Consider the following 72,089-nt stretch of genomic DNA (forward strand, 5'->3'; position numbering starts at 1 on the left):
TGGGTTTGGCTTGGGAAATCCTCCAAATGCACAAAATGAGCTTATTCAACTGAACTTGCTTGTGGGTATCAGGCTCTCAACTGGAGTTTAGGCATATGGCACAGGCCTGAGATACAGTACAATGATTAAAGGGCATAAGTCCTAAATAATTGTTGCACACCTGATGCCAGCACAGCAGGTTATTAAGGCTGGCATACTACATTCCAACGTTTATAACTCTGCCCCTAGATCAGTGACCTTCACACAATAAGACAGATTAATTGCTATATTTATTGTTATTGCTGTATGATAGCTAGATTTAGTCAGGACAGTCTGAAATGCACTAAATTACAGTGTTATTGATTTGGAACAATTTGCAAAACGTTCCACTCTTTGCTTTTAGTGATGTCTACAGACGTCTAGCTAACTTTATATCCCTATTTAGAATTAAAAGAAACTCTAATAATACAACTGGTGCAACCAGTCTTACCCATTTTACTCACTTTAGTAACATGTCTAGTGAGGTGCAAAAAGGGTCTAAAACAATTTGGGAAGATTCATCAAAAGTATATAGAAGTTAGGAAGTGCAAGATTAGAGTTTAAAGGGGGCAGGGGAATTTCAGTTCTTTAATCCAGTTTTCTGGGCATGGTAATAAATTGTGACTATTTCCCCAAGTGGGTGTGGAGTGGTATAAGGGGGCTGGCGTGCATCATTTTTTCCTGACATGCCTTTTTTCACAAAGCCACATACTTGCCAAAGCCAAAACCCTTTTATCATAGTATTTGTACATGTGTCTCAAAACTGTCTAAAACCATTATACTTTTTGTTTTTTGGTGCAAAAAACCTGGTCCTAAACCACAAAATTATCTGTTTCTTTTTTTCACAGGAAAATGAATAATTTCAGCATTCTAAAACAGGAAGTAAGATTTTGCCTAATTAAAACAATCACTCATGGAAGACAAGTGGATGTTTCGATCTCTCTGTGGGTGCCAATTAACAGTAAAATGGATTCAGAATTGACCATATTTTTCAATAAGAAGTTGATTGGAACTGGACTGGATAGAGATGCCATCCACTGCCCTTCCTATGGAAACAGAAGAGATGTAAAATTCTTTAAAAGGCTAACTTACTTTTAACAAAGGCAAACAATGGTATACCATAAATTCAAGACTGACACAGCATTCTGCAATTCAAACAAATAGGCAGAGTGATCCAGATGAACTAATGCATCTTGTAAATCATTATAGGTGTGTATGTGTCTGTCACCGGCCTTCAGGTGCAGCTTATAACCCATTGTTTCACTGAAAGTCTATTGTGTGAGTGGACATTCTGTTCAGACAACATTTATCGGTCTAAGACTACATTCACATTGCATTTTTTTCTTACACTCAATGTATATGACAAGGAAGCTCCATGAATATACGCTGAACGTATCCGTAGAGATGTACAGGCAGGTAGAGATATCTTTCTTGCCTCTGTCTGCTCAATATACATTGCATATTGTTGGAAATACTGGATGGAAAGATGCAGCAAGCTACACCCTTTCCTCCTGTTCCTTCCTGATGAGCGACATATCCGCTCAGTAAAGGCAATTGGGGCCAATAGCCAATGGAGGACAGATTTGTCCCCGCAGGGAAGTCCCCAGTTATGTACCTGTTCATATAAGGAGTGATATCACTGGAGAAACACCAAGAGCACAACAGCTGGCATCAATGGTACCTTTGAAGTATGAGGAGCATGGGATTCTGCCTCCTATCTCCACCCCATGGGTTTAGAGTGGGTTTAGAAGTGTAAGATGGTACACTGAAAGTGATTTGGGCAACATTCATAGATACCTTGTCCCTCACATGAGGACATGCATAAAATCATATATAATCAATAAACGAAAGATCATTTGGGTCACGGTTATGATAATACTAGAATTGGCACTTAATTTACACTTAAGCCTCATGGGCCTCAAATTTCGGGTAGCTCACGGTCCCCATTGATGGCTATTCTGCATGGTCCCGTTATAGGAACAGTACCTGCTGTATATTTTGTGACTGCTCAGCTCCCATGGCTCCTATAGCCGAATTGGCCAATGAACATTCCCCTGAGGCACTTTTGTGTACGTGTGCATGAGGCCTTAAAAATATATAATATTATTAGGGTAGTCTTGCTGGTCCGTGCCCCTGTTCCGGCTTCCGGACGGCTGAGATAACCAGCCACACCCACCTGTCCTCATATCTCGGCGGAAGCTGAACTAAGCGGAGCTTCCGTGCACCTGTAAAATAATTAGCGACACGGACCAGCGGGACGGGACACAGGGAGTGACGGAGAAGGTGAGTACAGCTTTGTTTTTTTAAAATACCTCCCCAGCTCGCCTGTAAGATTTTCAAAAGAGTTGGACAACCCCTTTAAATTAAAATGAAAACAGAGTTGCCCTGTTTCAGTGTGCTGCCTTACAGGTGCCATATTTTTCTGGTTTCAAAGGAAAAAAACTACATAGGAGGCATGATAGCCTGTGTTTATAATCTGCTTGCGTACTAGAAGTCAAAGCACTACCAGAGCAGACAACCCATTCTGTACATGTCCACAAATTCTCTAAATATAGGTTTATAAAATGTCTGTGTAAAGTGTTTGTGTCATAGCAGCCAATCCCTATGACACTCTATGTATAGATCCCAGTTTGTGTTGCCTTATCATAAAATTAGTACATACTTTGACTTATTAACTCTGTGTAGATACTTCAATCCTTGATTGCGCTGAGATCTTGCTATCTCCTATGTTCCCACGTACTTCAGCCTTCAAATTGTTTTATGGCTTTATGGAGGTTCAGATTTGACAGCCGCCAGTAAAGATAGTAACCTGCCATGCTGCTGCGCAAGCCTTAGATTATCCCCTATCATTGGTAAAGCAGCTGTCTTACCTTGCTGTAGACATGTGTGACAGCTGCATTAAAAATGTGCAATGCAAGATCATAAAATTGCTCGGGATCTGTATACCACCTAGATACAATATGAGGATACATATGTACTATTGTGCACAGTACGTGGCAGTGATTTATTGCATCTCATTGATGCTGGAGATACATGGCTTGTTTATTGGTCTCACCTGCTGCTCTTTGTAACAATAGTATAGGCACTGGAATAGACATGTACAGGCAAGTCCTGGCTTTTTCCATTGTAGCCTATTGATTTAAGACTGAAAATTTAGAAATTGACATTCTGACATTGGTTATATTGGCTAATCTGTCACAAAAAAATTGTGTAAAATCACTTGGATATGTTTGAAGGAAATCTACCATCTAAAGTTACATGCACACAATAGCATAGCATAGCATAGTACGGCGGGCATACATCGGCGCCGGGAAGAGGAGGGGGAGATCGCTGCTCACCCCCACCCCTCTCCATAGGAATACACAGCGCACAGCGCCGTGAGGCCATTCAACTGTATGGGGGACGTATACATGCCGTATATACGTCCCCCATACGTTCGTGTGAATGTAGCCTTAGTCAAGTATGATAAACCAGGGACACTTACTCATAGATCCGGACAATGTGACTGGTAAAATGCTTATATTTGTTATCCATGGGCTCCTTCCTTCTAAAAATCAACTTTTAAAATTATGCTAATGAGCACACAGTGGGAGAGGGAAGTGCTCCTTCAGTATGTAGCAGCCTATCAATCTGCAGCATGGAGAGGATCTGATAAACATGGCCGTGACCTTTCTGGCTCATTAGAATAATTGTAAAAGTTAACTTTTAGAAGGAGGCCAACAAATATAAGAAGATAACCACTGTCACGGTGCCTGGATCTATGAGTAAGTGTCCCCGGTTTATTTTGCTTGATTTTGATGGTAGGTTTTCTTTAAGAACTTTCTTTAAGAAGTTTTTAGCACACAATGTGACAGAAGGCAGATTTTAAAATCTGAAAACTGAAGTCAGAGTCAAGGGGTAAACCCTGAAAAAAAGGTTATATTAATATATTCTTCAACAACTACTATAGTTGAAATGGTTTAGTCTTCCATTCTGGGGCCTCCTGTGTGCCTAAACAACAGTCTTCATCCACATGTGAGGCTAATCCGGACTAATCCGGATCCGGATTTGATGGAGTTTATTATATCCCTTCTGGATTCTATTTTAAAACACGTTTATTTTATTTTTAAAGATTGCCTCCTGCAGCTCCTGTGTACACTGTGTACAGTGTCGTGTGAAAATCTGTTCCTGTGGCTGTAGGAAAGAGAGCTGGTACAACATACTGAAGGATTTGATATAGTTCTCCTGTGGTACAGATATATAGACAATGTATTATTCATCTGGCTGGGCACTTACTCCTCTTCCTGCAACAGTTGAATATTAAATGTTAAACAGACTTGGAAATATACCCATGATGGGTCTGTGTGTACTGTTGTCTTGCGAAAGTCTACTTCGACTAATTCTTTCCTCATACTATCATCCAGTTAGGGACAGGCAGGGGGGTCTCTTCCGGCATTTTCAGGAGAGGCAGTATGACAAGCGGACAATCAAGAATGGATATAAAAGAGCAAAGAATACATCCAGAAACTCTATTGGTGAGTAGGCTAAAGGGTAAGTTACAATCTGATGGGCACGTTCGATTTATAACATCATTTTAATTTTTTTCTGGAGATGTTGCATAGACATTGATTGGTTTTGCAAACAGATAACACTTTAGCACAATGGGGCACATTTACTTACCCGGCCCATTCGCGATCCAGCGGCGCGTTCTCTGCACAGGATTCGGGTCCGGCTGGGATTTAAGATGGTAGTTCCTCCGCCGTCCACCAGGTGGCGCTGCAGCGCCGAAAATAATCTTAACGCCCCGGAATGCACCATCCCATAGAAGGTGAAGGTGAGCGCTCCCCAAGCGACACATTTCGGTTTTTAAATGCGGCGGTTTTTCCGAATACGTCGGGTTTTCGTTCGGCCACGCCCCCCCGATTTCTGTCGCGCGCATGCCGGCCCCGATGCGCCACAATCCGATCGCGTGCGCCAAAAACCCGGGGCAATTCATGTACAAGCGGCGCAAATCGGAAATATTCGGGTAACACGTCGGGAAAACGCGAATCGGGCCCTTAGTAAATGACCCCCAATGTCTTCCACTGGTACCCTCAATTACATGGCGTCCATCGCGTAACTTGAGAGATACTTTGACAGCTATTTTCCCTCTACTGCTAATATGTTTGGAAATAAAGGCCCCAACTGGGGTCCCTGCTCATGTGGGGACTGTAGTGATAAGATCTAAACATTTATTCAATTCCTCTAAAGACACCGGATATAAGATTGTCCCTAATATTAAGTGTAAGATGGAGGCTGTGATCTATTTCACTACTTGCCCCTGTAGATGGATACATGAAGGGATGACAAGCTAGAAAGTAGAAAAAACAACTGCACAGCAGGTGATGGTGTGGGTGCTATCCCAAGGAGCAATCCAAAAATCCTCTGTATTGTAGCAGAAAGCAGGCAGCACTCCAACAGATATGGTGAAACAAAGTGGCTTTATTCACCCATGCAGCTACGTTTCAAGCTTGATAAAGGCTGTACGGATCAGCCAAAACGTAGCTGCATGGGTGCATAAAGTCACTTAGTTTCACCATATCTGTTGGAGTGCTGCCTGCTTTCTGCTACGTAGGGATGACAACTAGAGCTCTCAAAGTTGTTGTTCTTGAACATGTAAAAGAAATTGTAGCTGCAGAAAAGAAAGAGGATCCCAATAAATTACATTAAATTAGATTAATTAATTAAATAAAGACTATCCACCGTACATGCACCCTCTGCATCTGTTGCTGAACCTGGGAAAGGGTGATACAGTAATGCTGTACACATTTATAACATATTTTGGTAAAAAGTTACTACTTATTTTAAACCAAAAATGTAAAAAAGCTTATTTTTTCACATTTGTAGTCAATTATTAGCAAATTTTACAAAGAAAAATATGTAATTAATAAAACTATCCTATCAAGTTAAAATCACAGATGTCACAAAAAAAAACTGTGAAAATAGATATTGTCATTTAACCCCTTAAGTCACTTTAAGGCTTCCAGACCAAGCACAGTTTTTTAAATCTGCCCTGTGTCACTATAAGTGGTTATAACCTTCAATGCTTTAACATATCCAGGTAATTTTGAGATTGTTTTCGTGTCAAACATTGTTATTCAAATTAGTGGAAATGTTTGGATGATATCTTTTGCGTTTAATTATGAAAAAAATAGAAATTTGTCAAAAACTTGTCAAAAATTCTCAATTTTCAAAGATCTAAATTCTTTGCTTTTCAAGTAGATAGTCTTAGCACCCAAATAAGCCCAGCTTTCACATACAGCCGAGCTCCCGCAACGATCCCATGGGCTCTGCTACTGAGCCCGGGCGATCTCTGAGACGTATATGTACATCGGTATGTGGCAACTGAGCAAATTTCCTGATGTACATCTACATGCTAATGGGCTATAAAGAAGCGCCTAGCAGAACGACAAAAATTGACTAGGACATTCAGGCACAAATGACCATTGGTCACCAATGGGTTAATTATACAAGGAAATACAGGCAGATTATAAAATGCAGGAATAATTATACAGGCAGCCTATCATGGTGTCATCTTGGAATCTAACTGTAAAAATGTTAATAGACATAATTAATTAATAGTTAACTTGGTTTTCTCCTTTAGACATTTATGGCATCTTCCTCAAACATGCTATATCTGTCTAATAAATAGGAACAAACCCCCCATGAACCAACCTATAGGGAGGATGTGGATCCACCAACACTATTTGATAAACCAAAGATTTATATCTGCTATATCTGATGATCTGATGTAAATTCCTTTGTTATTTTGATTTTCCCGAGTACAATAAAGTATTTAAGTACAATAATCCAGAAAAGCAGATATAGTAAATAATAAAGCAATACACAGAGAAATGCATGGTTTGAAGAAACAATGCGAATGTGGGCCATGCTCATAGGAACTTTTTAATGTATTTGTACTTGTATTAATACCGTTGGGAGTCATGTTAAAGTATTGCAAAGTTGTAAACTTGTAATCACATTAGCCAATTTGGTGACAAATTTAAGAAGGTCAAAAAAGTGAAAGTTAAATTGGTCAAAAGCTTCTACTCCTCCTGACTCTCCTTACCATAACTGGTGGAAATTTATTTTCCCTGAAAACAAAGGCTCTAGTCTTTATTTTCCCTAACATACAGTAAGTCATCGGGCTTAGTTGGGATACAACCTCAACCAATCCATGATATGGACAATTGCAGTTTAGACAATTTGCAGGTTTGTCTCGTTCAATGTATGTGCATGCCACTAGTTTTGACATAGCTGCAGCCTTGACAGGTATTCCTACCTCAGTGTAGCAATTTATATGTGTGTATTCACTTCTGGAATACAGAAGTGTTGACTAGTGATATTGTTTGTGTGCTCAGGTCACACGTGGCTGTCTGCAGTCTAAGGAATGGGACTGCACCTTTTAAGTACATATGATTGCTTGCCATGTTTTCTGATAAGCACTGGCCCATTGATATCAAACAATTTGCTTACCTTGCACAGTATGAGTATCAACATGCCCATTATTTTGAAATTCTACCTTATCTCATTTCAGTTTATCTCCCTTCACACCCATGTGACAACACAGGAACTGATTCATACCCAATTCTGCAATATGAACTGCTGTTCACAAGAGCGGGATAAGACAAGCCTTAGAGTTTCTACAATACGTAGTAGAAGTAGACAAGTTCAAGGATACATCCTTATTTGATTTCTGCTGTTCACCTCCTGAGCAACATGATAGGGGCATTTATCATGCCTTAAAAATACCCCCTCCCCCTCATTATGCCACCTCCACACCAAAGCAGGGAGAAGGCTTAGTAACTATACCTACACCTGCACCAGGATCCTCCTGTAAGTTATAGCAGAATTCTATGCCAGACAGGACATGCTGTAGAATTCAGTGTAACTGATTTTTTTAAAATTATTATTTCAGTATTTTTATAGAATATTTTAAAATATTAATAGTAGCAAACAGTATTTAGACCAGTAGCACTGTGCAATGAACAACATATGAGAGTCAGCTCACCACAGGGTATTCCTCTTCAAATTTTGTGCAGGTTTAACAATATCCATAGATCGAATTGCAGTTCAACAACACTAAATAAAGACAGAGGAAAGATTACTTTCAGATTATGATTGTCGTTTTGGGAAATATGCACTCTTTTAACTATCAAGGGCTTTATATTTAGGCCAATTTAGGTTGACAATTTCATTGTAAGGTGTCAAGTGATTAAAATAATTATAATAATATATAATATAGAAAATATAATTTTATTATAATATATTATAATATAAGACGGTACAAGTGTCATCTGCAATTACAGTTACCAAATGTTTTCTTCGAACCCTCAGGCTGCTTCCACACGTTCAGTTTTTCAGATGCAGTTTTTTATGCCCAAATCAGGAAAATAGGGGAGGAGCAGCACTTCTTAATGATATGTCGTCACCCATTATGATCCACACCTGCTTTTGGCTTCAAAAACTGCATCTGAAAAACTGAATGTGTGGCTGCACCCTCAGAAAAGTGATGGTGGCACAAGTGAAAGTGGGAACAAATTAGTCCTGGTCATGTGATATCACACATTGCTCGTTAGTATCACAGAGAGTAATCAGAGATTTGTCCTGTAACGAGTTGTGCACCTGTGTGACCTTCAAGCAAAGATTTAAAAAACTGTGAGGAATTCAAATTCTCTAATTTTTCCTTATACAATGACATTTATTTGCATAAACTGGACAAGCATATAAGACTTCATAGTAGATAATGACAAGTTGCTGATTCATCCAGACCATCCAAAATTGTATAACTAGATTGGAAGGCAATCCAATCCAATCCAATAAAGACAAGAAAAGAAAATCAGCAGCAGTTTCCTGAAGGCTTCGTTCACACCTTCCAGTTAGATTGCATTGGAGGGGCTTGGCCTGATCGCATATGCATTTAAACTGTACACAATGCAAAAAGCGTGGTGCTCCTTACTGATCACGTGTTTCAGTTGAAACGCCTATGCGATTAGCCAAAGCCCCTCCCCATGCCGGTCAAATTTTGTTTCTAAACGCAATCCAATAGAAACATGTGAACACAGCCGTATGACAAAGCAGCAATTCAGCCCTCAGCCAACCCACTGCGTGTGCGCCACGTGTGGCCCCAGCCTAGAAAAAACAAGCAATCAAAAGATGGTAAATATATAAGACCTTGCAACACAGACTTTAAACGTTTGCTGTACTTTTGTCACCTTGACAAATGAATGCCATTGTCCTTTAGACTCTCACATAAAGCTGATGTAATGCAAACTTTAAACCATAAAGATAGAGCTTATTTTGTTAGTTTCACAAAAATGGTTTCGACTCAACCCACTTAATCTTAAAATAATAAAGGTGTGAGGACATACCTACAACCCACAACAAATATACATTTCATTTAACCTATTAATTCCCATACCTCTCACACTGTGGATACTAGTGAAATATGGTATTTGTTGAGTAAATATAATGCATAAATAGGATAAGTAATACAGACAGTCCCCGGGTTACATACAAGATAGGTTTCTGCAGGTTTGTCTTTAAGTCGAATTTGTATGTAAGTCAGAACTGTATATTTTATAATTGTAACCCCAGCCAAAACCTTTTTGGTCTCTGTGACAATTTGATTTTAAAACTTTTGAAATGGCACAAGAACCAGGATTAACAATAAAGCTTAATTGAAGACACCTTTGATAGCTCTTACAGCTGATCATTGTAGCCTTGGGATAAAATACTGTAAATTATCAACATCCAGAGGTCCGTTTGTAACTAGGGGTCATCTGTAAGTCGGCCTTGCCCACCTCAACTTGCTTTCAATATCCCTGGATACCAGGCAAGTTTATAACCCTGACTTTATGGAGATCTGAGGGAATCTATTTTTATCTAAAAGAAGGGTGTCAGTTAATAGGGCTCTCTAGGAACCTGCCACCAGCTGTATTCGTGAAAAATGCGGTGACAAGTTCCCTTTAAAGAATGTCAGGCCACAAAAACCTCACGCCTTTTTTTTCTTTTTGTTGCGCACTTTGTGCACAGATTTTGAATCGTAACACTTTTCCTGCACTTCTAGGTTCCCAACACTTTTTTTGCACAATTTTTGCCGTATAATTAGACCTGCAAACAGCAAGTCTGCCAACTTCAAGTCAGCCCCTTCATGAATGTGGTTTGTCATTTCTGACGCTTATTTGTTCTACTTATGTTTTGTCAAATACTATAAGGCATGTGCCCCTATAGAAAATCTCAGTCCCAAAAAATACAAAAGTTGGGGTCCAAAAAACAGACCTAGAACCACATATTAATAAATTATCCCCATTTCATCAGCATTTGGTAAATATATTGAATACATCCCTGGAAGACAATAGGTGTTTAGCAGAATTATTAGGCATTTTTACCTTGATCTGAATAGAAAATCTTAACATTTAAATTATAATTTGTAATTATCTATTTAATTGTTGCATATTCCACAAGTTCACTTCTACTCACCAGTGCTATAGTTTTAAAACGTTCTGTATGAGGACCAAAACATAATGAAGGAGATTCATTATACCTTATCCACCAGTTTTCTGGTGGAGAAGGCAAATAAATCTCCCTATCCCCGGCAGTTTCCCTACTTCTCTGGTGCACACAACTCTTTGGGCATGTCGGGGCAGGGGGCAGGGCAGGCGGGGATTGGGCAGGGGCATGAACAGAAATCCAGCAGAGACTATAAGAGAAATCCTGCCAGATCATACCTGGTCTTAGGTCTAACCTGGTGGTGGGAGTTTTAACCCCTTACCGACATGTGACATTTCTGTACATTATAAAACCTATATAAATTTGGTATCTGTGTGATTGCACTCAGAGAACAAAGTAGATATGTCATATGGGACACATAGCTAAATTGGTGCAAATGCATTTTTTCACCAATTTTACTGCATTTGGAATTTTTTCAAGGTATAGAACTTTGAAGGTGGGGAGTGAAAAATGGAAATGCAAAAACAAAAAAGGCCTGGTTGTAAAGAGGTTAAGAGTGGCGTTTTAAACAACAGTCTTATTGAATTCTCCCCACGTGTTTATCTGACCTGCCAATATAGTATTCAAAAATAGTCAGCTCTCTTCCAAGAGTGCAGGGCATTAAATTCTCCAGGATCCAGTGACAGATCAGAAATGCATCAGCAGCTACTCACATTGGTGGCTATGATTTTTCTGAGATTTATGGGGTATGTGTAAATCTGTACATTCAGTAAAGTGGATATTTTTAGCAGCAGATTGGATGTGCTGACATTCCTTTTTCTAACATATATTGAATGCCATTTTGACACCTTCATGGGAGACAAAGAGAGGGATGGAATTCCATGAATAGAGAGTGCATATTCTACCACTCTAAAAAGTGACCACTTGCTGACCTGTACAGAAAAAGGATACATGGTAAGGGGCATTTATTATTTTTGGTGCAGGGGATAAAACCATTCTATATTTTTCAGTTGGATATAAGTTTGTAGCGCAAGGGATTAATGAATTGGGGCATGGACTTAAAGGTTTAGAACTTCCTAGATCACCTTTTAGCTGGGCTAATTTTGCACCACAACCAGCGCCAAAACATGTTTCGGAAAAATAAAAGGGCTGGCTCCGTCCCTGACCTAGAACCTCTGCCGCCTGCATTGACCTACTGCCTGCTGACCTTAGCTGCCACTGCGGGCAAGTCGCACCTGTGGAACGACCTGGTGGCACCACGACGCAGCAAGACCATCCAGGTGTTGGCTTGTGTTATTGTCCGCGGTGTTCCAGGGGGTTCACTACCCCAGAAGCCTGACATACTACACATTACTGCTACTGCTACCATGCATATATATGAATACTTTATATTAGTTCTACTTTTATCATGCATATATAGGTGAAGCAATGTATCACTACTCCACCTATCCTGCATATAGGCACTGCAATGTTGTAGTATTCTAGTCCTGCATGTATTGACACAGCACAAAACTATTTCTCTTATCCTACATATACTGGCACAGCAAAGCATGTATGGAAAGGACTAGAAAAAAGAAGCTACAGCAATGTAGCTCTTAAAGGAAATCTACCATTTGATTGTATGCATTATAAACCAAACATACCTTAAGAATGTTGTAGCTACAATGATGCCGAAAAATTTTGACAATGAGGCTCTCTCACTCCTGTGACTGCTTCAGCATTTCTCCTATTACCCTAATTATGTACTGCTTCAGAGAACGCTGTAATCACTGTGTTGTTCCTGACAGGAGGAAGTAATCAATGGCTGCATCATCCCCCAGCTGCTGTGTATGAGTCATCCAGGTCCACTGTCTAGACAGTTCACAAAGCTCTGTGTAATGTGTTTATATAGGCAGCCTGCATGAAACCCAGCTTTCCCAAAGTCCTGAATGTTATAATTGTTTTTTTAAACCAAACCATTCGGTTCAAGGATTAAACAAGATATGTTTCTGCATCAGTGTAGCTACAGCATTCTCAAGGTATGTTTGGTTAACAATACATAAAAACAAATGGTAGATTTCCTTAAAAGGACTTACTTGCTTTTATCCTGATTGCAGACATATTCATTCACATAGAAAATAGGTTTATTTCACATTGGTAAGCTTTACCCATCCTAACTATAGCCTTTCTACTGAACAATCATGTGGATTTGTCATGGTGTGTATGAAGTCTGGGTGTTGTCCTGCATGTTGACCATTACCTAGAAACAATCCTAACAAGTTGTTTGTACAAATAAACGTTTCTATCAGTCAGTCGCAATGTTACAGATCCTGTCTGGGAAGTGGTTAAACAAGAAGACTGAAGGTTTCTGTTCTCAGTGAGCAGCTCCATCCCTTGTGGTTTGGAAATCCAGAATTTGTTTCTTTTCGCAGCGCTGATGGATGGAGACACACGTGGCTATAGATAGGATGTCTTTGTGTTTTCTAAACACACCACAGTTCCTTTTCCCTGACTTTCTTTTTTCTCACGGTCGCTGAAAAGGTGATATGTGTGGGACTGCCTGTGTACAGGTGCAGATCAGATACTGAGGAAGAAGGAAAACCATTTCTTTCTTTCTTTCCTTTTGTATTGTTTGGCCTTAAAAAAAGAATAGTTTTTTTTTTAATCAAAAGAGTTTGGAGTGTTTCTTAGTGAAATGACTCAAGGTTTGCTGGCAGCCGGTAATAACAAGAGTGTGAGAAAGTTAGTCAAGCAAAGAATTAGGAAAACAATAAATGCATAAAAACTGTAACGGTCAGTACATGATGAAAGGTGGTCCATTGACCATTGAGCATTCATAATGAACTTTGCCCATCTAAATATGTCAGAAAGACAAGCTTAATGCTCTTATGTCATTAAAGGGAACCTGCCAGGAACATTTAGGACACTAAACCACCCACACATCCTTTTGGGCCAGCCGTTTACTTTTCCATATTACCCTGTAACAATTTTTATGTGGGCACTTAAAATAAACATGTATACTCATCTTATCCCTCGTTCCTTCAGCCCCTTTGTATTCAGGCAAGTAAAACCAACGCATTATATCCCGGCTTCACTGCGCATGCACAACGAAGCTGGGGTATTATCTCAGCTTCACTTGCTGCATCGCAAGAGGAGATGCCGATGTGGTATTTGCAGATGTGAGTCTGATGTGCCTCAATGAACTCACATCTAAACGAGTAAAAAAAGTTTAATTTTAATTTTTTTTACCCACCTACAGCCTTCAAACAGCTCAATTTGGAACCCTAAACTATTGTAGTTGGTTTATGATTCCAAATTTGTTGTATACCACACACTATGCCCTAAAGATGAAGAAATTACTGAATTTACTTTTTTAATTTCAAAAATGTGATAAATAATATTTGATCACTATAATCTGAAACCTCTGTCCTTTGAATATTGTTTTTTTTACAGAAAAGGTTTTTTTGTACTATATTTGCATAGAGGTGTAATTTGTATAGATAAAGCAGCAATTCCTGGAAGTACCCCAGTAACTGTAACCCCAGAAAACTGGTGTACAAACCATGAAAAATGCCTCCCAGTATGTTTAAAGTTCATTTCATTTCCTGTGATTTATTCCTAGTAGATGTGTCCATGTATATATAAAACACACAGTGGATATGGAAAGTTTTACTCTTTGTTTCATTGCAGCCAATTGGTAAGATCAAATATAAACAATGAAATCTGAAATATCATATGATCATAAGTATTGAGACCCTTTGTTCAGCATTGAGTAGAAGCTCCTTTGTGAATGATGCAACAAGTTTTCCACACCTGCATTTTGGGATCCTCTGCCATTCTTCATTGCAGATTCCAGTTCCCTCAGGTTGGATGGTGAATGTTGGTGGACAGACATTTTCAAGTCTCTCCAGTGATGCTCAATTGTGTTTTAGGTCAGGGCTCTGGTTGGGCCAGTCAAGAATGCTGCTGCCACTGCTTTGTTATTTTAGCTGTGTGCATAGGGTCATTGTCTTGAAGTTAAACCTTCAGCCCAGTCTTAGGTCCAGAGCATTCTGGAAGAGATTTTCATCCAGGATATCTCACATTCATCTTTCCTTTAATTGCAACCAGTTGTCATGTCCCTGCTTCTGAAAAAAACACATAGCATGATGCCAGGGCCGGCTCCAGGTTTCAGTGGGCCCCTGGGCGATTGAGCCTCAGTGGGCCCCTTAACAGTGAACTCATGTGGCGGCATGACCCTGCCACCCAGGTCAGACACAGTAAGAGACAATCATATTTCAATTACATCGGCAACAAGGATGCTGTCGCTGATGAAATTAAATTTTCTGATCAGGAGCATAATGGGCTCCATAGCAGACCATTTCCTTAAAAACACATGCATGTTTTTTCATAATCACAATCATTTTTACACGTGTCTACAGATTTATACACACATACAGTATATACACATCAAATTTACAACATACACACAGATATACAGCATGTATACACACACGCAACCAGTATGTACAGCATATATACACACACGCATCCAGTATGTACAGCATAAATACACACACATCCAATATATACAGCATACACACACGTATCCAATATATACAACATACACACGCATCCAATATATACAACATACACACGCATCCAATATATACAACATACACACGCATCCAGTATATACAGCACATATACATACACATCCAATATATACACACAGCACATACGCACAGATATACACATTCATCCAGTATATACAACACATATGCACAGACATACAGCATATATACACACACATCCAGTATAAAGAAGATACACACAGATATACAGCATATATATATACATATCCAGTATATACACAACATATAAGCACAAATATACAGCATATATACATAAAAAAACACATATACAGCACATATATACACAAATACATATACATGCATTTACATAAGTAGCAATTATACTTACCCCAGCTGGATTTTGCTTGGTCGGAACGTGGTGGCAGGATCAGGAAGGAGACCACATATGAGAAGGTGGACAGCCCTCTGAGGCACGCAGACGGGCCAGGCCGGTAGCGACTTGTACAGGCCGGCCAGATGAGAGGTGTGCAGGCCGGCCAGACGGAAAGCGCGCAGGCCGGGCCTGACACGGGACGTGCCGCGTCACAGGAGAGGTGGGTTGTGCAGGGCGGGGCGGACCACATGTGAGGTGGGTAGGGTAGGGCAGGGGGCCCGTCCCACTACCTCTCCGCCCACCGGCCCGTGGGACCGGCCTGCGGACAAGCAATAGATCGTGGTGGGCCCCTTTGGAGCTCTGGGGCCCTGGCACTTGCCCGGGTCAGCCGGGTGCTGACGCCGGGCCTGCATGATGCTGCCACCACCATGTTTCACTGTTGAGCTGGTATTTGGCAGGTGATGAGCAGTGCCTGGTTTTCTCCACACATATTGCTTAGAATAAACACCAAAAAGTTCATTCTTCATCTCATCAGACCAGAGAAACTTATTTCTCATAGTTTGTGAGTCCTTCATGTGTTTTTTTTTTGTTTTTTTTGCTAATTGTATGCAGGCTTTCATATGTCTTGCACTGGAGGAGAGACTTCCATCGGCACTTTCTCCCATCTCCCTACTGCATCTCTGGAGCTCAGCCACAGTGATCTTGGGGTTTTTCTTTACCTCTTCTTGTTGAGTTTGGAATTCTTTTGTAACCTTGGCCAGATCTGTGCCTTGCCACAATTCTGTCTCTGAGCTCTTTAGGCAGTTCCTTAGGGTGATGTCACAGGTGGCATTTTTGGTCCGTTTTTAAGCATGCATTTTGTGTCCATTTCCATCCGTTTTTACCATTTACCATGTGTTTGGCTGCTTTGAACCTGAGTTTTTAAACGGACTGAAAACGCGCGCTGAAAAATGGACCAAAAACACCATGCGTGGCATCACTCTTAAACCTCTTGATTCTCATGCGCTCTGACATGCACTGTGAACTGTTAGGTCTTATAAAGACAGGTATGTGCCTTTCCTAATCAAGTCCAATATGTTTAAAAGCAGCTGGAATCCAACAGAGGAGTAGAACCATCTCAAGAAGGATCGGGAGGAAATGGACAGCCTGTTAAATATGAGTGTCACAGCAAAGGGTCTGGATACTTATGACAATGTGATATTTCAGTGTTTCCTGATTATTAAATTAGCATTACAAGCTTTACATTAGTGTACATTAATGAGCAAAAAAAGTACTTTTGTGATATTACCAATTGGCTGCAATAAAACAAAGAGTGTAAAATTTAAAGGGGTCTGAATACTTTCTGTACCCACTGTATATTAATATAATACCATATACATACACATATGCGTGAAGAGCATCGGAACACACTCAAGTTCACCGGCCTATTCCTAGTGAAGGTAAGTGCAAGCTCCGCGACACTTTTTTTTAAAAATGCGGCGGTTTTTCCGAATCCGGCGGGTTTTCGTTCGGCCACGCCCCCAAATTCCGTTGCGTGCATGCCAGCGCCGATGCGCCACAATCCAATCGTGTGCGCCAAAATCCCGGGGCAATTCAGGAGAAATCGGCGCAAATCGGAAATATTCGGGTAACACGTTGGGAAAACGTGAATCAGGTCCTTAGTAAATGACCCCCCCATTGTATTCAATGAGAATTGTCAGACTTGCATTTATTTTCACGCAAACTTGTTTTTTTAGTTCGCGGGAAACTCTCAGCATGCTCTACTTTTGCAAGTCAATCGTGTGAAAAATGCACCATACAAGTCTATGGAGACTCATCCAAAACTCATTGCACTTTGAGACACATCCAAGTGCAATTCAAGTGCAATGTGTTTTTCACTGATCAATTGCCATAGAAAATATTGACCACAGTCATGATTCTTTTTCACAAGCATTTTCTGCACATGAAAATCACATTGAAAATGCCATGTAACTCAAAAAAAGTGTGAGAAAAAAGCAAAAGGTTCATGATTCAAATCAAAAACTGAGGAGTCAGTTTCTGCATCTTGTGTGTTGATCCTGTGTGTTGCACTGTGAGCTCCTCCCCTTCCTCACTGACCTGACTCCTTCTGGGGAGGGAAAGGACCAGCTCTTCCTAAATTTCTGTGTCTCCCTTCTTTGTCCTGCAGCTCCCTGTTGTTGCAATAGAAGAGTTTTTTTTTTTTATATAAACTGGTACATTGGTTATCTGTTTCTCTGAAAAAAATATCTGTAAATTTGTTTCCACTTTACTTAGAAACTGTAATTTTACCTGAGAAGGAAGAAAAATCAACATATGTTACAGATAAAGAGTGTGTAGTGTAACCTTCACATGAACAGATAGTTCTCTGACATTTAAAGATGGTATAAAGAGAGTGAAGAAAGTGGTGAAGTTTTAATGATCTCCAAAAACGCAAAGCTGTACGATTCATGTGCATTAAAAAAAATGTGCATTAAAAAAAATGTGCATTTGTGCGTTAAAAAAAAATGCTTGTCTGACAAAACCCATTGAATAGAATGGATAAGAATGCGAGTTCTGCAAGTCAAAAACACGTACAGAACTCACGTGTGAAAGGGCCCTCAGCATATTCTATTTTTGCAAGTCAAAAGTGTGAATAAACTCCCATATAAGTCCATGGAGACATGTCATAATCTAAGAGAGCCCGGATGCACAATGCATTTTTCGCTGATCAATTGCCATAGAAAACATAGACCATAGTCATGAGTCTAACTCAAGCATGTTTTATGCACGTTGCCTGCACATGAAAAATGCTGATAAAACTTTCACATGACAAACTTAGACACTAGACAAACTTTGACTGAAAACAGACAATTTCAGTTTTTCACTTGACCTAACCCTGATCACACTCTGATCAGACCAATGAGATGTACCCACACTGATGAGCAAAATGGTAACAATAGGGGGCATTTGTTATACATTTTGAGACTTTTATTATACATTTTTGGCAGCCACATTTTACTTTTTGTCGCTGCATCTTATTTACTATGTCGACACCACAATTTCGCTTCTTATTCGACGCTCACAAACTTTATTTTTTTTGTTGCTCAATTTGTGTGCAGCTCCTCAATCTCAACTCTTTTTCTGCCAACAAAAAACAAGTCTACCAAATTCTTAACTCCTTCATGAATGTGGTTTGTCATTTCTGATCCTCATTAGTTCGGCTTACATTGCGCAAAATACATTAAGGCTATGCGCCACAATTTATAATCACAGTGCAAAACACTACTAAAATTGAGCACCAAAGAGCAAAACCTAGTGCTAAAAAAAGCCACCCCAATGTTTTGAACTTTTGACTTTAAGGCTCCATATCTCACCATCCACTACAGCTCTCTTTCCAGCTCTGTTCAGCATATAGTTTGCAGCTGATTCGTTCAGGGTTCAGATGTCGGAGCATTGATCTATCCTGCATAAAGGGTCATCAGTATAAAAAAAATTGATCACAGACCAGTGTGAAATGTCAGAATGAGGTCCCTTTCACACTTGCGTTGAAGAGTCTGATCAAAGTACAAATTGACATTTTTCATCAGAGTTCAATCAGTTTTTGAAAGTTTGGTCAGTGTCCCAGTTTTTCACATGAATGTTTGACCAGTGTCTTATATTTTTTCACAAGCAGAGAAGGATGTAGTATGCTATGAGCACTATATGCAAACATGAACATTTTTACTATGGCTGTATAAAAGGTGGTGGTTACTGAGTATTTATTGTTTATTGTTAATTTATTGTCTTATATTTTTTTCTTTGTGTTGGATATAAATGAAAAAGTTAATTCTCAATTGTTTCTTTATATGTTATTGTTAAATATAATGTGACAAACAATTCATAAAATATTAGCAACCATGTCCTAGAAATGTTGCCAACAATTTTAAGAATTTGTATTGTCTCCAATTCAACCAGAACCACAGCCATAGAAGTATTGTTTGTGGCTTATTATTGAGCATAAAATAAAACAAAAGTAGTTAACATACACAATGCAGAAAATTTATAATTACTGGTACATACGGCCGTCCAAACATCAGCCGCACCCCCAGAAAAATTGCTGTGTAAACTTCTAACCTCTATCATCCAAAAATCACTTTGCTGAAGCTTCAATAAAGTTATCTCAAGATCTGGATCAGATGTGAAACAATGTTGCTCCAATAGTCCTGGAAATTGGTATATAAGCTACTCTAGGCAACTAAAATTCAAGTTTTCATGAAAAGCTCCTATCTCATTTCATTAATTTTTTAAAGGAATTTCTGTTTATTTTTCCTGAACTGTCCAGTGAAATGGTACTGGATTGCTACCAGAGTTATGAACCATTGAATAGATTCACTCATCTCTAGTCAGCTATAGTAGATTTTCAGATTGTCAACTACAGTCACTACATAAATTCCAGCTGCTGTGTCACCATAGATTGCAGGCGCTGTCATCGCCTACTTTTTATACCTGTACAAGGTATGACCCTAGCCTGCAGGATGTTTATACCAGCAGTGAATGGGATCCCACCTATAACTCTGCACCAGCACTGACTTCTGATATGGGCAGGAAAGATGGAATGGGGATAATGGGGAGCATTCATTAATAGTGTCCATTATCGTGGCACAGTTTTTAATACCTGACACTTTTTCTGCACTTCTAGTTTCCCCACACTTTTTTAGTGCAACAAAAAGCAAGTATATCAACTTCTAAAGCCCTTCATGAATTTGGAATGTCGTTTCTGATGCTCATTTGTTCTTCTTATTTGCTCCAAATACATTGAGGCCGTAGCTACAGTATATATTCACAGTTTGTGTGCGGCTACCTAGAGCACTTACTCAAGGTTCATCTGTTCATCTGGCATCTAATTTAAAGCATGGGCTAGAGGAAGGAGGAGACTCTACATCATTTTCTCCCACTGTCATAATGATTAACTCTTGTTTGGACGGATCATCGTGTGGAACATTCGTACTACATGTTTATACAGAAATCAATAGACATGTGATTATGAAAACAAACATTTTACTACACTCGCCTTCTCATATGGACAAGCCTCAAACTCTCATGTTGTTTAACTGCACCACCAATATTTCCTATTTCAGTTTGTTATATTTACCTTGTACTATAGTGCTACTATTTCCAATCCATTTTCCCTATGTCCCCCAAATTCTCCAGGGTCCTAATTTTTAGTTTAGTTGTATTGGCACCTACATACATGTTTTGACAGTTGGTACATTCTACTATGTGCACTACATGTGTTTATAGCAAGTGTAGGGAATATATAATGTATATAATGTTTCCTGTTGTAGACACTATATTAAACCATTATGTAGAATTTGCAACTGTTTTCTCATCTTCATAGAGGATCTATAGATACCTTTGGATAATTGACTTGATGGTGTTAAATTAATTGCTATGTTAAATGAATACATAGGGGCCGTTGTCTTGACATTGACCTATATTTTTAAATCTTTTATTGTTTTGTAGTAAATCCGTTCTGTTCTTATTTCTTACTATACGTTCTGCCCTGTTTAGAGTCTACTTCCGATATTCCCTTTTTTATAATAATAATAATAATAATTTTATGTAGCACACACAGATTAAGTAGCGCTGCACAAAGCTTGCCAAAATAGTCCCTGTCCCCAATGGGGCTGACAATCTAATCAACCTAGCAGTATGTTTTGGAGTGTGGGAGGAAACCGGAAGACATGGAGGAAACCCACCAATCTACCCTTAATTTCTTGAGTTTCGTCATCAAATGCACCCTCAGTACTGCAGTTTGTATTTGCTCTTGTGAGTTCTCCCACCAGTATGGCTTTGATAGTATGCTGGGGGTGGAGACTCAAGGTGTGTAAAATAGCGTTGCCAGAAATATTTCATCTGTGAGTTTTTTGTTTGTATCTCATTATCAACAACATTAATATGTAAATCCTGGAATTGATAGTAAAGGTGCATTTCAGATTACACTCATTATCATTTAGGTAGGTCACAAATTCAGGTATGGCAGACACATTGGGGGTCATTTACTAAGGGCCCGATTCGCGTTTTCCCGACGTGTTACCCGAATATTTCCGATTTGCGCCGATTGTACCTGAATTGCCCAGGGATTGTGGCGCACGCGATCGGATTGTGGCGCATCGGCGCCGGCATGCGCGCGACGGAAATCGGGGGGCGTGGCCGAACGAAAACCCGACGTATTCGGAAAAACCGCCGCATTTAAAAACCGAAAAAGTGTCGCTCGGGGAGCGCTTACCTTCACCTGGTCCGAGGTGGTGCATTCCGGCGCGATGAGATGACTTTCAGCGCAGCAGCGCCACCTGGTGGACGGCGGAAGAACTACATTCATAAATCCCGGCCGGACCCAAATCCAGAGCAGAGAACGCGCCGCTGGATCGCGACTGGACCGGGTAAGTAAATGTGCCCCATTGCCGTGCCAAATGAATAGCAAATCGTCAATGAACTTTTGATCTGCCATACCAGAAGATCAACCACCCAAATGGATTACCATTGCTATACCATTCCCACCATACTATAGTAAGCTCACCTATGGAAGGGAAGAATTTAGCAACCATTGAGACTCCTTTAGTCTGTAGATGTGTATGTATTATTATCGAAGAAATAATTATGGGTCATCAAATACCACAGCACATATTTCATGCACATTTGACATTTCAAGGCATTTGACACTGTCCCTCATAGATGCCTGGGTTAAAATTTTGGCTGAAAACCGAGCCTATGATGTTTCTGAAGTCACAAAGAGCGGATGTGCAAAATTTGGTGATTGTAAACACGATGATGCAGATTCGATTAGCGAATATACATACACAAACACATAAACTCAGCTTAAGGCTACATTCACACAAACGTATGGGGGACATATATACGGCCAACGTATATATGGCATATATATGTCCTCCATACACTTCTATGGCCTCACAGCGCCGTATGGGAGCGGTACATTTCCACACACGTGCGGCACCGTACCGTTCCACAGCCCGTAGAAAGATAGGACATGTCCTATCTTTCAACAGAATACGGCGCAGTGCGCTTTGTATTCCTATGGGGAGGGGCGGGAGTGAGCAGCGTACCGTACTAGGGTACGGCGGGCATACATCATGTGAATGTAGACTTATATATTAGATATGTTATGGTCAGGGATTTGTGCAACACCCGTCTGATGTCTTCTGTTAGTTCTGGTCACAAGCTCTAGGTAGAACATGCTCTCTACACATTAGTCACCAATGACCTGCTAAATATTCCTTTGCCCTTTCTGCTTCATGTGTAAACACACTAGAAACAGACCATCACTTCACATCAATAAACTATTTCTAAGAGCGGTGGGAAAAACAAACTGATAGTGATGTTAGTACAAGAAGGACATATCACACCCACCAGGAGACCTAGACACACTTCTCACTTTGATACCAAGTACCTCAGGAGTCTTCACACCTTACAAAGGTCATTACCTTTGATGCCATTTGAAACAATCTCCTCTGCCTTTTATTGCTCCAGATAACGCTGATGATGTGCCATCTTTTACACAATGTCCCTGTTCTATATGTATATCTATTGTGTACTTTTCTGGGGCAGTTGTTCTTTGCCTAACAAAAGGTTCCATTGTTTCAGAAAAGTCACAGGTTTAAAGATATTTTTGTCTCTTGCCACACTTATGACAGAAACTGATACACACTCACCTGGCCTAGAAAAAAACTAAAGTAGAAAAACCCTAAAAATCCAAATCAACTCTTTTCCTAGAATGCACATAAATAAACAGACATACAGGGGGAGATTTATCATCAAGTTTCTGAGGTAAAGCTGTTCTAGTTGCCCATGGAAACCAATCAGAGCTCAGCTTTAATTTTATAAACAGCTGTGGGAAAATGAAAGCTGAGCTCCGATTGGTTGCTATAGGCAACTAGAACAGTTCTGCTCTAAGAAACTTATGATAACTCTCCCCCATAAATTCTAAACATATTTGGTATGTCCACCTCCCAAAAATCCCAAGTGATCAAAGTAGATCCTGCAGCCTCAGAAAAGGCAGCCAGCACTATCTGAACTTTCACTTTGATCAGTGCAACAAATTACCTTAGAGGACTTACCTGGTGTCACACATCCCTTTTTAATTTCTTTACAAATTATGTGGAGGACCAATGTATTTGCCAAAATGATTGTCCCGGTTAGTGGGGTTAAAATCTTAGATATACATGAAGAAAAGTGGTTTCCCATCCTGTGTTCATAGGACTGTCTGTCCCAAACCAGCATCCAAAAAGAGGTCTTTTCATCTTCCTCACATCCTCCGCTACAGACAACCAGGGCCGCCGATAGGGCAGTACAACTGGTACTGCCCTATGGGGCCCGGACTCTAAGACACTAGGGGGGGGGCCCGCAGGGCCGCATCTGCCATGAGCAGAGCCGGATCATCATTGGCGCTATTGGAGCGCTAGCGCCGGGCCCCCGGATCCGGATTTATTGGTTGGGGGCCCCCGTCCTGGCGCTCCAATAGCGCCGATATTCATGCTCCTGCTGGGGCCCCGGCAGGCCCCGACACTCTCCACGGTAGACGGGCAGGGACCTCCGTCCGTCCGGACCGGAAGCTCCTGCCCGTCACTGTATAGTGCTCGATGCGGCCGGAAATGGCCGCTCGAGCACTATTACTGGAGCGATGTGCGCCGGGGTTGTCTTCCGGCCACATCGCTCCATGAATTAGGATGCGCGGCCGCGCGATGACGTCATCACGCGGCCGCGCACCCTTTCCTGCCTGGCCGCGGGCTGAAGAAAGAAGATGTGGGAGCCTGAGGTGAGTACGAGTTTTTTTTTTTTTAAATCAAATAGCAGTAAAAACATGGTGGGGGCTTATTAAAATATGGGGGCAGAACATTATATAATTCATGGTGGGGGAGGAGGCAGCATATTAAATAATTCAGTGTGGAGGGGCAGCACATCATTTAATTCCTTGTGGGGGGGCAGCACATCATTTATTCCATTGTGGGGGGGCAGCACATCATTTTATTCCATTGGGGGGGGGGCAGCATATCATTTATTCTATTGTGGGGGGGGCAGCATATCATTTATTCCATTGTGGGGGGGGGCAGCATATCATTTATTCTATTGTGGGGGGGGGCAGCATATCATTTATTCCATTGTGGGGGGGGGCAGCATATCATTTATTCCATTGTGGGGGGGCAGCATATCATTTAATTCATTGTGGGGGGGGGGGCAGCATATCATTTAATCCATTGTGGGGGGGGGCAGCATATCATTTAATCCATTGTGGGGGGCGGCATATCATTTAATTCATTGTGGGGGGGGGGCAGCATATCATTTAATCCATTGTGGGGGGGGGCAGCATATCATTTAATCCATTGTGGGGGGCGGCATATCATTTAATTCATTGTGGGGGGGCAGCATATCATTTAATCCATTGTGGGGGGGGGGCAGCATATCATTTAATTCATTGTGGGGGGGGCAGCATATCATTTAATCCATTGTGGGGGGGCAGCATATCATTTAATCCATTGTGGGGGGGACGGCATATCAATTAATTCATTGTGGGGGGCGGCATATCATTTAATTTATTGTGGGGGGCGGCATATCATTTCATTCCTTGTGGGGGAGGGGGCGGCATATCATTTTATTCATTGTGGGGGGGCAGCATATCATTTCATTCCTTGTGGGGGGCAGCATATCAAATAAATCATTGTGGGGGGGGGGCAGCATATCAATAATGAGGGGATGTGTTCTATGTGGGGTAGCGTGCGGTCACTTGTGTTGTGAGGGTTATTTAGGAGCGCAGTGTTGTTATCCAGGAGACTTTATACTGTAAGTGACTGTGGTATTTTTAGGGACGCCGGGTGGAGATGCTGCACGGAGCTGAAGATATCCAGCTGTGAATTCAGCAGTGATACGTCATGGATTGGAGAACCCGGAATAAAGTCCTCCTGATGGAAGAGATTGTCATCTATAAGGTACTAGATCCCACTAATGACTCTGAGAACCTGTAGTCAGTCACACAGTGTCAGGGAGCTGTCTGTAGGGATGTTAATTGTTAGTAAAGTTTTCAGCATTTTCTGAACAGGTAGCGGAATTTGATAAAAGATTTTGCAAATCTGAAAGTAAGAAGACTGATTGCTCCGTGAATCTGAATTTGCGGTTACTTTGCCAAGATCTAGCTGATGTGGCTTCAGGCCAGAGTATAGTTTGTAGAACATGGTCCTTGCTGACCGCGTCACAAGGACTGCACCCTAAGCCAGTTATAATGCAAGGAATTCCACAGTGCTTGGAGTGGCAGTGCACTGTAAAGACAAACGATGTCATTACAGTTCACTGCAGCTCCAAGTGCTCAGAGCTCCCTGCATCATATATGGGTTATGATGTGAGAAGTGCAGTCCTTGTGATGCAGTCAGCACAAGGACCATGTTGCACCAACTGTACACTTTTTTGGAGCTGCTGGGACCAACTGTTTGTTGCAATAGAGGCTCAAAGTGATTTGAGTTGGTTTAATTTTTTGTTTACACCTATGGTGAAGTTTACATATATTTATAAACATTGTTGCATTTACTTTATCCATTGAATGCTGATGCTTATTTATTGGCATTCTTGTGACTACACACTTATAGATGCATGCATCTAATAAAGTTATTTTTATAGTGTGGTACATGAGTATTTTGTCTTTATATATATCCCTTGTTTAAAGGAAACCTACCACTTAGTATGGCAGGGGTAAGCTGTAAGTACCGAGCACCAGCTCAGGGTGAGCTGGTGCCGGTACTTACTTTTGTTAGTGTTAAAACCGCGGTATCGCGGTTTTAACACTTTTTAAACTTTAGGGCAGAAGACACTTCGGCGCTGCGTGCGCACGATCGTGCGCGCGCCTCCATAGGAAATAGCGGAGATGTTGCGCGCGCACGGTCGCGCGCAGCGCCGAAGCCCCTTCTGCCCTAAAGTTTAAAAAGTGTTAAAACCGCGATACCGCGGTTTTAACACTAACGAAAGTAAGTACCGGCACCAGCTCACCCTGAGCTGGTGCTCGGTACTTACAGCTTACCCCTGCCATACTAAGTGGTAGGTTTCCTTTAAAGGGAATCGAGCACCAGGTGCACAGCATAGTACCTGAAGGTATCATGCTATGCACCTGATGACCCTGACTTCAGCACTGTAAGTTCCATCAAAATGGCCTCTATGGTTATCCTTTAATGCTTTTATAAAGAATTATGTTAATTACCAGCTTAGGAGCAGTGGGAGTGCTCCAGTGCACCTAAGGGCTCCTTATGTCACCCAGCGGCCAGTCCTGCGGACTGCGGTGATCCGAAATCCCGATACCTGTGCCTGCTCAGCAGCCTCTGTGAATCAGTGTGCAGGTGCAGGGACTTTAGGTTTCCTTGGGGCATGCAATGAACGCTCCTTCTTTTCCTTCCCATTGGTTCTGAGGAAATATGAAGTCCTGACCCTTATGCAGTGATTCACAGAGGTTGCTGAGCAGGCACAGGTACCAGGACTTCAGATTACCTCAGGACTGGTGGCAGGGTGACGTAAAGAGCCCTTAGGTGCACTGGAGCACCCCCACTGGTAATTAACACAATTCTTTATTAAAACATTAAAAGATAGTGGCGGCCCTAGCAATTGCACTTTATAATGTTATATTATATATTTGTTATATGTTGTCTGTTAAACACTTTTATATGTTTACTGTTCACCATGCTTTAGTTTTTGATGCCATATTTGCACTATAATAAATATACTTGACCAAAAGTATGACTCCTATTGGCAATCTACCAGAAGAGTGTGCCTTGTCGTAGCAACAGGCCTCAAACCCTGTTTGTGAAAGGTCACTGCGGGGGGCAGGAGGCTTGTTCGGTTTTGGGGTGTGTTGGGGCCCAGACACTTTTGCTGTATGGGGCCCCGAATTTCCTGATGGCTGCCCTGCAGACAACCACACATTTTAGGGATGAGTGTCCGCACTGTCTGATGGTAATTCCATTATTGCTATCCATTAACACCTTCCTGTATTCTGACACACATGAAATCCCCTCCTCCTGCTATGGGGTATTTTCTTTTTGTAACTTACTGCTAAGTGTAGACTGAAGGTTTGGAGGTAATCATTCTGTTAGCTGTGATACATAAAGTATCCAGTATGGTGAGGCTAAGGTACACATCACAAGTACTTGTCAGTGATAACACAGGGATCATTGGTTCTTGTTACCACTCACACTTGTGTGACAATATGTTCATCAGTCCATTATCTGTAGTCATCACTAAGCCCCTCTGGTCTTCAGCATCTGCGGTTATAATATTGCTGGTTCCCATTTAATGTGAGACAACAGAGAGGAGTTCACAGTTTCTTTTATCATTAACAACAGCATAAGAATATATACAAATATCTGTGTGTTGTAGTATATACCGGTATGTATTTACATTAAGTGGTTTCAAATGTGGCATATCTAGGTAATTTTTCCTCTGAAAATCAGTTTTAGGGCTCATGCTATCAGTGTTTTTAGCTTACCAGGGCTGCTCTAAGTGCAATACTTTTTAATGGATCAATGCACAAATCCATTTTTTAACTATCCCTTCATATAGAACAGTGGTGGGGAACCTATGGCACGGGTGCCAGAGATGGCATTCAGAGCCATTTCTATGGGCACTCAAGCCATCACCCCAGGACAGAGTTCACCAAATAGGACCAAATCCACCTAGTCCAAGGCAACTTAAGAGATGCTGCTCTCAGCGCTATTTTAAAGCAACACTTCATTGGCTGTTAGGAACTGCGGGAAAAGTGAGAAGGTGTTGACAGATCTGCAATATCTTTGGAGGTCTTCCTGCTGGACCAACCATTTTTCCTCTACAGAGAGTGTGAATTTGCTCTCCTTCTTTCAACTGTATTGGTGGCCTCAGGGGGATGATACAATTGAAAGATGTGGAAGAACAGGTAGCAATAAGTTACTGATTAAAATGCCATGTTGGCACTTCACAGCAAAAAAGTGGATTTTGGTTGTAGTTTGGGCACTCTGTCTCCAAAAGGTTTGCCATCACTGATATAGAACATCAAATAGAAAATCTTTTCACAATAAGGATACCTGCACATGATAGTAGTCAAAAATTACTGTTAAAAACGAACATTAATATCTGTTTTTTACAGCCAATTTTCATCAGTCTATTCTCTGTTTTTCACTGATCCTCATGAACAATAGTCAATAAGTATCCATGGAAAATGGCTCTGACTCAGACATTACTCTTTAATGGATCACTCCATTAAGAAGTATTGCATTTTACCGTGTACTGTGTTTTCAGCTGTAAAGTCAATGGGGGAGATTTATAGTACGCTGCCTCTCCGTGCCCCAATGTATGATGTGACCCCAAGATCCCAGCCTCCTGATGTATCTGGTGGCCGGGCTGTGCAGCGCACAATTGTTCAGCATGCTCTGTGTAACGTATATTTGCAATATTAACCAGCGACTGTTCAGCTTTAATAGTTGCAGGCTATAGCATGTGCATGGGTCTTGTACCCATCAGACCCCTCCATGCCCCCTTGGTGTGCAGGTTGCGTAAAGGAGAATATAATCGCAGTGCTTTGCTGACTGCCGGGCATTGTGATTATTTCAGGGCTTGTATGGCAGAAAACTGGCCTACAAGTCCTGATAAATGTCACTGTGTGTGTGACCGGGCAGGAGTGTGTGTAATTAGCTTTAGTCATCTGAATATGTTGTTTTGCTGGCAGAAACAGAGATTTATTCATTCTATTCAGATAAATGAGACAGTCACTGAAATCTCTGCAATAAATTCTTCGTGTACCTTCATATCAGCATTATAAGACTAGGTTCTGAAGATCAGCAGCAGGTTTGTCCAAACTCCACAGCAATCTGAGGCACTTGTAAATACGATGTACAGGCGGTCCCCTACTTAAGAACACCTGACTTACATACAACCCTTAGTTACAAACGGACCTCTGGATGCTGGAAATTAACTGTACTTTAGCCCTAGGCTACAATAATCAGCTGTAACAGTTATCAAAGGTGTCTGCCATGAAGCTTTATTGTTAATCCTGGTTCTAATGACAATCAAACATTTTTAAAATCCATTTGTCACATAGACCAAAAATAATTTGGCTGGGGTTACAATGATAAAGTATACAGTTCCGACTTACATACAAATTCAACTTAAGAACAAACCTACAGACCCTATACAAGATAGGTTCGGTGGTTCGATTTATGGAAGCCATAAATCAGTATCGCATTATCTATAGGTAAATAATATATAGTATTATTCTGTCAATACCACATTAATGGGTTTCTCCCACATTCTGTAACATATGTGACAATATACTACTTGTTAACCAAGAAGACATAGTGTATGTTGTACTATGTGTAATTCAGGATCATCCTATATAATCACATGCATACTTAGTACAGGCTGAAATCTGGGATCTTCAGAGCCAGAAATGTGCAGCATGTGAATTCCTCTACACAGGTGAAGATCGCAGCTCTGGAGCGCCCCCTATAGCACAGCGCAGAGGCTTACCAGTGCTCCTCCAATGAGCCGGATCCATCTCGCAGGGGGAGTGGTTTTCCCAGGCTTCAGGGCAGCAGCTGCTATTTGCCTTCTCCCGGCATAATGTAAACCATGTCCCCCCTCCTCCTCCCCGCACGCATCCAGCCGCCCAGCCTCAGCCTCAGCGGCCATAAAACATCCTGGCACGTGCTCCCGATGCCGGGCCTCCCCCCCAACTGCAGCCAGGCTTAAAGGGATCGCCCAGCGCCCTGTGCCTGTGCGGCCGGGGTGATGCCAGAACAAGTGTACCTTGTATGTGCCCTGCATCACCACCGGGGGAATGGAGAAGCAACAATTATTCGATATTAACTGAATTGCACAATATTTTATTGATCAATCATTTAGAATTCATCATTTACAAATTCTAGAACCCCCCACTATTGCGACAATTATAATAGAATAGAAAATATTTAATACACAGAATCATACAGAAATTGGCTAATACAAAGTAACGAAAATCCAGATGATACACGAAGATGCAGATAGATAGATAGATAGATAGATAGATAGATAGATAGATAGATAGATAGATAGATGATAGATTACACAGATAGGTAGTTGAATTAGAAGAAACAGGTGATAGATTATAGATAGATATGGGATACATATGGAATACAGATATATGGATTATAATAATATTCTTTCGATAGATAGAAAGACAGACAGACAGACAGACAGACAGATAGATAGATAGATAGATAGATAGATAGATAGATAGAATACATATAGATACATAGAATATGGATAATAAATGGATGATAATTATAAGATAGCAAGTTAGTAGAAAGAAAGAAAGAAAGAAAGAAAGGCAGAAAATCGATGACAGATATAGATGAGATACATACAGAATACAGATAGATCTATAGATAGACGCATAGTACATAGAAAATAGATAATAAATAGATGATAAATACATATGGCATATGGAGGCATATGGGATACAGCTACATAGATATAGAGATAGATAGTTCTCAGATGTCTCCAGCACTGTAGATATAATTTATATATAATTGTATATTACATTTTATACAAATACATTTTCTATAACAACGTATTACTGCTATAATTACAATATCTTACAAATGTTTGTTATACTTTAGGCTTATTGCTTTATACTATTACAGTAATTATTTTTCAAAAGATTTGACATTATTAATACATTTATATATTAGAGCTTATACTTATTTATTTGTGAAATAATAATTATTTACACCTACAATTAAATGAGTATGCATAAATTATAATCTATTACAGCGATCGTTACTATATATATATATATAGCAATGATTGATTGCGTTCATATCTATATATGATACTATGATACAACACTTTGTATTGGTAGTAGTAGCAGCACTATTATTACTATTAGTAATAGCGGCCCCGTGTAGTGGCGAACAGCAGGAGGTGTCCTCGGGCCATGTACATCAGCGGCGCATCACTCAAGGGTTAATGGTGGTGCCGCTGATTGACAGTCTTCTCTCAGGACCACACCCCTTACACTTTCCTTGACTTGTTATTGGTCTCGCGCGGTCACGCCCCGCAGCCAATGACCTGGCGCAGCCCACGCGTATGCCCCACTGCCATTGGCTGAAAGTTACTGTGGGAAAGAAAGTTTGGGAAGTTTCACACGAGCCGTTCGCGTGCAGTTAGCGCTATATAAAGCCGCAGCCAAGGAGAGGGCAGTCACAGGCGCACAGGGCAGCCAGCCAGGCGGAGCAGCACCCCAGCACCCTGTGTGACACACCGCCCGCACACTCTATAGCAGTTCTGGATTGTATCTGACTACTGAGGACAATACAGCAGAAGATGCCCGCTGATATGATGGAGAAGAACTCCTCCTCTCCTGTGGCTGCCACCCCGGCCAGCATGAGCAGCACCCCGGATAAACCCAAAACCGCCTCCGAGCACAGAAAGGTAAATAATGGACCCAGCTGGGCTAGAGTGTGGATGCTGGGCACTGTACCTCCTGCCACCAGGACACTCACTCTGTGTCTCTTGTTTATAGTCATCCAAACCCATCATGGAAAAGAGAAGGAGGGCGAGGATCAACGAGAGCCTCAGCCAGCTCAAAACTCTCATCCTGGACGCCCTCAAGAAAGATGTAAGTGTTCTCTCTGTATTCACGTCCTGCGCGATGTCTCATTATTCCAGTTATTATGTCATATCATGTGACTATTAGTCCAGTGATAACTATACTATACAATGCTATATATCTAGTGACTATTAGTCCAGTGCTGTCTACCTCTGTTATACATCATGTTACTATTATTCCAGTGGTAACTATACTATACTATGCTACATATCTGGTGACTATTAGTCCAGTACTAGATACGATCTGTCATACATCATTTTATTATTAGTCCAGTGGTAACTATACTATGCTATGCGTTATATATATATTGACTATAAGTCATTTGGTAACTATACTATACTATATATCTAGTGACTATTAGTCCAGTGGTGACTATACTATGCTTCATATCTAGTGACTACTAGTCCAGTGCTAGCTATTAGCAGTCATATATCATGTGACTATTAGATACGTGTTAACTATACTATGTTATTTATCTAGATCTAGTGACTATTAGTCCATTGCTAGCTAATATCTGTCATATATCATGTGACTATTAGATACGTGGTAACTATACAATGCTACATATCTGGTGACTATTGGGCTGTGTATTCACTGGCTCTGTCCTTGTACTTGTAGAGCTCCCGGCACTCTAAGCTGGAGAAGGCTGATATCCTGGAGATGACAGTCAAGCACCTCCGGAACCTGCAGAGGGTGCAGATGACTGGTAAGTCCCCCCCTTGTTGGGCTGATCGCTTCCAGACTTCCTCCTGCGGTCTGAATGGCATCTCCTCCATTCTGCTGGCCTGGCGCTCCGCGGCTTTCCCACGGTCTGGGCTTATTTATAGATGATACGTGGAGCTCATGTTACTGCCCGGGGAGGGGAGGAGGGAGCTGCTACTGACCGCGCTGTCACATGCAGCCTGCACTCCGTATCTACTCTATATAGCACTGCCTGGACTCCAAATTATACTCTATATAGCACTAGATCTCGTTTATATAGCACTGCCTGCACTACAATTTCTGCTTTATATAGCATCTATATGTTCTAGATCCAGTGTATATAGCATCTTTCTGCACTAGAACTCGTGTATATAGCACCTGCTTGCTCTAGAGCTCCAGTATATAGCATCTCCCTGAACTAGATATGTCCTAGTACTCCAGTATATATCATCTTCCTACTGTAGAGCGTCAGTATATAGCCCCTGCCTGCCCTCTTTCTAAATAGCACTGCCGGTCCCGGTAATAACCTGTATGTTCTCTTTTCTGCAGCCGCCCTCAGCACAGATCCCACAGTCTTGGGGAAATACAGAGCTGGCTTCAGCGAGTGCATGAATGAAGTCACCCGATTCCTGTCCACGTGTGAAGGGGTTAACACTGACGTGCGGACCCGGCTCTTGGGACATCTTGCCAACTGCATGAATCAGATCAATGCCATGAACTACCCAGCTCAGCCCCAGATGCCAGCAGCTGCCACCCCACACCCTGCTTTTGGACAGTCTTTAGTTCAACTCCCTGCCAGTGCACCGCAAGGAAGCCCAGTTCCTATGGGTGGGGTTCCCTGCAAGATGGGTGGCCCACAAGTAGAAGCTTCCAAGGTCTACGGTGGCTTTCAGCTAGTGCCAGCATCAGATGGACAGTTTGCCTTCTTGATCACTAACCCAGCCTTCCCACACAATGGATCTGTTATCCCAGTCTATACCAACTCCAATGTGGGCACCGGACTACCCCCTTCAGTGTCCCCATCTGTGATGCCATCGGTCACTGCAGACTCTGTGTGGAGACCCTGGTGAATGGTCTTGAATGGACTTGGCTTTTTCTTTTAGAAAGAGATTAGTTACTACTAGGAATCCCTCCTTTCTGTAGCCAGAATGCACTATGTTTGTACATTAGCAATGTTCATATTGAATGTGCCCTTGTATTATAAGATTGCCTTATATATTTCGTTTGTACACGAAATTTTGTTTTTTTATTGAGATGCCAAAGACATTGACTATGCTCTTAAGGTTCTTCCTATTGTGGAAGCATTGCCTGTTATTAATAATAAAACTGCACAATGTATTATTTTGGAGATACAAGATTGTCCAGTCTTGGTTATCTGTCCTATGTCTGATTGTATCCATATCTGGGAGAAATCGCATAATATAAAGAGACGTAGTATTCTCCTCTATGTAATAAATAATGTGATATACCGTCATGTCCATAAAACAGAATTTACATGCTGGGATCTTATAGTGTACACTGTTAAGAGATGTAGTCCGTATTTGGGTTTCTGGGGACACAATTGCGTTCTGCGACAGTGTGAAAGCGTCGCACTGCGCCCAATCCTTGTAATGGTATATGTAGATATATAATGTAGCGACTGGGGGCTTCTAGTAAAGTGCCCCGCTATGTAATAATAAGCCACATCTCCAGTTTCAGCTCCTGTGAAAGTTTGTAACAAGCCTGGACCAAATGAGACAACTTCAGGCAGTCCAAGGATCTGCAGGAATTCCTTGTCAAATCCCAGCATCCAGACGTGTTGTGCTCTGCCTGTGGCGGCCAGGTGTCTCATCCATCCAGGTGTTTAGGAAGTAAAAGCCACAATGAAAGGTAACGAGGCAAGACAGATCAGAGCCCCGGGCCTTGCTGTCTGCATCCTGTTCACACTGACAGGCCCGGTAACGTATGCTGAAGCCCCACAGTCAGGCCGAGTGATGATTGCTTCTTAGGAGCTTATAGGGTAAAGTGCAATACTTCCCTAAATAGGAAGCCAAGAAGTCTGATACTCTAGGACGAGCCAACACTGCCCCCTAGAGGTGACACCTAGCTCACACATGCGCATCACAGGGTGGTGGTGCTGGCCCCTGTACACCAATCATATGTAGCCCCCGCCTGCCATAACTCTCAGTATTAATAGCCACAGTCCTCTTTCACATTGATACGATTTGACCAGAGAGGAGAACCTATATGGGGCACTACTGATAGCAAAATGTGTCTCTACACCTACATTTATGATAAAAGAAGATACTTGCCAGGAATAATTGCTGATATGTAGGAGCAGACAGCTTTGCTTACTCTAGTTAGATATATGTAGCATCAGATACATATTTAGAAAACAAAATGTAGCAAACAAAACCCCACCATATCATAAATTTATTGCATGACCACAGCATAATGAGGTGAGCAGGAAGGATTGCCAGGGGATGGCGGCAGATCTATCACACGTCATCTATATGGTATATATAAGAGGAACATTTATACTGTCCTTTTATAAGGCCTCAGGGATAACCTCCAAACTATACAAAGCTAGCCCAATTTTGTGTATTCCATTTATTGCTGCTCTAACACTTCTCCAGTTTAGCTTTCATCTATTATTCATAATGTGACCCCCATAGCAAAATTCTGCAACATTTTGTCACAATCTTGAACAAGTTATGGCTTATTTATATTTCCATTTATAAAGTACATATTGTGGGGCTATTGTAGGGATGTTAGAGTGTGGTGCATTGGGGTTAATGAATTGGTGCAAGACTGAAAATGGTGTAACCCAACTCCCCATGCAGGAAGGTGAAATAGAACTCAGTAGAGGAGTTCTTTGTATCTCTAAGTGTGCGTCAAAAATGGCACCAAAAAAAGGTTGGATTTCCAAGCTCCAAGTCTCAGAAAATCGCCTACATTGTGGCGCTGACAGTTGAAGTAAGGGAAAAAAAGGACAGTCAATAATGAATGCCCCCATTAAGTATGTGGTCACAATCGTCCACACACCTATCCCTAAATGCTAACTATCCAGGAATGTGCTATTTTGGTCCATATTTCTATTTTCTGGCACTGGCATGAAAAATGGATCAGCCCAGGACCACATATATGCATAAATGAGGAAGAACATAAGCATGGTGAGCATAGATAATACTAGTCAGTTATAACCAAAGTTCTAAATTTAGCTCTACAGTAAAATCCTACTTGTAAAATGCAGAGAAATCTGCAAAATAATGTATATACAAAATGTGATAATCAGCATGTCCTTAAATCCACCTGGACACATCTACAATCTACAATGTATGGGGATTTAAATACTCTGTCCTCAAAAAATGTACTGAAAATTGTTGATTTTTGTGGGTTGAATGCATTATCCATATTGCATGTGAATTTTTTTAATTTTCTAAATCAGTCCCAGTTTTTGCATAAAAATTGCTGTGCAAAGATGAAAATAAAAGCTGCAGCATGTAAATATTTGGCTGCATCTTTTCGAGTGCTGTTTTATGAACATAAAAGTATTTCTATTAATGTGGACTTCATGTTTTCTTGTGCGGAAATACTGCTAAATCACTTGTAAAAAAAAATCAGCATTATATGAGTATGGAAAATTTATGCAGATTTTTTGTAAATTTACATGCAGATTTTCTGAAAGACAATCCCGACCATTTTCAGTTATCTATATTTTCATATAGATATCATGAATCAGTCTCTTCTTCAGGGCATCTTCTGCAGAGGTAGGTCACTATGGAAAATCTTCAACTGCAGGAGGCTGCTCACACGCTACAAGGGAGCTCTCTTAGTGTGTTGAAATGTGTGACTAATAACATAGTTCAGCTTCCATGTGCTCTCCCTCACACTGTCCTCAGAGATCAGCTGTCAGCACTGTCAGCACACACATCCATCTCCAGGAAGAATAATAAGACACACAGGGCAGACAGGAGGCGTCTAAAGATGCATTTACTCTTTGTGACTGCTTATACCAGAGTGACATACTGTAAATGAACAGCTCCTTGGACTCAATTCAATATTTATATACAGTTATTTTACTATTACACGAAGAGGATAACTGCTGTTATCAGATTAAAATAAAGACCTATAATATCTCTTTATTTCTTTTTAACAAGGTTGCCTCAATAATATAACAAGTGATGAGCCCTTACCATATACAATATTACAATAACCTATAGACATTATCTTGTAGAAATGTCCAATGTCCAAGTTATCTTGTAGTTGTTTGAAGCAATATCATAGAATGTATGCTCTTGAGAGCTTGTTCGATATGACTGTTTGTACTCTGTAATGTAATATTATATTTGTATATGTCCCCTATGATTTGTAAAGCCCCATGGAATATGATGGCGATATATAAAGATTATTACAGTGGGATCATTGTAGGGGGTCCATCCACAGTAGGTCAAACTAACTAACTACAGCAAATTGAAAGCTAGCAGTGCATGTGGCTTAGCTGAGGTATTGGGTGCTTCACCCACAAAATCATCTATATAATGATGCTTATGCTATAGATAGATCATTATTAATTTTAGGGCCAGAAAAACCCAGTAATAAAATCTTTGGTTTTGAATAACAGCATGTGTGTATCTTTGTCAAAGGCTTGACAAAGGCTGCTGTGCAGTTGCAACATTGCAGGAGGTGAAATAAAGATCATTTTTTGGAGTGCTGCCTTGCTTTGGATTATTGTATACCTGGACTCTGGGATAAGAGGATTAAAGGACATCTACCACCAGGATCAAGGATTGTAAACCAAGCACACTTACAGGCTGTGTTTCCCCTCTGGCAGGTTTTGCTCTTCTTTAAGCTTCTTATGCCCTGACTTTTACAATAAAAAAGTTTTAAAATTAGGCAAACAAGCCTGGGCCCCTCAAGCTTATTTGATTAATTTTTAAACCTTTTTTTTTTTCTTAAAAACAAGAGCATAAGAAGCTTAAAGAAGAGTGGATCCTGTCAGAGGAGGCACACATCAGCAAATCAGTGGGCTTGATCCTGGTGGTAGATGTCTCTAAGGATAGCACCCTTTTCTCACTTATCTGGACGGTGATTTCTACTTTTTGTTTTATATACATATGTTTGTCAACTATTTGTCTACCATTTAGGTGCAGTCAATATTGACCTTTTTTAACTCATGGCTATTGAACGAAATGTAACAGAAGAAAAATGATAAACTAGACAGGTCCCAAGATCTATATCTTTTAAGGTCTAAATGTGAAGAGACAGCTCTTGAGCAGTTATTAAACTTGTACACAGGTTGTAACGTAATTTATAGTCACTGTGATTGATAGATGCAATGTACTAAAAGTCAGGTAAGCGTGTCATAACCAGACAAACATGTTCTCCACAGCCGTAGCCCTCAGCGATACAACTTTTATCTGACAAAGATGAAGATACTAAAAAAAAATCACAACACCTACAGGCTACCCTTCACTGCTGCTCTACAGTAACCATAGATTCAAGGAAAATTATTTTGTGAATGGTTCATGAAGGCTTCTTATATTAGCAGCCTGTATTTCATAATGGATGGGGACATAAAAAAAAAATGGAACATAACTCCATATAATCCATATGTTGTACACATTATAGATGGGCAAAGCAACACAAATCCACATACATGTAGGTCACCAAAAATGTCCTATGACATCACAGCAGCTTCTTTTTCACACTTTCCCAAAGGTATTAATATTGAGAGAGTTGTTCTTTTTGATATGTGTATCTACTAAAATCCATGTTCTTTAGGCCAGGAACACAACCCTGCAATTGCTGTGGAATGGCTGCAGCGGATAATCTGAATTGATTTTTACTGCAGCAGAAACCAGATGATGCAAGCATGGGGGAAAAGGGAGGGATCCCTCTGAGGTTAACCTTTGGATAGAAAAATCTAAATTCTGCAGCTGATTGCCCTGTTACACTGAGTTTAATAATTCTATACTTTTTTCACAACATGTGAGTGGGATTGGTATAAAATGACATCTATTATGCCATTGATATTGTGAATCATTGTGAGTTAGCCACCACTGATTCTAGTGCAGCCATCCTGCAGCATGATGCTAGCTGAACAGGAACATGGGAGGATTCTTGCGCCACAGAAGCCCATAGTCTGTCTGCCACCAGGGATAGCATCAACGGATAGCACACTGTCCAAAAGAAGGTTCTCACGTTCAAACCTGTAATATTCTTGATATTCGAGTACATGGAGCCTCTACTGTATCTCTAGCTCTGTTGTGTGCCCTAATCCTGATATATAGAAAAACAACTTTAGCTTTATTCCAAGTGGGTTACATATTGCTGGAGATTGTAACATCAATGGAAATAAAATGTGAAATGTCTCAGGCCTCAATGGTCATACCGGTCATAGAACTACTCTATTTTTATGTCATATGTCAAAGGTTACTGATATTAACCATGGTCATAGAACTACTCTATTTTTATGTCATATGTCAAAGGTTACTGATATTAACATATGTCAATATCTGACTTATGTAAAATGAAGCTCTTTCAGTACCTGTAAAACAAGTAAGGAGAGAAGTGAATGGAAATGAGGACATGGATGAGGCTTAAGTCAGCGATTAGGTGACAATGGCAGATAACAATAGCTAGGAGGTTGAGGGAATGGAGTTAAGTGAATACATGGGGGAGGTGACTTGTTTGCAGTACACTTTCAGATGTATTTTCTAGGGGAAAATCCTGTAATTGAATCTTTTATGCGTTGTTTACACAATACATATGAGATATCTTCCTCGCCAACAGTTCTCCTCTTATCAGTGAGACACTTATCTTACCTGATGTGGTTAGAATTGAACCAGTCTTATGGGCCAATAGATTTCCAAAAGTAAGTATTATTTTTTGTTGGATAACTAAAGTAGTAAGGAGCGGACCCAAATAAAATTTAGAATTTAAAAATTGGTCTCGGTCACCTAACTGGACCCAAAGCCCTGCAAGTAAACACCCACAATCGGTGATGGAACCCAGCGTGGGTATTATCTTTTTAAATGCTCCCAGCAAAGCCACTATAGGCATTTAAATCAGTCTGGCGCATGCTCACTGGTTCTACGATGGTTGTGGTGCAGGGCCCACCCTTTTGGGGAGGATCGTCGTTCACCGTTAGCCACATTAATTTAAATGCCTCCGGTGGATGTTATTGCTGGATGTTAAGCTGAGCCTGGAGACACACCGACTAAGGTTTGGGTTTGAAGCAGGAAACTTTATGGTTCGGGTCTGCTTAGATTTATTTGTAAGGTATTTGTTTGGAAGTGATCTGAGAAGAAAACAAATTGGTTTTACCAAATTACCGTGTATATGGATTGTGTTGTAGTTACCTGCTTTATAGAGCCTGTAGATGTATGTGAGCCACGCAGCCATGGGTAAGGGTTATCATAGTGACATCAAAAAAGAGAAAAAGAGAACCAGTCTGTTTGCTGCCATTTTTCAGGCACCAAAGTGAATCTGAATTTGTTTCTTTCTTTTAAAGCGGAGTCTAACTATTGCTGTCATTCACTACAGGAATAGGTGAGGGCATATAGAAAAATTCTAAAAAAAAATTTTTATTTCAGAAAAATCTGTGTTTTAGAGGAGCAGATCATGTTATATAGCAATTTCCAGGACAGTTGTAGCAGCATTGGTTCAGACCAAATGGATTCGGATCCAAACCGAATTGTTTGAAATATTTGGCAAGGCTTCTACATATCAAATCTAAGACGATTCATTCATCACTACATACAGGGGCGTAACAACAGCGGTAGCACCCATAGCAGCTGCTATAGGGCCCACAGTGTCAGGGGCCCCCATCATCCCACCTGACACAATAAAGAATGGAGGATGAGCACCAATATATCTATATTGTAGTGCACATGTCCAACATAATATGCATATAACATATACTGTGATGTATATATGCAGTATCTGTGATGTGTATAAGGTGTCTGTATACACTGTATGTGAGTATGTTGCATATGGCACTGTATGTATGTGTATATGCTGTGTGTGCACATGAGTGTATTTATATGTGATTGTAACTGGCATGTGTGAGTATACTAATATGTATATTTTTTAAGTGGGAAGGGGCGGCCCCATGCAGTAGCCTGCTAGGGGGCCCTGTTTCTCCTAGTTACGCCACTGACTACATAGAAAGATGAGGGGAACATTTGTCAGGACTTGTATGGCAGTTTATTTTCCACTTTATGCTATCTCCTAGTCTAGCGGTTGCTCTGCCTAAACCCTGCAAATATTTAGTGCTAAACTACACCAGGCAGAACCTCCTGACGTATCGATTGCATCGAGGAGTGTGTGAGTGTGTGTGTGTGTGGGGGGGTCTTACCACACGCAGGTACTTGTAATAAATTCCCCCATTGCTCTCTACCACAGTTAACTAATGTACCTAAAAGGCTATGTGAAAACTCCAATAGGTAAGTCATCTAGAACTCAGTTTTTAACTTGAGCTTTCTTTGTATTGTTTCTATGCTTATTACAAGCATAATAAAGGAAAATATTGTAAAGTCTGTTTTTGATGCAGTTATTTTGTTCTAGGTCTGGATCGGTTACTACACCAGGAAAGACCAAGTACTTCCTAACCCCCAACAAAGTCTTCAACCAACAACCTCAGCAACTGAAATGCCACAACTGGTTAATACCAACAGAACAAGCAGGTGTGTGCATTTGTTTGTATAGGAGGATTGGATGCATTGTGTACTTCAAAGAACACAAAATGCTTCACTTTTTTTTACTTATCTTTGCTGAGTGGTTGGTTACACTTCAGGTCATTTCATCTCCCTTCATCTCTGAGTGACCACATTATAGATGCAGGTGCATTCAGTCTGTGAGGGTGAACATGGAACATATTTTGAGGACTTTCTGCAGTGACCTTGCAACATATGGTAGATGGTATGTTCAGATAGGGAAAATATAAAATATAAAAGAGTTGCAAAATTGGACTCACTTGTGAAAGATTGTGCTACTTTTTGGACCACTCACTACAGTTACTGAGCCTCTTCCATGCTGTAGCTTCACAGGCTTTTAAACTGTGTTGGAGCACCTCCCCTGCTCCCTCAGCATTTCCCACCTCCCTCTACCTGATGTAATCTCATCGCAGTAGAGGAAGTTCCAGCACACAGCGGGAGTGGTAAGTGCTCCTGCACATTGTAACAGTCTGTGAAGCTGTAGCAAGAAGGGGCTTTCTTGACAACCTCCATGGACCTTTAGGCTCATTAGCATAATTTTAAAAGTTGACTTTAGAAGGAGAGAGGGAATTGATAACAAATATAAGAAGATTACCACAGTCACTGTGCCTGGATCTGTGAGTAACTATCCCTGGTTTATCATGCATGGTTTTGATGTTAGATTTCTTTTAGCCCCTTGGCGCTCCACACCATACTAGTACGGCGTAGGCTCCCTTCGATTCGTGCTCAGCACCATACTAGTATGGCACCAGTGCACCCGGTGAATCGTGTGTCACCATGTCACATGACATGGTGATATCGCAATGGAACTCAGGTGACAGAGGCAGGGGAACCTCCTGCTGACGTCACCCAGCCAATAGGATTGGTCCCGCCCACTGATCGCTGCAATTGGCCAGTCAAGTCTGAGTAGCTAATTACAGCGTTTTGGGGCTGTAAAACATGGGCTCCTTCCTACTCCCTCCAGCGGCACCATTTTGGTTTGGTATCGCTGGAGAGAGGAGCTGAGCGTTACTGTTACACCAAAGTCACTATTACACTATGGGATCCCTATCTGTTCCCTATATTCCCTGTGTGATCATCTTGTGAGCTCACACTTGCCCTCTGTTTTTCCTATTTCCTGTTTGTCCCTTCTGAAGCCATATGCACTTTTCAGTGTGCCATGTGAATAGCGCTGCACAGTATCCTTAGCGATAATTAGGGCTTCTTAGGGCAATCTAGGTGCATTTGTTGAGGCTTTTTGCACATAGGTTTTTTTTGGTGCCCGGTATTATTTTTTTCCAGAAAGAAAAAGCCCTGCCATGTGCCCTGCCTGTAGATTACCGCCCCATATGGGGTATTGCTTTACCCGGGAAAACATGCATCATGATTTTTATGGTGTTTGTCTCCTGTGGCAGGAGCTTGGCACAATATGACATAATGGACTTTTTCAGGGGTCCACCTGTGGGGTTAAAATGCTAACTATACCCCTAGATTAATTCATGGAGGGGTGTAGTTTCCAAAATAGGGTCAGTTCATATGGCGTTTCTACTGTACTGGTCCCTATTGGCATCTACAAATCTTTCATGATGCCAAAAAGAAATAAAAATGTACAATGTCTGTGCTCCAAAAAGTTATTCCATTTTGAGCCCTGCCATGTCTCCATCCTACAGATTATTGGCACCTACGGGCTATTGCCCTAACCAGGGTAACCCGCAGAATGATTTTTGATGTGTTTTTCCCCAGTGGCATGAGTTGGGCAAAATACTTCTGCCACTTCAATGGCATATTTGATAAATTGCAATACAATTGTTTCTCTGCACTACTCGCTTTGTATTACATTTGAGCTTGCATCTTAGGGGTTAAAATGCTCATACAACACTATATACATTCTTTGAGGGGTGCCCTTTCCAAAATGGGGTCACTAGTTGGGGGTTTATATTGTACTGGTACCTCGGGGGCACCCCCAACACCAACATAGTGAAAACGGAGCTTGAAAACCTAAATTGTTCTCCTTTCCTTCTGAGCCCTGCCGTGTCTCCATCCTACAGATTATTTCCGCCTATGGGGTATCGCTCTAACCGGGGTAACCCGCAGAATGATTTTTGATGTGTTTTTCCCCAGTGCCATTAGTTGGGCAAAATACTTTTGTCACTACAATGGCATATTTGATAAATTGCAATACAATTGTTTCTCTATACTACTCACTTTGTATTACATTTGAGTAAGTATCTTAGGGGTTAAAATGCTCATACAACCCTACATACATTCTTTGAGGGGTGACCTTTCCAAAATGGGGTCACTACTTGGGGGTTTCTATTGTACTGAGCTCCAAAGGCAAAATGTCACTCCTTCCATTCTCAGCCCTGCTGTGTGCCCAGCCTGTCAATTATTGGCACATGTGTAGAATCTCTGGACTCGGAACAACCCGCAGAATGATTTTTGGGGTGTTTGTCCAAAGTGCCATGGGTTGGGCACAATATATTGTGCACTAAATTGACATTTTTGCATTAAAAACACAATTTTTACTATGCACCATTTATTTTGCATTCGATTTTGGCCAACATGTTGGGGGTTAAAATGCTCACCACAACCCCAGATAAATTCTTTGAGGGGTCTAGTTTCCAAAATGGTATAAGTTCTCAGGGGTTTCTATTGCACTGGCGCCTCACGGGCCCTGCGAACATGACATGGCACTCGAAATCCAAACATGTGAAAACGGAGCTGGAAAATCAAAATTTCACTCCTTCCCTTCGTCAGCCCTGCTGTGTGCCCAGCTTGTCAATTATTGGCACATGTGTGGTATTGCCGTACTCAGGACAACCCGCAGAATGATTTTTGGTGTTTTTGTCTAAAGTGGCATGGGTTGGGCACAATATATTAGGCATTAAAATTACATTTTTGAGATAAATACACATTTTTACACTGCACCATTTACTTTGCATTCGATTTTGACCAGCGTGTTGGTGGTTAAAATGCTCAACACAACCACAATTCTTTGAGGGGTCTAGTTTCCAAAATGGTATAATTTGTTGGGGGTTTCTATTGCACTGGCACCTCATGGGCCCTGTGAACATGACATGGCACTCCAAATCCAAACGTGTGAAAACGGAGCTGGAAAATCAAAATTTCCCTCCTTCCCTTCTAAGCCCTGCCGTGTGCTCAGCCTGAAAATTATTGGCACATGTGTGGTATTGCCGTACTCAGGACAACCCTCAGAATGATTTTTGGGGTGTTTGTCTAAAGTGGCATGGGTTGGGCACAGTATATTAGGCACTAAAATGATATTTTTGAGATAAAAATGTATTTTTTACTCTGCACCATTTACACCATTTGCAATTGTTTTTGACCAGCATGTTTGGGGTTAAAATGCTCAACACAAGCACAGAAAAATTATTTGAGGGGTCTTGTTTCCGAAATGGGGACATCTTTGGGGGTTTTCTATTTTACTTTTACTTCAGGGGCTCTTCAATTACACTGTGGCACCACAAAACATTTGCAGCCAAATTGGCCTTCCAAAATCCCAGAAGCACTAACTCTGTTCTGGACATCGCTGTGTGGGGAAACAGCAGCTGACATCCACATGTCTGGTATTACTGTACTCGGAAGAAGCAGGGCAAACATTTTGGGATGTATATTTACCTCAAATTCCTTCTGCAAGGAATCCATTTTAGGGCTAAATGAGAAAATAAATTTAATTTCAAAAGTTCCAATCCATTTTCGTTTACTTCCTGAAAAATAATTAAAGGGTTAACTTCTTATCTGCTGATTTGAATAGGTTGAGATGTTAGGTTCATAAAATGGTGTGAATTGTGGGGTTATATAGTAGAGAAGCCTTTATAGGGCACTTCCAAACTGAATTGATCACCAAAAATTTCGCATTTTTCAAATTTCAAGAAAATCTGAGAAGCTGCTACTAAAACTTCAAACCTTCTCACATCAGTAAAAAAAATGGAAAGTAAAACAAATAATGGATATAAAAAGAAGACCAATGGCAAAAGGTTTCTTCCAAAAAAAATTTGTGGTATCACTTTTTGTCTAAAAAGTATAACATGTGAAACTTTGAAAATAGTAATTTTTTTCCAATTTTTCCTAAATTTTCCAATTTTTACCCCCCTAAAAAGGAACAGATCACCGAAATGAAAATACTAACATAAACTACAATGTCTCACAAGAAAACAATCTCAAAATCACAGAGATATCTTAAGGCCCCTTCTCCACTGGCGTTTTTCACGAGCGAGTTCTGCGCGTGCATTTGACGCTCAGAACTCGCATTGCACTCTGTCCCATTGTATTCAATGGGTCTTTCTCCATTAGCGTTGTTTTTGATGCGCGTGCTTGCGTTCGTTTGCACGCGCGTCAAAATCGCAGCATGCTCTATTTTTGCGAGTCACGCGCAATTTTCACGCCCCATTCAAGTCTATGGAGATGCATCAAGAACGCATTGCACTCGCAATCATTGCAAGTGCAATGCGAGTGCAATGCGTTTTAAACGTAAGGGTTGCTAGGTGACCAGAATAACATTATTTCCCCTGCTCGCGAACGATCATTTAATTAAAAAAACACAGTGAAGAACAGTGAAGAATAGAATAAAAACAGTGAACACAGTGAACACAGGATCATTTAAGATAAAAACACAGTGCAGAACACAGTGCAGAATAGATTACAGATGTTCGGCACATCTGCTTACTTGTCGGGAGATACGCGCGGAACGGCGCGAACAAAATAGCATGTGAAGAACAATATATATGTGTGAAGAACACATTGCAGATGTATTTAAACATCTGCAATGTGTTCTTCACACACATATATATTGTTCTTCACATGCTATTTTGTTCGCGCCGTTCCGCGCGTATCTCCCGACAAGTAAGCAGATGTGCCGAACATCTGTAATCTATTCTGCACTGTGTTCTGCACTGTGTTTTTATCTTAAATGATCCTGTGTTCACTGTGTTCACTGTTTTTATTCTATTCTTCACTGTTCTTCACATCTGCTAAATTGTCGGGAGATAATATACGCGCGGAACAGTGAAGAATAGATCGCAGATGTTTGCAAATTATCAGAAGACATTATTTTTCAATTAAATAACACATTTTAATCCCAAACCATGGTCCCTTTGAAAAATGCTCGAGTCTCCCATTGAATCGCGCGTCAAAAATGCGCCGAAAACGCAAAAAAAACGCAAATTACTCCAAGGAAAAATGGAACAAAAACGCAGCCAAAACATCAGTTTTTCACGCATTGCACCCTGACGTGAAACGCAACGCTAGTGTGCAAGAGGCCTAAAGCGTTGAGAAGTTATTACCACAGGAAGAGACACTGGTCAAATTTCTAAAAAAAAGGACTGAGCCTCAACGTAGAAACAGGCTGCGTCCTTAAGGGGTTAATAGCTACCAAGCTTGTCATCACCAGACATTAGAAAGAGATCCAAAGTCCTAGGGTGAGTGAAATTATTAATCAGCTGTACCAATTGTGTATACGAAAAACACATTAACATACAAGAAAACACATATTTTAAGTACAAAACATCATGGGAAAAATGGATAAATAGCCCAAATTACCAAGGGTAATCATAGATATACCTTAGTCGGTCTCAGGTCGTTGTTCGAACTGGTTAATTGTTTATAACTGTTCTTGATTGTTCTTTGTTCATGTACCTTGTACTAATTTTAAGCATTAAAACATACCAATCAATAAGCATGTACCCAGATCTCTGCAGAGCAGATTCCAACAAATAACAACAAGAAAAGATGAACTTAATCCAAAACTACTATAACACGATCTGGAGATGATATGATGTGTGTGTAAATAATATAATATGCTTCTGTGTATATGTATATGTACAATCAATAAAAATGAATAAAAATGAATTAAAAAAAAAGAGAAGAACAATGAAAAATATGGAAGTCCCTGACGGGTAACCAAAGGACCCGTCTGACTACAATGACGTTGTTTGTGCTGACATCGAAAGGTCTGTGATTTTTTTTAAAACTAATTTAACATAGCCTAAAAATAATAACACAGGCAAGTGCTTACTGGCGCAACTGAATATGACTGGTGCTGCGATATACTAAATACCTCCTATCATGCTATTAACAAAGAAAATCAAAACAAATATAGATTTTGTATATCGCACTCCTCCAATATGATATATAGTTTTGACAGGTGAGGGATAGATGCACTCTTTCTTCTTCCACGGATCCGGAGCAGCCCCGGCCAGTGACTGCGTTCGGATGTATGCTGTTCGAATTCTACGGTGTCTAGAGTGCCTCTATCCCACACCTCCCCTCCAGGTTGTTGGACGGAAATAGAATAGCGCAATCGGAAAAGGTAAAAAAATCAAAACTATATATCATATTGGAAGAGCGCGATATACAAAATCTATATTTGTTTTAAAAATAATAACAGTATGCCTTGTTACTAGTGCAGTGCATTTTGTGTTGTTTACACATTATAAACCCACAAATTTCTGTAGGTGATGTATATAATATTGTATTTCAGAACCTGCAGATCCAGTTGCCAGCATTTGAACTATTACATATAAGAAATGATTTATTTAGGGAACATACATCACACACATATACATTGCACAGAACTGATCATTAAAACCACATAAACCTTCCACTACTAGGTAACAATGATGCCCCATTAGCCAGGGCCATTGTGTGAATGAGCACCTTCGCTAGGAAATGGAGGGAACTTTTTTCTTGACAGTTTGCCCCGGGCATGGCGGGGGTAGGGACAGTCATTACAACTCTGCTCAGACTGAAAACAAAACAACAGAGTGGAGGGAAACACAGGAAACACAGGCAAAGAAAGTAACTGTCACACTCTGGATTATATATTATCAGTACCCAACACCCACCCAATGGCCCCGGCTAAGCTGACACCTCAGGCCGAGACATTATAATGTCATTCACACTTCAAATCCACCAGTAAGTCATACACTGGTCATGCTGACATTTGCATAAAAAGCAAGTCTCAGTTTAAACTTCAAGGACCATAAATGTTAAGGACAAAGCCAACTTTTTGTTTTCCATTGTGTTTTTCATGCCCCTATTGAAAAAGCCATAACCTAAATAAATTAAACCTAAACCATAAACCTTCTACAGGGCAAAGTTCTTGTTACTCCATCTAATATTCTTTGCAATGTATCATGGAGCTGGAGATAATTCCTAATTTGGGGCATTTTTACAGCTTTTACTGAGAGGTCAGAATGTCACATTGTGGGAGATGTGTCTTTAGGCAGGAACAGTGGGCCTTTTTTTTTACGTTTCTGCTCCATACATTTATCTTAGGGTAGATTTATCTTTAATAAAAATTGCTCTATTTTGCGACTTTTTGATCACAATCTCTTTTACAGGCACAATTTATACTTATGCATAAGAGTTGCCTTGGCCTGGTAGGAACTTGAGTGTTTTTGCACATTTTTGGTGACTTTTTAGGGGCAAATCATTGGTCCATCAAGCACCAACATCTGAAAGGTGGCAAAATACAAAAATGAATAAGGCACAGATCAGGATAAACTTCTGAATCTGCATGAAACAGTCGCAAAGCCTGACGCATCCATTGTGGCCACAAAGCTTTATTGTAGGGTGGTGCATGATAAATCTTCCCTCCCCCGGTGTTTTTATAGCTTTCATTAGGTTTGACTTTAACTATAAAAATAGTTATAAAAATAATAATATTTTTGGCAATTTTTTTTTACATCACTATATTCTGACATAACTTACCTTTATATTTCTGCATACAGAGCTGTGCATAGTGTCATTTTTTTGCAAGAAAATTAGAAGTTTTCATTTAAAACTATATTTTGAGAAATGTATAGTCTTATGGATACTTTTTATTCATATTATTGTGGGGATGTTAAATAAACATGGCAACAGACACTGTAATAGTTTTTTTGCCATTTAGTGTAAAGAAGGCATTTAGAACAGAAGGATACGTAATATGTGATTTTACATTTTTTTTAATATGTCATCAATATAAAATAACCTCGAATAATGAATCTGCCCATGCCATTAGGAACAGTTGAGGAGCGAATTGTGTTGGTAACTCATTTGTTTCCAAGTGATTTGTGTGTATTTGAGCTGTGGATTGTGTATCCAGGGTGCACGTTGACTCGGGTCTTTCATCACTACAGTAGCATACTGCCTGTGGCTCCCTGCAGCGTGGGGGGTGGAGGTGATTTGCAGGAATTAGCTGTTGGAAGTCACAATGGATTGGGATGGAGGGAAAATAAACAAAGAAAAAGAGGGAAGAAAATGCAAATTGTAGCCAACAAAAGGCATGCTAATAAATAATAGAGGAAGGTACACACAGCTGATTCTAAAATCAACTCCAGAGAAAGGCCTGCCCGGCCATTCTTAATGTTTCACTTGAGAATGCTCTGTGCTTGGAGAGCCTTGTGCCACATCTTCCACAGCCATAGTACTCTCTGCAACATTAATTAGAGAAGTGTCAGTGTTACAGCACAGAGGTATTGTACCCGTACCTACCATTGTCCAGCTCTCATGTACACAAAACCCTCTGAAGATCAGTGACCTTTCCATACAAACAAGGAGAACCAACAGCTGATGCCTGTGCTCACCAAGTTTTCTGTTGGTCAACATTGCATTTCATGTTATTAATACTAGTGTCTACAATATGATCAGTTTAGGTCCCCTAAGGTCCCCTGCACACATAAGTATGGGCCTTTGATAAAGGACCCATATGCTGGTCAGATTTCTTTGCTGTGCAGGGGGTCTTTGCATCATAGTGAAATATGATACAGGGGGGTCATTTATCAATTTGGGCGCAGGGTGGCGCAGAAAGAATGCTATATTTTTCAGTGTGGGTTGCGCAAGGCATTAATGATTTGGCGAACAAATCAAAAGGTTAAGAACTGTCCCCCCATTCATGAAGGTGAAATAGAACTTCCTAGACCTGATTTTAGCTGCTCTAATTATGTGCCAAAAACTGCGCCACAAAACGAGTCTGAACAATAGAAGCACCAGAAAAGTGTCCGATTCACAAGTGATGCCAAGACAAGAAAGTGTTGGAAAACCACCAAAATTGTGGCGACGACACTTCATAAAGAAGACGCAAGAGGCGCAGCAAGGAGAAAAAACTATTTCCACCAGTTTTCCATTTGAAAGGTAATAATAAATGCCCCCCAAGGAGTGCTTGTCTGTTCAATGATGAAACTGTAACAGTTGCACAGCAGATAGTATAACTTGGAACTTATTGACTGAATTTCCCATTCTTTCTATGCTCAGGAGTCCTGCTCAGTGACTAGTTGTAAGCAAGCCCACATAGTGACATCTGCCAGCAAAGCTAGGCCCATCATATTCAGTCCACAAAGCATTATCCTTCTTAGTCCTGGTTGCCTCATATTCCTAGATTATTTTTTATGGTGTAGCTGGTAAGTGATAATGTAGTTCTCCTTTTTTCTGTAGAGTCCACAAAAAAAGACATATTGTACTATTGCACCCATATATATATGTTTAAGCATTGAAAGATGGTGCCAGAACTGATCCCATGATTTTATCTGCATCACTGGTAATGTCAGACACCTTTCTACACAAAAAAACTTTTTATTTCACCACAGACTCAAATATTGAATGCCCCACTGAATAACACAGTTGGCAATATGCGACCAATATCAACCAAATATGAACAAATGGGTAAATGATCAGCTACAGACAATGTCAGGAATGGTGATTCTCAATCATTGACATATTACTCTTCTCATTTATTTGCTGCATTCATTGTTGAATGAGGATTAAGGAATCGTTCACCCCTATTCAGTTTTTAAGAATTGATTTTAATAGCCACTAAAAGTTGCCAATATTTGACAAAGAGGTGTATGCTGGCTAGTCAGTTGACTTCTACAGGCAGCCCCCTGGTTATGTACAAGATAGGTTTTGTAGGTTTGTTCTTAAGTTGAATTTGTATGTAAGTTGAGACTGTATATTTTATAATTGCAACCCGAGTCAAATTTTTCTGATCTCTGTGACAATTGGATTTTAAAAATTGTAATAAGAAGCAGGATTAACTGTTAAACTGTTTATGATAACTGATAACTGTTATAACTGTTTATTGTAGGCCTTAGGCTAAGGTACAGTAAATTACCAACATCCAAGGGTCTGTTTGTAACTAGGGGTCGTCTGTAAGTCAGGTGTTCTTAAGTAGGGGACCTCCTGTAATACCTTTACCTAAGTCATTTATAATATTGATAATATTGATCATTGGAGGATCATTGGCCTATGTAAGGGCCCTTTAACACTTTTTTTTTGTTGTTGAACCAGTTTCGGTCTTCTACCCATCTCTGACCCTGTGAGTTTCGGGGTTGTCACTGAACAGCAGGGAACAGCATAATAAGCAGAATTTCTATGCGTCCATAGGGTGAAACAGAGAAAGGGGGCGGAAAGAGAATGGGGAAAGTAACAATTACACAACAATTGGATTACAGACAGGTGGATACCTGCATTGTTAACTGGGTGATGCTGTACTTGTGTGTGTGTGTAAACTTTAACGTGGTTACTTATAGGCTTCTTACTTTTTATGATTTATCCAATTCGATTCTCTAAATCAGTGATGGTGAACCTTTTAGAGATCGAGTGCCCAAAGGGAGACTCAAAAACCACTAGCTTTTCCCAAAGTGCCAACACAGCAATTTAGGCAGTAACAAACGTATTGCTACCAGAATCTTTGAGCTCAATCCGACACCTTTTCACTCTTTGGACAGGACCAGGCAGCACAGGATGGGACATTTTACAATAGCAGGGCACTACTTGGACTACCTGAAACTGCAGGAAGATGCCATGTCTGGCAAACTCTGTGCCTGGGAGACAGCCCGGGTGCCCACAGAGATGCCTCCGAGTGCCATCTCTGGCACCAGTGCCATAGGTTCGCCACCACTGCTCTAAATATTAGAGGGAAAAAAGACAGTGTGCATTGCTTCTATATAAGGTTGATGTTGCCATGACATTTGAGAACAGATAATAAAAGAACAAATAAGTGGATCTTGCTCAATCTAACCTTTCTACTCTTGGGATAGATGTCCTATTAAAGAGATCTTCTTTTGAAGATTTGAGAAACTTTAATTCATTGTAAAAGTCAGCATCCAAGATCTGAATGAAAAGTAAACTGATCGGCAATAATATCATTTAAATATTTAACAATGTAAATTTGCACATACACATACAGTGTAAATTGTGTAATCTATGCACCTTAAAGTATGGATCAGAATTTCCAGCTGTATATTTTATACTAATACTTGGATAAACACTACACTGTGTCCTCTCCTCCTTTATGTTTCTCATAGACTTAGGCTGGCACCACCCAGTGGCTACATAAGGAAATGCAACAAAAGCTAAAACACAACATTTGACTTTCTTAAAGGTCCAGGCAATTAAAATATCAGTCCACTAGTATAAACCCATGTTCTATGTTTTATCAATTTTAAGAAATGCCCATATTTCTGTTAAGTTAAACATCTCCAAACAGAAGACGCTACACTGGCACAGGATTTTATCCTAAAAGATGTACGTGTCAGTGCATGTTATCTTCCAGAAGTTAGTTTTCTAAGTGAACCCACTAGGATCAGATGTTGTCATAATGGTTACAGTGTTTTGTCTTATAATATCCCTTCTCTGACACTTATAATTCTTGGTTTGTATAATGGTGAATTCAATGTTTACCAAGAAACAATGTATATGCTAACCTGCTCATTGACTTTAATAGGCTTCCATTTGACTAATACACAGGATTCTTTCATCTTTATGGAAACAGTATGATTAATTTGAATATAGCTACTGACTTATAAAAATGACTATACTGTTTTAGGGAAAGTAACCAGCAATTTTGAAAGGACTATGTCATAATGTAATTCCAGTTGATTTCACTAGGTGGCAGCACTGTCTAAACAATTAATATGGCTAAGTAATTAGTTATTTTTTCTATGATATTTATTAGTGCATAACACCGATAAAAATCAACCATTTCTGCCCCTGTCCCTGCATATACCTACCCAATGATTCTCACAAACATCAAGGCCAATGAAAGCTCCTTCAAAATAAGAACATACTATAGACCTTTACCGCAGTTTCTGAGATTCGTTATCTTAGCGGCCAAAATTTCGATTGCCGCGTCCTGGAAACAGCCTCTGGATAGGGTTAAACACGAATTGTCCTGGATAATGATAAATTAGAAAATATCTTTTATGTTGCATCAAGGTATTTTCCGGGATTAAAGGGGTATTCCAGGAATCAGCATAATTCATATACAAGTGGGCACTCAAAATATAAGCTAATGTGTAATTAGTTGTTATATAAAATTTTGCTCAACTTAGCAGAAAAATGCTGGTGACATAGACTGTAATGAAGAATTAAAATGCTACTGGCCCTTTAATCAGTCCGTTAATTTCCTCCGTTGCAGGACAGAAGGTGGCTGCTGGTCACATGTCCACATCACATGTCTTGCAGCTGCCTGGGCAGGTCATGTGATCACCACTATGTTTGGCTGTAGTCGGTTGGTTGCAGTGCATTCAGTATGGCCAGTGTTGTGGTGATGGCAGTTACACATCATTACTATGGTAACAGAGCAAGAAAGTTTGTTATATCATCACTGGGAGCAGAGCATAAGAGGGAGGAGGAGTTACTGAGAACTAAAGGATCATGGAACTTGTAGTTTCCAGTGGCGGCCATCTTAGTGATAACTCCACCTACTTTAGAGAGGCCATAAATTTAGTAAATCATAAAATCATCCGTTTTGTTACTAATGACATTGAGTATTGTTGTATTTATTTATATCATCATGGGTTTTTGTGTCAGACGTTCATATTCCCGGAATACCCCTTTAAGTTCTCTTTAAGGAACGGCAGGGGAATATTTCTCTTTACCTTCCCCCTTTACTCCTTTACCCTTTTCTTCCCTCCTCCATTTTTTCCTGGTCATATTGTGCTTCTACCACCAATGTTGAGAATTGTTTGTAACAAATGTCAATTCCACTGTATTTCCTTTACTGTGGATATAATGTTCAATAAAATCCAGTGAAAGACAAAATTAGAACTTTAATGCCTCTGTGCCCCCATCTGTCTACCCAGGGCTGAATAAGGGTGGACATAAGGATGCCATGGGGGTGAGGGGGCTGTAACTAATGAATCCAAAGGGTGTGAGAGGGGCTTATATAAAATAACCATGAGGGGGGCTGTTTGGTATGGTAATCTAGGGAATATTTTAGGACAGGTGACTGTTATAGTTTCTGAATTTTGAATGCTGCCACGTGAGTTCACTGCAAAGAGGCCTACTGAGGTGCTGGCGTCCAGGGGTCTACTGAAACCTGGAGCTGACCTTGTGTTCACCTACCAAAAATCAGCCCAGGATGTGATTTTAATTTCTGAAAAGTGCAACAACGCAGAACAAGGCAGACAGCTACACAGCTTATTCCACTGTTGTAAGTAGGGGAGGTGCTCAGCTCTTTCCATAAACCCTTGGACATACAATAGAGACATGTGGGGCCACCTTGTCCTCTCCTCTTAGGTGGAGGAGAAGAATGTAAATGGAGGAGTAGAATACCCAGAAGTATAACTCTCACGTTCCAGGCACTTAAGGCATTTACTCTCTCTATATATACCTACTAAATATACCAAAATTAGATGCATAAAACCACAATGGTGGGATCATTTAGCCATCTCCATAATAATTAAAATTTACAAACTACAAAGGAGCAATAAATAGACAGGAGATTACACATTGCCCGGGTGTAAACATGATAATGTTAGTGTATCCTTACAAACAGTAAAGTGCTAAAGTGCTGCGCCAAAGTCTGATCGCCTGTGACACAATCCCCTGTTGACCCTTACCGACATGTGACAGTACTAAGAATCTGGAGGGGGTTATACACTTCGGAGGGCTGTATCTCTGGCTCTGTGACACATAGAACCTCACTTCTTTTCTACTATGAAAGAAGAGAGTCTCCCCTATTATATGAATCTAAATTTTGTGAGTGATTTTTATATATAAAAATGGCACCTGATATTCTCACTTTAAATCTTAATATCTCTGGATCCATGGCACCTAGAAACACAATTCAAGATTCATTTGAAAGAAGAGATCTCCCCTTTCAGGGGGGCCCTGGGCAATCGCCCACTTTGCCTACCCATAGCGTCGGCCCTAACTACACAGGCTGAGCCCTCTCCTAACACCCGCTGGTACCATTCTGGCACTCTATTTGTATGCTAAGTCTTTGTACTGCCCATATATATATATATATATATGCACAAACCTTAAAACTCTACATGTAGTATCACCAATGAGATTTTCACCCTTGATCAGTTCTATTCTGAAATAATTTTTCTCCATGCATATTATAATATAGGTTTGTATTCTAGTTTAGGCTGAAAAATAGTTGATTCATCTTTGTGGAAAAGATCTGTATTTTCACTAGAGAAGAACTATTCTGGAATAGAAATCAAATTTGAAAATGTCTCTGGTTGTATAACATGTGAAACCGCATGGCTCGAGTGCTGCACTTTCGTCGGACTTTGCATCGTTTTCGGGGATGGTATGGCTTGGACAGGTATTTAACAGGTGTCTGCGCTGGGATTGTGTTCCCCACCTCTGTATGAAGAGGGTTCATCCCGTGAGAGCACAAAGGAGTTTCTATTTAATAGCAGCTTGTTAACCTTTAAATCCTTCCCGTCACTTGTGACTTAGTAGTACGTCATACGTCAGGTGCATGGAGAGTTCTCCATAGCCGGTCTTTGCTGCATATTGCACTGATCGAGGGTGTTAACCCGTCCATTGCCGGAGGAAAAGCTGCCGGCGGCTTCAAAAGAATGGCGAGGATGGTCGCTCCCCATGACATCATCGGGGGGCGGTGATTGGTCGCCATAACAGCCTCGAGTCTTCTGTCTCGTTTTAACCCATTGATTACAGTGTGCGATTAGCACATTGTAATGAATGAGGAGGGAAATCCCCATATACTGCCATACTGTAGTATGGCAGTATATGGTAGGATCGATCAGACAACCTAGGGTTAAAGTATCCTAGGGGGTCAAAAAATAGTAAAAATAAAAATAAACAAAAGGTTAAAAAAAATTATATTAAAAAAAACCTAAAAATCATCCACCTTTCCCAGGAACTGATATAAATATAAATAAACAGTAAAAATCATAAACACATTAGGTATTCCCGCGTCTGAAAATGCCCGATCTATCAAAATATAATAACAGTTTTTCACTGCATTTAACCGTGTAACAGAAAAAAGCACCCAAAGTCGATAATTTTGAAAAATATAATTCAATAAAAAGTGATCAGAAGGTCGTCTAGTCCTAAAAATGCTAGCATTGAAAACATCATCAAGTCGCAAAATATTTCACCACCTACAGCTCTGTAAACCAAAGTATGAAAAAGTTATTTGTGCCAGAAGATGGCAAAATAAAAAAAAATGTTTGTACAAGAGGTTTTAATTCTTGTAAATGTATGAAAAAATTATAAAACCTATACAAATCTGGCATCCCCGTGATCGCAGCTACCCAAAGAATAAAGTAGACATGTCATTAGGGGCGCACAGTGAAATCTGTATTTTTTCACCAATTTCACTGCATTTTGATTTGAATATGAAGTGCAATTGTTACACAGAAAACAAGTCCTCACACAGCTCTATACATGGAAAAATATATAAAATATATATTTTTGAAGGTGGGGAATGAAAAATGAAAAAGCAAAAACTAAAAAGGGCCTCCGCGAGAAGGGGTTAATTTACCCTTTTAACTTGAATTTTGGATTAGGACAGGCTATAAGTAAACCAATAAGGTAGGCCTGAACCTGTTCCATTGATTAGAAGCCACCAGTCCTTAAAATAATGGTCAATCAGTGTTTCAATAAGTTGAAGTTTGTAATTTGTCACCATTTGCATACTGGCCTGTAGCATTTTACGGTGTAGTAATATGATATATAATTACATGATCTGTGCAATATTTAGGAAGTCCTGAAAGGTGACCGGTAAGGGGAACTTGAGATAAGTGTTAAGTGAGCCTATTGAAGAGAATATAGTAGAAATGTGTATGTATGAAAGTGTGAATGCACAAATAAAGCCGCAGCTCAGGCTCCCCATCACTTCTAATGACTAGATCAGATCCTGCACACCGGACAGTGTATATACAGTGCGACCTCTCTGAGCAGATCTCATGGCACAGGAAAGGGGGTGGTCTGCAGATAGGGGCAGCTTCCATAGAGTCTGATCGCAAAAAAATCAGTGATTGAATTAAAAAAACCTGTCTTTTAGGGGGGGGGGGTCCTCTCAGAGAGTTGGTTTCAGGGTGTGTTCACACGTGGCAGTAATGCATTCGTTTTCAAACCCTTTAGAAAAGCTGAGAAGAGAACATTTGTCAGATTACATAGATGTTAACATTGCGTTTAAGAAATGCATCCATTAACACATGTGTTAACAATGCGTCACAAAATTCAGCATTGAAATGAGGGTTCTAATGCTTAGTTGACCAGTGCACCACATTTATCATGCATAGTCCGACAGAAATGTGTAGCACGAGTATCGGAGCACTGCAGGGAGCGCCACACCTGTGTGCGCCACAAATCATGGAACTGGCGCACTCTGCACACTACACAGCCAAACTGCACATAGTACAGACTGCCCTGTGCTCAGTAAATGTGCCCCACTGTCATGCTGCCATGTGTTTATGTTTTTTATAATATGTAGGTGTTTTATGGTGTAGTTGGACATGTTTTTATATACCTTTGTGATGTAGAATATTACTGTATGGTGCGAAACTCCAGTGCTCCTCGTCTCCCCTGCCTTGTTCTGCACTAGATCTCTGTGCAAGCAGTAACACTTATATTCTGTACTGTATTCTGATTGGCTGAGCTGTATGTGCACGTGCACGTGAATGCCCTGTATTTAAATTCAAATTGCATTTCTGCAAATAGAGGTCTTTTGACCAAAAGTATCAAGGATAAGTATAAAATTTAACTTTTATTTCTATTTTTCTAATAATGATTCAGAACTCAATATGTAACTCTTATTTGAAATCAATATACTGAATCGAAAGAGGTGTATTTAAAATTAATGTGATAGCGGAGGGTGAGTATTGGTAGATATTATATTATATTATCGTGAAGCGAGACCTTTGGAGTCTATACCCGTGTGGTATATACGTGCGGATGTTGTACTAGTCAGCTGGCTGCTGTAGGCTTATCGTGGCGCTCCTGACAGTCTCCAAAATTGGTGGAGGAATTCGACCATTTGGTATGTCATAATTCCTCTCTTTGCCCGTGTTCACACATGCTCTCAAGGGAGGGGTATTTGTAGGAGATTTCAGGCATTCACATTGGCATACTCACACGCATATATCTATTCTGGTATCCAAATAGTCCCTCTATGAACTCTAGATTTAGAGATAATTTCTAAATAGAACCTAAAAGATTTGTCGCTGCAGTCTGACACATCTAGGCTCTAAGGCTATCCACCGCTTTTTATCACAAAGATTAAAATGTTTCTCGCTCGGTCAGCCCCCCCCGACATGTTTCGCCACAATCTGGCGTCCTCAGGGGGTGTCAGGGCTGAATACCCTGAGTACTATTTGCATCATTGCCCATAGTTGATGTCACAACCAGGAAGTCCCGCCCACTTCAGGAAAAGCTGTGAGAATATTACAGATAGCCTCATATATCTATTAGCCCCATATCTCAGGAAAGGAAGAAGCCAGAAACATGATACAAGTATCATTGGAATAGTTGTCAAAGGCTCTCTCCAGCTGTGCTAAAACTATTTTTTTTTGACAAGTAACTATATTTTCCCTTTCATTATATCTCTAGTGCCCCAAAAATATTCCTATTGTTTCCTACAGTATAAAAAAATTCCTTGTCACTTAAATTGGATGATCTGTCCACCAATTGGTAAGAAGCATTTGTGTATCTAACCAGAGAGCATATCATATCACTCTCAACACAAAGGAACACAAAACTTATCGTTGTCACAGCTGATAATGAGAGAAGAAAAGTGTATATTTCTGGTATCTTAAATTTTGTAAGAGAACATATTAAGAAGGATCATTACACTGTCCCCCTGCAAGTACAAATGGTCTAGTCTCTAGCTGCCCATGTGATGCTATTCTGAGGCACATATGGGTGACAGGACACAAAGAAAAATCGAACAGTTATGATGGCATCTGATAAGAGCAAACAGAAGGCTGCACTGAAGGGAAATCTACCCCATCCACTCTTCACTTCTGATATGGATCTGGCAGTCAGTTAAGAGCTGCAGGAAGGAAAAAATAGTGTTTTTCTTGGAGTGGAACTTTAGTTCTTTCAGTGAACAGAGCTGCTGTCTACCAGGTCTTCTCTGACAATGTGTAGTATTTGGTGATCTTCACACCCTCTGGCATCTATTGCAGAATTGGCTGACACAACAGGCAGTAAATGGTCCACTTATAGGAATAATATTGTAAAGTGGTCATGTTTCTCTAACAATCTATTAGTACTTGTTAGCCATGAAAATCATTAGCACAAGCATTAAAATGTAATCTAATAGAGGCAGGAAGCAGCTATATGGGGGCAGTGGGAGAGTCTTTCATCTTTACTTCCTACCGTCTACTTCCCCCATCTGGTCAGCAGCTACTGGGCTTAGGGATAAGAATACTACCTGGCACTGAGTATATGCATATGTGTGCATGAGTGTATAAATGATGGATGTGTATGTGTGATGTGTTTATGCTCTATATAGTAGGGGGAAATTTATCAGAAGTATCTCAGGTAAAACTGTTCTAGTTGCCCATGGAAACAAATCAAAGCTCAACTTTAATTTAATAAACGGCTGTGGGAAAATGAAAGCTCAGCTCTGGTTGGTTGTGATGGGCAACTAGAACAGCTCTACTTTAAGACTAACTCTGATAAATTTCCCCCTATGTGTGTATATGTGATATGTATATGCTGTATTTATATAAATATGTGATTTGTATATGCTTTATGTGTGTATATACACTCACCGGCCACTTTATTAGGTACACCATGCTAGTAGCGGGTTGGACCCTCTTTTGCCTTCAGAACTGCCTCAAATCTTCGTGGCATAGATTCAACAAGGTGCTGGAAGCATTCCTCAGAGATTTTGGTCCATATTGACATGATGGCATCACACAGTTGCCGCAGATTTGTCGGCTGCACATCCATGATGCGAATCTCCCGTTCCACCACATCCCAAAGATGCTCTATTGGATTGAGATCTGGTGACTGTGGAGGCCATTTGAGTACAGTGAACTCATTGTCATGTTCAAGAAACCAGTCTGAGATGATTCCAGCTTTATGACATGGTGCATTATCCTGCTGAAAGTAGCCATCAGATGTTGGGTACATTGTGGTCATAAAGGGATGGACATGGTCAGCAACAATACTCAGGTAGGCTGTGGCGTTGCAACAATGCTCAATTGGTACCAAGGGGCCCAAAGAGTGCCAAGAAAATATTCCCCACACCATGACACATCCAACACCAGCCCGAACCGTTGATACAAGGCAGGATGGATCCATGTTTTCATGTTGTTGACGCCAAATTCTGACCCTACCATCCGAATGTCGCAGCAGAAATCGAGACTCATCAGACCAGGCAACGTTTTTCCAATCTTCTACTGTCCAATTTCGATGAGCTTGTGCAAATTGTAGCCTCAGTTTCCTGTTCTTAGCTGAAAGGAGTGGCACCCGGTGTGGTCTTCTGCTGCTGTAGCCCATCTGCCTCAAAGTTTGACGTACTGTGCATTCAGAGATGCTCTTCTGCCTACCTTGGTTGTAACGGGTGGCGATTTGAGTCACTGTTGCCTTTCTATCAGCTCGAAACAGTCTGCCCATTCTCCTCTGACCTCTGGCATCAACAAGGCATTTCCGCCCACAGAACTGCCGCTCACTGGATGTTTTTTCTTTTTCGGACCATTCTCTGTAAACCCTAGAGATGGTTGTGCGTGAAAATCCCAGTAGATCAGCAGTTTCTGAAATACTCAGACCAGCCCTTCTGGCACCAACAACCATGCCACGTTCAAAGGCACTCAAATCACCTTTCTTCCCCATACTGATGCTCGGTTTGAACTGCAGGAGATTGTCTTGACCATGTCTACATGCCTAAATGCACTGAGTTGCCGCCATGTGATTGGCTGATTAGAAATTAAGTGTTAACGAGCAGTTGGACAGGTGTACCTAATAAAGTGGCCGGTGAGTGTATGTTGTATGTAGGTGTGTATATACTGTATGTATTTGCATATATGCTCTATGTGTGTGTATATGTGATGTGTATATTCTCTATATGTGTGTGTGGAAATGCTGGATGTGTGCATATGGTGTGCATGTATGCTTAATGTGTGTATATGGTGTATGATGTATATATGCTGTATATGTGACTATGGTGTTTATACTGTATTAGTGTGTATGGTGTATATACTGTATATGTGTATAAACTATATGTCTGTATATGGTACTGTATGTTTGTATATACTGTTTAAATATACTTTATATATGTGTGTATATACTATATGTATGTGACGTGTTCATACTGTATATATGTGTGTATATATAGTGTGTATGTGTAATAATATGATGTATAAATACTATATGTTTGTGTATTTGATGTGTGCATTCTGTATGTGTGTATGTCTATATAAGATGTGCATAAACTGTATGTATAAGTATATAAATGTACATATGAGTGCAAAAATGTAAGAGTGTATAAATGTTTGTATATGAGTATAAAACGTTATGTCTTGTTATACATTATATAAAAGTATATAAATGTCTATAGGAGTGTATAAACGTGTGTGATTGTATAAACAAGTGTACAAATATCTAGATGTAGCCCCATTCAGAAGTCTATAATTGGGTCTAGCGTCTCCTAGTTATTCCCCTCGTGCTATCCTTTACCGCTTCTGCTATGGAAAAGACCTAAAAGCCCCAAACCCATTTATAAAGGCTAAAATTCCAGATGTCATGAAGCCTACTGCTAATTTTTGTAAGCTCAGCCCTGCCCTTGCAGAGGTACTAAACCTTCCATAATAAATATAACCACACTCACCATAATCCTTGTAGAAAAAGCAACATGTGTCTCCTTAATCTCTAGAAATCACATTGTTTAAGAAAATCCATCAAGAAGATCATTCAGCTGTTCTAGTATCATCTCAACATGGTCTTTTTGTGGGTAGACTCAATATAAAATCTGGCTTTTCATATATATCAATTACTTTTCCTCTGCTTTATACTTCCTTATACAAAAAGGGTCAAATGAATTAACTTGAAAATCAATACATTGCTTCTTATGTTTTGTCTTCTCCACGTTTCTTGTCTGACAGTAAAAACACCTGCTCATTACTTTACAGATATTGTTATGATGTGGTTTTTTTGCTTTGATATACGGCATTGTATATATACGTTTACTGTGATTGTTAAGAGTGTTTTCACATTCTATCAGTTATACCAGGAGATTAACTCTAAAAAAAATCTAATCTAGTTTATTCATTTCGGAGTCACATGCCCCTAGATCTTAATATGTATTTAAGTTTTTCATTGTTATCTTTATAATTTACTAGTGTACAAGCTCTGTTACTCCCCCTCCCCTTCTTCTGCATAGATTGTAAGCTCTTGTGGGCATTATTCCTGTTGTTTCACGTGCGTCACGTTCTTGTGGGCTCAGTTTTTACGACTTTAACTGTGCGCTCCAAATAACACCTCAGCTTTATTCTTTGGTTTGGTGCGATCGCGGTGATACCAAATTTATATAGGTTTTATTGTGTTTTAATACATTTTCAAAAATTAAACGAATGTGTACAAAAAAGGAAAAAATTTTTTTTGCCATCTTCTGAAGCTAATAACTTTTTCATACTTTGGCGCATGGAGCTTTGTGAGGTGTCATTTTTTTGCAAAATGAGCCTACGTTTTAATTGCTACCATTTTAAAGTCTGTGCGACATTTTGATCATTTTTATTCCATTTTTTATGTGATGTAAAAAGGTGTAAAAGTCGCATTTCGGACATTTGGGAGCCATTTCCAGTCTCAGAGGTCACCGCCGGCCGTAACCTTTTTTATATTTTGATAGATCGGGCATTTTGGGACGCGGCGATACCTAATGTGTCTGTGATTTTTACTGTTTATTATGTTTTATATCAGTTCTAGCGAAAGGGGGGTGATTTGAATTTTTAATATTTTATTAATTTTTTTTATTTTTTAAACTTTTTTTAAACTTTTTTTTTTCACTATATCTTAGACCATCTAGGGTACATTAACCCTAGATGGTCAGATCGTTCCTACCATATACTGCAATACTTCTGTATTGCAATATATGGTATTTTTGCAGCTCATTCATTACAATGAGCCACTGGCTCATTGTAACGAATCTGCAGAAGCCATTAAGCCTCGGGTCAAACGAAGACCCGAGGCTACCATGGCAACCGATCGCCACCCCCCGATGACGTTCGGGGGCGCGGCGATCGGAATAAAGATTTTTCAATGCCGCCGGCAGCTTTGACGGCGGCAACGGACGGGTTAATAGCTGCGATCGGTGCAAGCACCGACCGCGGTTATTAGCGGTGGGGGTTTGCTGCAATATGCAACAACCCCCACCTCTGTATGAAGAGGACTCAGCCCGTGAGCCCTCTTCATACATTCCCTATACCTACGGCGCAGAGCGTTAAGGGTTAATACCTTATTTTGTTTCTATACGAACCCCATGATCTGTAAAACGCTGCTGTATATAATGGTGTAATATAAATAGACATGTATTATTATTATTGTCACTTTTATTTTTTGTTTTTTGACAGTTACATCTTATGTTTTGAAATTTTAAGAGTCCTCTCTTATCTTCCATGGGGGTTCCATGCTATTTGAGAAGTTCCCCAATTTTTTATCCATGATGGTTCTGATGCAGTTAACACAATACTGCTCATTTGGCTTTCAGTTAACTCAGTATAGTGAAAACGTGTCAGATCCAAGCGGACCCAGCATACACGCAGCAGCATCACACGCAGCAGCATCACACACAGCAGGGAGCAGCATACACAGCATCACAAGCAGGATACACACGTAGCAGCATACACATGCATCAGCATACACACGCAGCAGCATACATACGCAGCAGCATCACAAACAGCATCACACACAGCAGGGAGCAGCATACACAGCATCACATGCAGCAGGCAGCAGCATACACACGCAGCAGCATACACACGCAGCAGCTTAAACACACAGCAGCATACACACGCAGCATCACACATAGCAGGGAGCAGCATACACAGCATCACATACAGCAGGCAGCAGCATACACAGCATCACATACAGCAGGCAGCAGCGTACACACAGCATATACATGCAGCATACCTGTAGCTTACACACAGCAGCAGCATACACACACAGCAGCAGCATGCACACACAGCAGCAACATGCACACACAGCAGCAACATACACACAGCATACCTGTAGTTTACACAGAGCAGGCAGCCAGCAGCATACACATAGCTGCTAATGAAGTTCAGGAGCTCCGAGCTGGTGGGCGGAGCTTGCTCATCGGAGCTACTGCAGTAGGTGCAGAGCTGAGCTCACCCGAGGTTCCTTTGCTGGCTGTCAGAGGCTGTGGTGGTGCAGCAGCAAAGTGATAACACTCCAGCTGACTGCTACTCCACCAGGCAGTAAAGTCTCCGCACAGGCTTCCCGCTCACCCTTCTCCTACATCAGCCCACTGGGAGCCGGTATGCCCCTCCTGCCGGCAGCTGGACGCAGGCGGCATGACATCATCAAACGCCGCCTGCGTCCTCCATAGATCAGTGCTGCAGTGAGGAATCGTGTCAACGGCAGGTCTGTACTGCTTGTGGGTGATTTGGGCAAGTGCCCAAATCATCTACATCTGTTTTGCCGCCTGCCTCAGGGCTCTGCAGCTGCCGCCGGAGGCGAAATTTTCATCCCGCCTCATGGCAGATGCGGCCCTGGCTAGAACCGCATTATACACATTACACGTTGTCTGGTCTTGAGGAAAACAGAGGGCTAGGTTCCTTTCACACTTCTTATGTTTGCCTGGACTACGAGCATATGTGAGCCCACAGAAGAGGAGGAGGGATGAGGAGCCCAATAGCGAAGCACGACGCCCGTCCCTAAGCACGAGGAAAGATAGTTTATCACAGTGCATGGTACTTTGCCACACATGTTTTGTCACCGTACTGGGTCTATGGGGATGCCTATACAGTCTTCAATTTGCGGCCGAATATACAACCCCCAACACCTGTGTGAAATAGGGCTTTGAAGGGGTATTCTCACCTGAGCATTCATATTTACTTTCATTCATTTGCCAAATACATACCATATATACCCGAGTTTTTCAGCACAAAAAATGTGCTGAAAAACGTCCCCTCGGCTTATATTCGAGTCAATGCACAAGTAAAAAATACTTAAAAAATAATAAACTTATATACTCACCCTCCGGTGGCCCCAATCTGCAGCGCTGCTCCCCCGAGGTCAGCGCGGCTCGTCTTCTTGCTTCCGCGCCCTTCTTCTTTCTTCTGCTGGGCGCTGCCATGTTCTCCCCCCGGGCGGCGCCTACTATGACATCAGCAGCAGCGAGTCATACTATGCGCCTGCCAGCCAAAGGAGAGCAATGGCGGCGCCCAGCAGAAGAAAGAAGACGGGCGCGGAAGCAAGAAGACAAGCGGCGCGGACATCAGGGGAGCAGCGCTGCTCATCGGGCCATCGGAGGGTGAGTATATAAGTTTATTTTTTTAATGCTGGGTAGGCTGTATACTACTGGGGGCAGGCTGTATACTACTGGGGGCAAGCTGTATACCACTGGGGGCAGGCTGTATACTACTGGGGGCAGGCTGGGCTGTGCTGTATACTACTGGGGGCAGGCTGAATACTGCTGTATACTACTGGGGGCAGGCTGTATACTACTGGGGGCAGGCTGTATACTACTGGGGGCAAGCTGTATACCACTGGGGGCAGGCTGTATACTACTGGGGGCAGGCTGGGCTATGCTGTATACTACTGGGGGCAGGCTGAACAGTGCTGTATACTACTGGGGGCAGGCTTTATACTACTGGGGGCAGGCTGGGCTGGCTGTATACTACTGGGGGCAAGCTGGGCTGTCTGTATACTACTGGGGGCAAGCTGGGCAGGCTGTATACTACAGGGGTCAGGCTATATACTATACTGGGCTGACTGGCTATATACTGGGGGGGTCTGTGACCAATGCATTTCCCACCCTCGGCTTATACTCGAGTCAATAGGTTTTCCCAGTTTTTGTTGGTAAAATTAGGGGTCTCAGCTTATACTCGGGTCGGCTTATACTCGAGTATATACGGTACATTTCTTTAATTGAATGTTTTTAAACTAATTTTCCAGTGGGAAGATAATTTCCCATAAATGTAATCATGTGGTTCCTTAGAAACGGGGGACAGCTGTCCTTGGTAACAACCACCACTGGTAAAGTGATTGCACAAAGAAACAAATAGATTTTGCATATGAAATGTCCGGTAGATACTACATGGTCCACAGTCGTCCTGTGGTGGTGATCACTGAATCCAGGTGGTCCATGTAGTTCATGAGTTGTCACTGCTGGCAGAGTGCAGGGGTGGTCGTATCTAAGGACTATCTTGCTTCTAAGTCTACATTTATGGGAAATTATCTTTGCATAGGTAGATTTTTAAAAATAACTTACAATTGTAGAAAGGTGTATATAAGGCAGATTAATTAAATGAAATGTGAATGCCAAGGTGAGAACACCCCTTTAAGCTGACAAATATATAATATATATCCCCACCATAAATGATAAAATTGACCATGTGAAATATACGTTGAATACTTTTTACCTTCCAAAGAAAATCAATAGAGTAGACAATAAAGGAAAATACACAAACTATTTTCTTTTGTAATGTATAACTGGGCACTATTTCAATGCACAGGAGTGTAAAATGTTGTGACACTTATACAAAAATAAATCATCTTTATTTCCAGTATAAGAGTAGAATAAAACATGTTAAAAAATTGTTACAATGATTATTTGTTTAAAGTGCTAGAAATATTGTATCATTCCATTACTAGGTCCCAATTTCTTTCATTCATATGTGTCTTTTTCCGATTTTTTCTGATATATATATGATATAGCTCTCAGAGCCCCCAAGTTCATCTCATAGGTAAGATTATAACAATTCTGAAGCCATCAACAGGAGGATATTTATAAAGACCAATTTATTATTTAATTTGATGTCTTGTAAAATGTGCTAATGCTGGCAGAACTTTATCATAGGATTATAGCTCTGCACATACCACATCTGTTTGTTTTTCACTATCATGTGTATCTTGCTGTTTATCACCCCTGTGCAAGGAAAAAAAATGCAAATTTTTCTATTTTTCAATATTATATACATTTTATTTATCTTGTACTGGGTCCATCTTAGAGTCTTAGGAAAAACTCAGTGAACATTCTGTGTTTCATCTGCTATTTTGCATCCATGTGTCTTTTATATTCACAATACATTGTTGTTTTCTTGTGTTTGCAATTAAGTCATGATTCTCTTCCCTTTTTTTCTAAGGATTACTTCTTAGCTTGGCACTTGAAGAGAAAGTAGCGATCTTTAGAAAACTGGGCATAATCAGTTAGTTATGCCTGAGAATCATTGCTAACACCCTTCAAAATGTGCCAGAACAACATCAGTCAAAAGCCATTGCAAAATGTTTAGGAAATAAAGGCTTTACAGGTCTGTCTTGCATTCATTGAGAATAAAATGGCCACCAAGAGGCCTTTGGAAAGACGAGCTGCCTCATTGCTATTGTGGCTCTTTATAACTTCCACAGAAGGGAGGCTCTGAGCTCTGTCTCATTGTAGCTAGCAGCATGTCCCCATTGCAGACTAGGTCACTGTTCAGACCAGCACCAAGCCTTATTGTGCTGTAAGCGGAGAGCGCGTTCTCTTGTTGATGTGAAAGGTCATTCTCCCACAGAGACGCCATACCTGAGCTTTTGTTCAGAGGCGTCAATAGACCCACAAAATTAAATTTATTTTTCAATTGCATCTGAAAGCTGTTTGGGCGTATCGGTGGATCTTTAACCTGTAAAATTCCATTAGACTTTTGTTCCTTGAATATTGATGCAGGAGATATCTGAAACTGCTGGGAAAACAGTCCTTCCAAGCTTCTCATTTATTGTAGCAACTGCAAAAATGATCACATATCGGGGCTTTATTGTATCTTGTTTTGCTGTAAAAATAAACATTAAAGTACAAATAAGTATAAAAGTTTTCCATAAGACTTTGCTTTCCTTATGATAACGTTTTAAAATCCAACATCGTAAATTTTTTTACATTCAATGAATTCTTACCTGTCATCAGAGAGTCCTTCTTCCTTACATGGGAGATTATCATTATCATGTATGGACTTAGTTGTGTTATGTAGGTCTAATGATACATTCAGGTTACTATATATTACATCTATTCTACCCATATGGATATCATTGGCCAGGACTAACGTTATTTATCATCCAGATCTAATAATAATTGAACAATCTTTAGTATATTCATCATTCATCATCATATACAAGGATGATGAAATATTTGTACTTTCAGCACTTAAATGTCTGCTCCAGATGTTGAAAAGCAAGAAGCTTTTTCTCCGTCATGAAAGGCAGCTCCTGTGAGCGGTATGTTTTAGTGCTTACTTGTGCTGTTGGTGAATAGGTGTTTTTGTATAGAGGAGGCTAAGAGGCGTAATCTAATAAAAGAAGCAGCATGGTGCAGGACTGCAGTGATCTCTCAGCATGAGGGAGATGGGAGGTTGGAGAGGGGTTACAGGTATCCTTTATCCAGCCTCGCAGGAAAGCTCTCATGTCCTGCTGCTAGAAATTTGTCTGCAAATTTTTCTCATTGAAGGAACTGACTGGGCCACTGAAAGATGGGTTGATATGATAACTTGATTAGTGCAAGGGCTAGAATTGTTGGCGGTAGTGCCAGCTCAAAGGACTCTGTGCTCCAAGTGCTTAACCTCTCCTCAGGAGACCACCGTTTATGTCTACTAATGTATCAGCCCCCTGGAATTTTACAAATAAGTTGTCTAGTTAGGGAGCCCTAAGTGATATTAACAACTCTTACCCAGGAAGTATTCAGTTTGCACGGGTAGGAACTATGAGCAAAAATACATGCAACCTTCATTATGGATTTCCCATAACTAGTTTTAAAAAGCCCACAAAAGTTTTACCCATAATATATGGGTATTTTCTTAGATTTTTATTATTTTATGACAGAGAATAAAACCATTACGGACACAACATGAAATGTCTGCTATAATGTTCACTACATATTATGTTAGATATAATAATCAACATCTGTGGTGACTGAAGCCCACAAGATAAAATGATTCTAGTGGCTTACTCCCTATAATCCTTAGGAAATTGATCCCAGTAGGTACCAAATTGGGTTGTTTTCTGTATCTCTGTAGTCCACTTTTGGGTTAGAGATTGAGCACTCTGATGATGAATAATGAACTGCAGGTAAATATATTGGTCACTGCATATAACCATGTTTGAGGTTTATACTTGTACAGACCAAGCACAATGTAAACAGGGCCTAACCTAGACTCTTCTTTATTGCATGTTGGCCCATGATTTGTAACTTTAAAATGGGAAGTCACTATTTGTGTGCCAATGAATTAAATTTTTTTTACCATAACTTAAATGAAAGAAAATAGAGAAATGAAAAGATGTAAACTTTGATACCGTCGAAGTTAAAATAATTTAATTATTGCGTGCCAGATTTTTTCATGCTTTGTAAATATCCATTATGTATTGTATATATATTATCAATGTAATCCTTGTGTTTGTTCTGTATGGTATTTCATGTGAAAGTAGTGCAAGTAAAAATTTTTCTCAATGGGTCATGAATGATTTACAAAGTCCCTGTAGAAGACAGTCAATTAAGTTCACATTTCTATGTTGCTAAACAACAGGCAATCCTAGGTTCAGTAACGCTGAAAAGGAGAATAAGACTACCCCTTGAAATGGTTCTTTGAGGAGGTACAAAAGAGCACAAAACAAAAGGCGGTTCTGGTAGTGTTTTCACTCCTTCTATTGTCCCCACTCCAGCATCTAAGAGCCTGAGTGTAAGAAGAGAGGTTGTTAATATAGAAAGTGGGAGTTTTAGTTGTTCCAAGCTGACAATACTGCCCCTTTTTGGTCAGCCTCATTAAAGAATAATCTGAGATGCTTCAGGAACGTTCCCATTGATTATCATAAATAGTTGAAACATTCTTCCACAAACAAAGCAGGTTCCATCTGCCCATTGCATGTCTTCACCTTGACTTTAAATGAAAAGTCACTCCCCCTGCACAATAAGGCAACTTGGGCATAAAAACATCAATCCACTTGGTCTGTATGTGCTTTCAGGGAAATATCAACATAGAGACCCAATGTTTATTCATTGCTCAGCACACGTCTTTTTACCAGTGTGCTACCTTATTGAGCTCGATTCATTCCGCTGCATTTGCTAAATATGGAGGAATGCTAAATCCTACGATGCCAATTTTGATCACTCCAAAACTACACCTTGCAAATCTATAGATCCCTCTAATTGTGTTGGTTCTGCCTCATAAACCCTGGAATATCAAGTGAGGTGTCCTAGAATTGAATTAACAAGCCATTAATCATGGACATTTGACAGATAGAAATACATTGTACTGCATCTGTCTGTTTTAATTATTGGATACTGATTTCCAAAGTTGAGTGATGGTGACACATTTGGTAGGTTTTAACTCTCAGGCACTCATCCAAGTGACACTGGTAATCTAATTTAAAACACTCTTTTAATTTACCTTACTATTCACTATAGTAAATTACAGTATAGAGGAATGAGTTCTAAGTTTACAAAACAAGGGTTTTTCTTTTAAACCTGGATGTTCTCTTTAGCTTCTTATGATCTTTTTGACTGTAGTGTAGTCCTTGAGTAGTTGTTAGAGCCAGTGTTCTTATCAATCTATTTAAATAAGCACAGAATTTTATCTTCTTTTGTTTAGAATTTGGATTTCACTGCCCTGTGCCTGCACCATGGGACCATTGTTTGCATCCCGTATAACTGCACTGTATGTGTGCATGTAGCCCACTACTTACCCTTATTCAACACTGCATTCCTACAACCCATAATGCATATTTTAAATCTCTCACTGGGGTCTGTGGGCACTGCAGCCATTCAGTGGTCACAGTGGTCACAGAAGCTTGAGCGGTGACATTGCAGCATGAACAGTAGCGGATTAAGTGTCCCATGGGAACCGGGCTGTTCCCGCGAATTGGGCTCCTGTCAGAGAAGGTGACTTTTGAATTAACCCTTTTTAGACCGGTACCGGGATGAGAGCAGGAACCAAGACAAACCAGTCTCTTAGAGAATGCAAAACTCACAATGTTTATTAGTGTGCAGCCGCATATGTAAAACACAGAAGATCATCAGCATAGGGGGTTTAAAAAGGTGATAAAATACTGCAATGCTATTGGCCATAATGAATATACCAGAACATCCTCTTTAAGACATTCTTCCAAAATGTTTTTGAACTATGCACCATTGTTTCCAGAGACCTTGTTCTCATATAAAAATAATGATTATAGTAATTGTCCTTATGTTAGCTCTGTATAAGTCACAACATGGCCTTCAAACATAGAAGCTGCAGAAAAGATAAGGTAGCAAT

The 72,089-nt window shown here is 40.5% G+C and overlaps 1 protein-coding gene across 1 annotated transcript; it reads left to right on the plus strand.

Moving 5' to 3' along the window:
• Positions 1-31,525: 31,525 nt before the first annotated feature.
• HES1 (hes family bHLH transcription factor 1) lies at positions 31,526-34,098 on the plus strand. Its single transcript, XM_072142633.1, has 4 exons — positions 31,526-31,863; positions 31,955-32,050; positions 32,660-32,747; positions 33,293-34,098. Exons 1-4 carry the CDS (start codon positions 31,756-31,758, stop codon positions 33,811-33,813), a joined length of 813 nt encoding a protein of 270 aa, XP_071998734.1. The 5' UTR covers positions 31,526-31,755; the 3' UTR covers positions 33,814-34,098.
• The last annotated feature ends 37,991 nt before the right edge of the window (positions 34,099-72,089 follow it).

Source organism: Engystomops pustulosus, chromosome 3, assembly GCF_040894005.1.
Source record: "Engystomops pustulosus chromosome 3, aEngPut4.maternal, whole genome shotgun sequence".
Lineage (NCBI taxonomy): Eukaryota > Metazoa > Chordata > Amphibia > Anura > Leptodactylidae > Engystomops > Engystomops pustulosus.

Excerpts from the sequence above, each read along its gene's own strand:
- HES1 (XM_072142633.1), top strand. The coding sequence starts at position 31,756 with ATGCCCGCTGATATGATGGAGAAGAACTCCTCCTCTCCTGTGGCTGCC. Across the intron at positions 31,864-31,954 it reads CCGCCTCCGAGCACAGAAAG|TCATCCAAACCCATCATGGA; the intron begins GTAAATAATGGA and ends TCTTGTTTATAG. Across the intron at positions 32,051-32,659 it reads TGGACGCCCTCAAGAAAGAT|AGCTCCCGGCACTCTAAGCT; the intron begins GTAAGTGTTCTC and ends TTGTACTTGTAG.